The sequence below is a fragment of the Cupressus sempervirens genome, chromosome 7, assembly GCF_028749045.1.
Source record: "Cupressus sempervirens isolate cs-2001-9-10 chromosome 7, ASM2874904v1, whole genome shotgun sequence".
NCBI lineage: Eukaryota > Viridiplantae > Streptophyta > Pinopsida > Cupressales > Cupressaceae > Cupressus > Cupressus sempervirens.
The window spans coordinates 331,961,415-332,033,503 of record NC_143124.1 but is presented as its reverse complement, the minus strand read 5'-3'; the positions used below and the strand labels follow the sequence as shown (position 1 = coordinate 332,033,503).

General features: G+C 35.3%; 1 protein-coding gene across 1 annotated transcript; it reads right to left on the bottom strand.

Annotated features, from left to right (window-relative positions):
• Nucleotides 1-26,471: 26,471 nt before the first annotated feature.
• On the bottom strand, nt 26,472-65,887 carry LOC149546782 (protein DEHYDRATION-INDUCED 19-like). The gene is made up of 5 exons (XM_089791365.1): nt 65,450-65,887; nt 64,125-64,264; nt 62,788-62,865; nt 62,357-62,637; nt 26,472-26,922 (listed from the first exon to the last, which is right to left on the bottom strand). The coding sequence occupies exons 1-5, from the start codon at nt 65,526-65,528 to the stop codon at nt 26,811-26,813; spliced, it is 690 nt and encodes a 229-aa protein (XP_089647491.1). The 5' UTR covers nt 65,529-65,887; the 3' UTR covers nt 26,472-26,810.
• Nucleotides 65,888-72,089: the final 6,202 nt, after the last annotated feature.

Below are 72,089 nucleotides of genomic sequence, written 5' to 3'. Positions count from 1 at the left end.
CATGCATGTATTGAAGTTAATTTGGGCATCACTATATGACCCAAAATGTTATGAAGTACTGAAGCCGGTAGTACCTTCTCCCATGTCTAAAAAATGTAGCATAGTTTTAGGGTCTCTTGGCTCCCACGAATTTGTAGCATAGGTTCGGGGTAGTAACTCCTTACACTCAACTCTTCACTAAAGTTATTCTCTTTGCCACAATGACATTACCTATAAACCATGCAAAGGATGTTGAAGTGGTTCCCAACCTTGAAACACTCTTATAAGTAATGACAAAGAAATTATGGATGCAATACATAACAAATTGCACAACTTGTAGTCTTTATATATACAAAGAGATCTTTTTTAAGGTACTTATTACATATTAGCACAATAGAAAATTTGATCCAACTGCATACATATTCTAGAATCCAAATACTAAATAATAAAACTCACTCAACCTGTGCTAAGTGACTTAGCCCAAAATACTGCACAAAAATGTTGTAAACCAGGAAAAATGGGTAGATTTCACAAGAAATTTTAGAAAAACATATCATAGTAGATATTTTTAGAAAGAAACAAGCCATAACCTAGTTCAATTGGTCTAGTTGTTGATTAGTTGAGTTGATTACAAATTCCTGTAGAACTATCATCAGATTAGGTGCAATAAAATGTACAATCAGTTGTTCTAAGCTTGCAGAATCAAACACAATTTTTCAAGGTGATAAAATTGCATATGTAGATGTATGTATGTATGTATGTATGTATGTATGTATGTATGTATGTATATGTATATGTATGTGTATATATATATACAAATAAATACATACACAAATATATATACACATAAATACATACACAAATATATATATATATATAGAGAGAGAGAGAGAGAGATCTTTTGGATTGTGGAGATCAGTGGAGATCTAAGATTTTGTTGAATTGCCCTTGTGATCTCTATATCGTTGAAAATATAAGAGTAACTAAGAGGGGAGGGATGAATTAGTTACCACAAAAATAAATTCCAGATCCCTTAGATGTCAATACAAATCAAAATCAAATTCTGTTGAAACTAAAAATATTATTGTAACATGATTAGCACTGAATCACTCGACAAACACTAAGAATTTCTGTTACTAGGCACTTACTAAAATAAATGCTTCTTAAGATGTTTAATGTTATTAACCATAATTAACTTAGTTGTATAAATAGAAAGAAAATAACATGAACACATATGACACTAGGATTTAACGTGGAAACCCAATTTGGGAAAAACCACCAATTGCAACTAGTTATTGGTTTTCACTCTTTTGAAGTAAGCCCTATTCTGAGCCAACCCTGTTAAAGGTTAAAAAACACACTATTAGGTGTGAATTTGTTAAAGCATTTAATCAGCCTATTAGGAGTGGCCTTATTAGAGGTCTTTAGACACTTCTATCTAGAAATGCCACCTTGTTAGAGGATTTGGCAAATAGTTATTAAGCTCACTCTGTTAAGAAATTTGATACACTACTACAATTATTAGAGAGTAACAATGATATGACCTGATTGTTGATGCAACTATATTTCTAAATTCATATCTTTGTTCTAGCTTGAATACTTGATCCTCCTTGATTAGATAAAAATTTACAGCTCGGTCAACTCATGATACTCTATTATCCTTCCAATTTGCTTCCTTGGTTTATTTTTTCAATTCCATGCTTCTCTTATTCAATCTTGACCTTATAACTTTTTTCTAGTCAATTCGACTTGAATACACTTACAAATATTCAATATTCATCCCTTAAGTCAGCTAGACTCCACAAATAAATTCATTAAACTAAATATGTTTATTCAAGAAAATTCTTTGTTAGTTGACCCAACTCAATCAACACTAACTCAGAAAAGACTTTCTTCAAACTTTCTTTGTTAACCATGTGAACTAGGTTAACACTACATCCTAAAATTAATTCCCTTTGGTAACCAAGTGAGCTTGGTTAATGCTAGTTCTGTGCCAACTTCTCTTTGGTTCTCGAGTGAACTCGGCAGGCACTATCTTCTTGCAGACTTTCTTTCATGTCTGAGTGAACTCAGTAGATATTATCTTTGAACATGATTATCTTTGGAACACTTAATAGACACTAGAAACTATCTTCATCATCTGAGTGAGCTCAATAGACATCAACTTGTTAAGACTTGACATTATGTGTAACATCAAAGACAATATACAATTGAACAATTGTTATCAACAATCTCCCTCTTTGGCATTGATGGTAATGCAACATATCATAATACAATGAGATTTTTTGAGAAAAATAAAAGTAAGGATAATATCCTTAGTTTCATTCTAATTCTCAACCATGAGAACTCCCTCTATTAGTATGAACTCCCTCTGACATCAATCTCTGATTGAAATGAATGCAATATCAAACTCTCCCTCTTTCAAGTTCATTCATCCTTTTTGAAATCTTTGAGATATATAAAGAATATCTCTGATATATGACAAAAAAATCTCCCTATCAGACATAAAATGTCTCGGATGTATGACAAAACTCTCCCTCTTTGACATCTCATGCCAAAGATAGTATTCAATGGATTTCCATGTACCTAATGTATTGATTCATATGCAATATGCCCTTTACAATACTGCATCAACTTTACTGATCTTCAACATGCTTGGTTGATGCATCACTAAAATCTAATTAGTGATCTTTAGATAGGAGAATGCCACCTAGCTTACCTCTTAGATACAAGAATGCATCCTTAGGTAATGGATTGGTGAACATGTCTATAATCTGTCCTTTTGTATTCACATATTCCAACCTTACCTCTGTATCTTGCACCAATTCTCTTAATAAATGATACTTAATTTCAATGTTATTGGTTTTGGTATGCATCACATGATTTTTGGAAATGTTAATTGCATTGGTTCTATCATAGAAAATAACAACTAGATCTTTGATCTCTTCCTTCATACCTGTCAACAATTTTTTGAACCAAACAATATTTGAACAATTGACTATTGTAGCAACATATTCTACTTCTTTTGTTGACTGAGACATATAGTTATGCTTCTTGCTTGTCCAAGATACTAGCCTCTTTCCAAGAAAGAATGCTCCACCACTAGTGGTCTTTCTATCATCAATTCTTCTTGCCTAATCAACATTAGTGGATGATTTCAATTCAAAGTTGCCTCCTTTCTTATACCACAAACCATAATCTTACGTACCCTTTAGATACCTCATGACTCTTTTGGTTGTCATCATATGATTTTCTTTCAGATTAACAGAGAATCTTGCCACCATTCCAACTGTTAATGCTATATTAGGTCATGTATGCACCACATACTAAAGTTTTCCAATTATTGATATGTATGTAGTCTGATCTACCTCTTTTGAATCATCATCTTTGAAAATCTTATGTCCAATAGACATAGATGTTACAACTGGTCTAGAATTTTCCATTCCAAACTTCTTCAGTATCTCCTTGATGTATTTTGATTGAATAATATAGATACCATCCTTATTATATTGAATTTGCAAGCCAACAAAGAATTTGATCTCTCCAAATATTGACATCTCAAATTCCTTACTCATTTCCTCATAAAAAGATTTGCAAAAATCATCATTTCCAGTAAACAATGTATCATCCATAAAGATTTATGCCAACACAATCTTCTTATCTAGTCCTTCTTTGATGTATTGGTTGTTGTTGTCATTAGTTCTTTGAAAATAAATCTTTATGAGATACTTGTGCAATCTCTCATACTAAGACTTGGGGGCTTGTTTGAGACCATACAATGCTTTGTGTAATCTGTGAACCATGTCCCTTTTGCTAGGATCAATGAAACCTTCTGCTTTCTCAATATAGACTTCCTCTTCTAAGATTCCATTCAGGAATGTTGATTTCACATCCATCTGATACACTTTGAATCCTTTGTATGTTGCATATGCAAGGATTTTTCTAACACCTTCTAGTATAGCAACAAGATCAAACATTTTTCCATAGTCAATACCTCTCTTGAGCATAGCCCTTGCAAACTAGCCTTGCCTTGTTTCTTGAAACTTCTCCATTCTCATTCAACTTATTTTTGAATACCCATTTTGTACCAATTACATTCTTATCCTTGGGTCTAGGAACAAGATTCTAGGTCTTATTCCTTTCAATCTGATCAATTTCTCCATTCATTGTTTCAATCCATTTTTCATTCTCTAATGCATCTTTTACAGATCTAGGTTCAAATTTAGTAAGAAAACATGTACCTTTTAATTTTTTCCTTGTCATTGTACCAAATGACTGATCTCCAATGATTTGATTAGGTGCATGATGCCTTCTAACATATCCAAAAAGTCTAGGCTCCTTTCTAAAATTACTAAGTTCACCATGATCTTATGAATCATGCTTGGGTTCCACTATCTATGACTTAGGTCCATCAAACTGTGATTTAGTTTCTTCTTTCTAAAACTTGAGTCAAACTAACTATAACTCAAGTCCTTCTAATGACTCGGGTTGCACTTGTTGCAACTTGGGTTGAACTAGAGATTTTGGGGACTCAAATGGTGGAGGTTGTTGATTGCCACTTTCTTGAACATTAGGTATAGTATCAAGCTCATAGTAAACAAAGTGTATGTAGTCTTTAGGTTCCTTACTATTTTGCTCTTCACTCTATTCTACAAACTCATCAATCTTCACATGTGCACTTTCTATAACTTTATGAGTAGATAGATTTAGACTTTTATATGATTTGCTCTTATTGGCCCCGAAAATATGCTTTCATCACCTTTCACATCAAATTTTCCTTTTCTAGACCCATTTATAATATAACATTTATTACCAAATACTTTGAAGTAACACACATTAGGTTTATAGCCATACCATAATTCAAAAGGTGTTTGATTTGAATCCTTCATCAACTGAACTTGGTTCAAGGTATGAATTGTAGTGTTGATTGCTTCCTTCCAGTGTTTGATAGCAAGATTCTTCTCTATCATCAAGGTCTTTGCACAATTCATGATTGATCTATTCCTTCTTTTAGCAATCTCATTCTATTGAGGTGTGCTAGGTGCAAGCACTTGACTTCTGATTCCTCTCTCATTGTAGAATTCATTGAATTCATTAGAAATGAATTCTCCTTCCCTATCTAATCTTTAAAAAATTAGTTTCTTTCTCTACTCTATCCAGATACCATTTTAACTTTTGAAAAGATTCTAATCTATCCTTTAGGTACATAATAGTCATCATTCTATAATAATCATCAAAAAATAAAATAAAGTACTTATCTCCTATGTATCTTTTTGTGCAAATGGGTCTACAGAGGTCCATCTGAACCAGCTCCAACACTTCTTCAGAATGATAGTTCTTGCTTTTAAAACTTGTCTTTCCTATCTTACCAATTTGACAATTCTTGCACATGTCCATGTCAAGTTTCTTCGAGCTTGGAATGCCTCTAACCCTTTTGTTCTTGCTTATGCCAAGTTTTCAAAATTCACATGATATAACCTTTTATGCCATAACCAACTTTATTCTACTTGAGCAATAAAACATGAACTTCCTTTAATATATAAGTAGAATAGATTACCTTTTGTTTGCTTGTTAGTCCCAACCATATTTCCTTTCCCATCTAGCAAATTGACCTTTCCATTCATGAATTCTACCTTGAATCCAATGTTATTCAATTGAGTCACACTAAGTAGATATGGTTCATCATTGCCAAATCTAACACTTCCACCATCATAGTGTACCAAGTTCTCAAATTTAGATTTGTCACCAATCATATGGTGAGAACAACTACTATAAATAATCCATGTAGCATTCTTACTAATATGTGAGATAAGTAGCATCTTATCATTCTCATCATCTGATTCATCCTTAACAACAATGTAGACCATTTCATCTTCTTCTTCACTACTATCGAAATCTTTAGCAATATAATAGGATTTCTTACCTTTGTCTTTGTAGTCCTTGTAGCTTTTGAAGTACTTCTTGACCTTGCACTTGTTATTCTTATTTTCTTCTTTGCCTTCTCTGTTTGGACACCTTGTAGCAATGTTACCAACTTCTTCACAAGAAAAGCATATTAAAGGGATTTTTTCTTTGTACTTTCCTTTGCCTTTGAAAAATATTCTTGTGAGTAATGCTTCAATGACTTCAAGATCTTCATCAGAACCATCTTCATCCTCACTGTCAGATTTCCTTTTAGATTTTGTAGCTTTTCTTCTTGAGTGATAGCTTGGCTTGAAATGTAGACTCGAGGTTGCTAGAGTTAGGAACATAGTTATCACATTTATCTAACTCAAATACTGTCAACCTTCCCACTACTGCATGCAATGTTATATCATTCTTGGGATTGCATCTCACCACTTAAATTTTTAAAACTCTAATTGCATATATAGGAATAAGTGTTCTAAGAAAATTTCTTACCACTATCTCATCTTCTATCTTTCCTCCCAAGGCTTTGATTGCAAACACACTGGCTTTGATTCTTTCACTGCATTTTGCAATGTTCTCATCTTCTCTCATCCTCATTTGATCAAATTGACCTCTAAGACTTTTTGCCTTAACTCTCCTCACATTATCATCTCCTTCATAGATGGATTTTAGCTTGATCCACATCTCATGAGAAGCATCAAAGTATTTGACTTCATCAAATTCAGCATAGATGAGAGTTGAAGCAATATCAATCATCATAACGTTATGATTCTTCTTTTCTATGATTTCGTCAATAGTCATAGTTCCAGTAGGTGCCACATACTTGTTGTCTAGGTACTTTAGGTTTGAGTTTCCAATGGTTGCAAAATGCAATGTCATGAGTTCCTACCATTCTTTGAAGTTATCTATGTTCAGCTTAGGGATCTCCCTTGTATAAGACATTCTTATATTTAGCTTAGGTTCTTGAAACCTTCTCTGCAAGCACCAAAAGCTCTGATACCAATTGTTGAAAGTATAAGAGGAGTAACTGAGAGTGGAGGGGTGAATTAGTTATGAAAAAAATAAACCTTAGATCCCTTGAATGTCAATACAAATCAAAACTAAAATTTAGTGAAACTGAAAATACTATTGTAACTCGGTTAGCAATGAATCACTCAGCAAACACTAAGAATCTTTGTTACTCGACAATTACTAAAATAAATGCTTCTTAAGATATTTAATGTTATTAACCATAATTAACTTAGTTGCAAAAATGGAAAGAAAATAACATGAACACATATGACACCAGGATTTAAAGTGGAAACCCAATTTGGGAAAACCACCAATTCCAACTAGTTACTAATTTTCACTCTTTTGAAGTGAGCCCTGTTAGGAGCCAACCCTGTTAAAGGTTACAAAACACAGTATTAGGTGTGACCCTATTAAAAGATTTAATCACCCTATTAGGAGTGGCCTTGTTAGAGGTCTTTATACACTTCAATCTAGAAATGCCTCCTTCTTAGAGGATTTAGAAAATAGTTGTTAAGCCAACTCTGTTAAGAGATTTGATACACTGCTACAATTATTAAAGAGTAACAATGATACGACCTAATTGTTGATGCAACTGTATTGCTGATTTCATATATATTTTTTGGCTTGAATACTTGATCCTCCTTAATTAGATAAAACTTTGCATCTCTGTCAACTCAGGAACTCTTCCTATCCTTCCAATTTGCTTCCTTGGTTTGTCTTTTCAATTCCATGCTTCTCTTATTCAATCTTGACCTTATATTTTTTCCTAGACAATTTGGCTTGAATACACTAACAAATATTCAATATTTATCCCTTAAGTTGGCTATACTTAACAAATAAATTCATCAAACTAAATACGTTGATTCAAAAAAATCCTTTATTAGCCGACCCAGCTCAGTCAACACTAACTTGTAAAAGAATTTCTTCAAACTTCCTTTGTTAACTGTGTGAACTCAGTTAACACTATGTGAACTTCCTTTGGTAACTGAGTGAGCTTAGTTAACACTAGTTACGTGCCAACTTCTCTTTGGTGCCCAAGTGAACTCAGCAGACACTATCTTCTTGCAAAATTTCTTTGGTGCCCAAGTAAACTCGGCAGATATTGTCTTTGAACATAATTATCTTTGGAACACTTGGCAATCACTAGAAATTGTCTTCATTGCTTGAGTAATCTCAATAGACACTGACTAGTAAAGACTTGACATTTTGTGTAACATCAAAAACAATATACAATTGAACAATTGTTATCAACCATATGTATGTATGTATGTATATACATATGCATATGTATGTATACACATATATATACATATGCATATGTATATATATGTGTAGATATATGTATGTATATATATAAATAGAGAGATCTTGGCACAACAGAAAAACAATAAAACTCACTCAATAGGTAGCATGGCCACAGAAGCAATGGCAATGCCTATTGGTAAGTAGATTCCTCTTTTTCTCTCTCATTTTTCATGTGTTTATTTCACTTGAACTATTATTTCTTTGGGGGCAATTTTGTGATATTAAATTCATTTTATGCAGGAGGCAATGAGGACATTCCTGGATGTGCCCATGTGATGAATTGCTCATGAGCAATGAAGATGGACTTCCCTTGAGAGTAGCAGGAGATGATGAGGACATTCTAGGTACTTTAAAGATTGATCTCATGACATTTTACGTAACTTACCATGCTTATACACATATGGATGTTCAAGTAATCAACCTTACATTTAATGAAAGGAATATAAGCTTCAAAACCAGCTTTGCATTAAACAAAAGAATCATGCATGTGTAACCAATTTTAAATTTGAATAAATGGTCCTGTTATAGAACGAAGAATTTGTACTTGTGGTCTATCTTAAGACATTTCAGTAGATGCAATTTAGTCTATCTGGCTTTTGAAAATAGATTGCTAAACTCTAAGTTTCGATATTAACTTGACTAGTCTATTTAGACCCATTGACTTTGTCACCAGCTTTTAAACATAACTATATAAGGAGTTAATTAGGATGTATACAGGTTAACCTTACATTAACTATAAACTAAAACATAAAGGTTACACTGGGGTATTACAGTATTGTGATTATAGAAAATCGCTCGATTCACCTAAGTGGGTGTATGATAGTGAAGAGTTGTATTAGGTGAGTAAATCTCACCAATGGTTATAGGAATACAGCTACACCAAAACAATTAGAAACCAGAACTACATATTCATTAGAGTGAGTAGTTCAAGGGGCTTGATCTTGTGGATATAAGTATGTAGGCAGTCAGGTGGCAAAGTATAGGCAGTCGGGTGGTGGAATATGCCTCTAGTGTGCAAACGCCTTGGACATAGTTAGGTAGCACTTAACTATTTTAAGACATTATATGTTAACTCAAGAGGCTCATTTCCTTGCAGAAGCCTCTAACACAATGACATTACCTCTAAAGCATGCAAAGGATATTGAAGTGGTTCCCAACCTTGAAACACTTTTATAAGAAAATGCAAATTCAATACATATATTACAATTATTTATGTATATGTATGTATGTAGGTACGTATATATGTATGTATCTATCTATCTATACACATTTATACATATGTATATGTATATATGTGTGTGTATACATAGAGAGATCTTGGCATAACAATAAAATTGATAGGTGCATACATATTCCAGAATGCATGCTTAAGCATAATGTAGCCCTTTAGAGCATTTTATATATAAATTAATTTCATGGCAGTGTTTCGATGAATGTCACAACTGCTTGTTTGTGCAGATCAAACAATGAATTGAAATATTGAAATAGAAGTGTGTAAAAACATTTATTATTCAAAGGAATTTCTAAGTTGTTGAATCATTCCTAAGATATATATTATATTTGAAAGGTAGATGTTATCCTTTTCAGACTATTTTTTTTAAGAAACAAGAGTAAAGTTTGAAGTGACATGCTAATTTAATAAGAAGTTCATTTTTCTAGCTGGAAGTAAAGCTATCATTTTCATGTGAATTAGTGGTATTAATGACATGCATTAAAAATAGAGAAGATTTTATAGCTGTTGATTTTGAAGGTCTGTTATAGAATCTTCCTTAAAGTTAAGGAGGCAACTATGAGTATGTTGCATAAGGTTGAGCTATGTGACTTATGTCTATCCTAATTTGAAGAGTATTTGTGAGTTGATCATATATAAAAGAGGCTACAGGAAGGTGGACATGCAGCGTAATCTTCAGTGATCCATCAGATGGACTAGAAATAAAGTGAAGCCATTGCATTCAAACTGGAGATGCTAGAAATTGCGAGGACAAAATCAATGAGCTTATTATAATCAAGATGAATTAAGACTTCTTCACACTGTCTTGTTCGATCTTATATCTAATCTTTATACAATTGATTTTTATTTTTAGCTAAACATTATTAAAGGATGAGACAATTAGTAATTTGTTCATAGCATTTGAAGTCAATTGTCAATATTTCATGTACAAGGGGCAATATTGTCTATGTGCTCCATTAACTAAGTCATGCACAGTGTAGACTTGGTAATTTTAATTATCACATGCTTAAGCGTATTGCATAGTGTAGACTTAGTAGTTTTAATTATCAAATGCTTAAGCGTATTGCATACTTGGGTGCTTAACTTAATGATTGAACACACCAAGCGAAAGACCTTGTGTAATCGCATTTTGTTGAGTGAGAGATGAAGTGTTGTGACATGAAATGGAATGTGGAACGTGATGATGCTTTCGCATGAAGTGAAGTAAAAACAAGTTCTTGGGAAAGAACTTGTAACTTCTCCAAAGTGGAGAAAACTAACAAGCAAGCACAAAACAAACACATGCCCTTGGCAAGACTCAAGCATGTCAAAATGCAACGCACTTCAACACTTAAATTTAAATTTGGAGTTTGGTGAAATTTCAAGTGTGAAAATGAGAGTTTTCATCATTTTTAGAGGCAAAATGTACTTTTCATGGCATATATATGGACAAATGTGCAATTTCAAGCTAAAATATCATGAAAATAGCAAGATAAGCACAAATTAAATAGCAACAAAGAAAGAGTCCACTTACATGAAGATTAAGTGTCAAAAATAAAGGATAAAGAGCCAAAATAACAAATTTCATAGACTTGAAAACCAATTCTTCTTCAAATCCAAATTTTCAAAATACTTTTTGACTTATTCCGCACTTGCATGTAATGGACATTCAATGTCGAATTTGACATAAGAAAGCTAAAAACGTGGTCTCCAAAGAGAAAAGCACGCATTAAAACTCAAAAACAACCCCTCTTGATCCAAATGTATGGGCTGAAATGCCAATTTTTGAGTTTTTTGAACAAAAACAAGACTTTTTTATGCAAAAATCTGGGCCGTTTTTGCAAAAACGTGGCCAAAAAATGCATGTTTTTGAGTATTTTTGACTTGTGAATGCAAAAATGACTTCCCCAAATGGATATACGTGGATCCAAATAAAAAAAGTGACTCCAAAATGCAAAAAAGTGGATAAAAACCCCAATTTTCTGAGCATTTTTAGCAAAAACGTGATTCATAAAGGCATGAAATGAATTCATTTTTGGCTTCTAAGTGCAAAAATGTCAGCCAAGATGTATTACAAATGATTGAAGATGTCAAAACTCATCCTTTCATCCTTTCCTTGCAAAAACGTGATTTAAATCACTCAAAATGGATTTATTTGAAGATTTTTCCAAAAACATGCCCTTGGAAGGGGTTTGAAAATTTGTTTTTTAGCAAGATAAATTCATTTTCAATGTTGGAAAATCCATTGCCAAGCAAAAACGATCCTAATGGAAAAGATTTCATGCAAATCGATTAAGAAAATCTCAAGTTATGATCAAAATCAAATTTTTGGAGGCCAAAAGCATGCTTTCCTTTCAAAATCAGACTTTTTGGGATGCATAGCATATTTTAAAACATGCAACAAGTTAAAATCGGACCTTTTTGGGTGCATAACATGTTTTAAAACATGCAAGTTATCAAAATCGAACATGTTTTGGTCACTTGCATATTTTAAGTTATATCTCACTTTTAAGATGCGAAGACATAAAAACTTCACTTTTCATGTCATAGCATCAAAAAAGTCCACTTATGATGAACTTTTGATGCAATGACATCAAAAAGGTCCACCAAAGTAAACTTTATATGCAATAGCATGTAAAAAGTCCACTTTTGATGAATTTTTCATGCATTTACATATAAAATGTCCACTTATGAAGAATTTAAGTTATTTAGTTCACTTAAAATTATAAAAATGTTACAAAATAGGTCAAAAACAATATTTATTCATCATATTATGAAAATATATTACATAAACATCATTTTAAAGTAACACTTAAATAAGCATTTTATTTTTGCAACCAAAAATTAAAATGAAACTATATAGCTATATAGTTACTGTAAGTGAAAAATTAAAAAGTAACTCAACTTAAAATTATAACATAAAGTGTTTCTGCTTCTTCCGGTCTCCTTTTTTACTCTTCTGGGGATTGGATTGGTGAGGCCACAAGGGTGGAAGATGGATGGATTGTTGTAAAAAGAAAGAAATCTAAGCCCTCTATTCATCCAATAGATATGATTCTCAGGTCAACATTGGGAGACTTCAAATCAAAGGGTAAATCATGAGCTCCCTTGTAGTGCCTAGTTTTTGGAGGTGGAGCCCAAGTTCGGGTTCTTTGGCTCCTAGTTGGACGTTTTGTTTTTGTTGGTGATAAGTTTTTCTGTCACCAAGGTTACCTCTCTTCTTGGGGGGTAATTGGATCCTTCTTAGTCTGTTGGTTCTTTGTTACTGTGCTTATTGAAAATCTTAAGCTATGTATAGGGTTTCAGGTACCCTTCAAAACCTATTTTTCTTAATCAAAAACATAAGGTGCACTATAGTCACTTTAAGTTATAAATTTCAAGTAAAAGTAACTTAAAAACATTAAAAAAGTGAATATAATGTTATATTTTTAAAATACTGAATGTTAATTTGAAAATATAACATCATATTTTTAATTCTTGTTGTTGCAGCTAAAATGTCCACTTTTAAGGCACTAAAACAGACATAACTCTTGACTGACAACTCTAATTGACCTCTAGGTTAGACTAAATCGAAAGAAAAAATGAAAGGCGTGACATGAACAAAACCAAAGGATTAAAAACAAGCAAACGCAAACTCAAAAGCAAAGAAAAAGAAGATGAAGGCCTCAAAAATTAAATATGAGCTCGACAAACAGAAAAACGAAAAAGACTTGACGAAAGCCTTCACTAAAAGATTCATTATATCAATTGGTGTCGTTTGATTGATCAATACAAACCAATTAAATAATGAAATAAGTTTAAAGAAATACAAAACTAATTTGAAAAAGTTTCGTACTGTTACCTACATTTTGTGGTGACAAAATGCAGAACAACAGGGGGCTTACAATATTTGACTCACACAAAACCAGATATAGCAAATACAATTGGTATAGTAGAAAGATTTCAAGAAAACCTTAAGGAATCACACAATGCATAAGTAAAGAGGATATTTAGATATTTGAAGGATACACCTAATTTTGGGTTATGCTATGAAAAATCAAATGACTTTACTCGATGTGCATATACTGATGTGGACTAGGTAGGTAGTATGGATTGGATGACAGAAAGAGTAGAAGTGGTGGAGAATTTTTTGTTGGAGGAAGATTGGTTTCTTGGTTGAGCAAGAAACAAGATTGTATTTTAGAAAGTACAACAGAAGTAAAGTGTGTAGCAACAGCAAATAATTGCAATCAGATCATGTGGATGAAATAGATGTTGAAGGATATTGGGATAGATTTTTTAGAACCTGTTATCATACATTGTGATAACACAAGTATAGTAAGTATGTCTAAGAATCTTGTGTTACATTCTAAGAAAAATCATATATCGATTAAGTATCATGTTTCGAGAGAGAAAGTTGCAAAGAAAGAAATTAGATTAGTGTATGTTAATACAAAGGAGAAGATTGTAGATATTTTTATGAAGCCTTTATCTAAGGATACATTTGAGCATTTGTAAGGTATAGTTGGGGTTATACCCCTGCCTACTTTAGAGTAGATGATGCAAAGAATGCATCAGCCCAGTGGTACAGGACACTATTGTTTATCTAGACTGAATGTTGATGCTGCATGTATGGGGGAGTATTTGTGGTTGAGAAGAATCATCAAGAACTCTTGGTAACTGGTATTAAATAGTGTCTTTGAACACTTGAGCTAGTTGAAGACTTTGAGAAGTTGATTGACAAATGATATCTTTGTCATTGATGTCAATGGGGGAGAGAATGCATGAAAAACATCTCCTATGAATGGGGGAGAATGAGTGCATATGAAAACATCTTTTGATGTTATGGAGGAAATGAATAACCACATTGAGTTATATCGATGGGGGAGAAGTGTGAACAATTGATGCTATCCATGTAAGCATGAGGAAGCATTGATGAAGAGTTTTTCCTATAAGTTTAAGATTTGATTGATGGAGAGAATTTGAAAAGATTAGAGTATTGATAACAGAGTTGGATTTGGTATTCTTGGAACTCAGATTATTTTCATCTATGTTGCATCAATGCCAAAGGGGGAGATTGTTAGCATGAATGTTGATGGTATTCCTTTGGGGGAGTATCCTAAGCATTGTTGAGATTAATATGTTGCATTCATGATTGTGTTATTCATTGATGTCAACATAGTATCATTTATGTAAAGACTGGTAAAGTAACAGATAGAGAACAACGTCGCACGGATTGAGTATTGATGATGAAGTCAAGCGCAATGAAGGATATGTTCTATAGTATGTCCTCATGACATGGCCAAGTGTGCATGTATAAATTCAAAGACATGTGAAAGTTATTTAAGATTTACGGAAGACAATGTGCAAGCAGAGTACCTAAGAAGTGGTTCCTGGTGTTTGGATTGTATCTTATAACAGGGATAGAATCGCGATGAGCGAAGTTAGGCAATGACAATAGACAGTTTGATGATGATGTCAATGACTATGCAAGGTCAGAAGTTGCATGTGTAAAATGTTGTAATTACTATGAACTGATAGTTTTTTGAAATTATAAAAAGATGTAATGAATTGTATTATCTTAATGAGGTCCTATTGTAATTAATTGGGAAAGCCTCGAGGCGAACTCATTGAATTATTTCGAGGACATGGTATTAAGGAAAGTTATTTTCCTTGTGATGAAGTGCATAATGTATGATTTGTAAGAGAACTTGTATGGATATGTGAAGTTGGAAAATGTGAGTAAATGATCAAAGGGATCAGTGCGATGTGAATTTAAAGATCTGGTCTTGAGATCTGAAAGGTATTTGTTGTGGTATTGGCAAAGTAAGAGGATAAAGAAGTTTGATTTGCAGAGATTAGTTCAATTTATATTACTCTAAAAGGAATAATATAGAGGCTATTTCGATAGTGAGTTTGGTGGTCTTGCCCCTGAAGTTATTTGGACAGTGAGTCCATCTACCTTCTACAACTCCTAACAAGGTTTGAATCTCCTCACAGGGATTCAAAATCTTGTAACAAGGACTAATATGTACTGAATGTATTTTATTGGCTCTGAACAAAGTCCATCCTCTTACAAAGAACTTGCATATTAGTACATCATTTTGCGGGTAGCATCCCCACCTAGGTTTTCCCTCTGATCAAGGGTTTCCCTAGTTAACATATATAGTGTTATTGTGTATGTGTATCTTCTTATGGTTGTTGATTATATTGTTCACATGTTTAAGTTTTAATAAGGTTGATAAAAGTTATATTGATCTAATAACAGATTCATCCCCCCTCCCCCCCTCTTAGTTATCTTGATGGACATTACTTTCTAACAATTGGTATCTATCAGAGGTTGGTCATAGGTTTGAATCTTGTAGGCCACGATGAGTGACGTTGGGAGGGGGATTTTTGGCAATGCGTCAGTGTACCTCATAGGATTCTCGACATGGCTTAACTGCCTCTGATAGTTCTATAAGACTATTGGTTGTATTGGGCATTAATAGGTCAATCTTTTGGTGCAACAAAAACCCTAGCCTTTCTAGTAGGCCCTTTCCCTACTGGAACTACTTTGGTGTAAGTTTTTTGGCTCTATTTAGGTGATTGTTTCTATATGTGGGTCTTAGTTTAGCCCTAGCCCTACTAGAACTACTCAATGTGATGCCCTCTCTAGGGACGCAGGGATCTCTATCAATGATTTTTTGGTTTGGTAGGATGAGCTTGCTAAAGTTGAATATGGTTGGATTTCAATTGAAGGCAAACATTCTAAAAGGTATTCACCTTCATTTAATATAACCCTTCATTCTCATGAGAAGTGAGCCAAAGGGAAATATTAATGTGTCCCTTTAATGCTCAACTTATCCCCCAAAGGTAGCTTGGACTTTTTGTTTATTCCTTTTTGAGTGCATGTTATTTAGTCTTGAGTAGCACACACTTTTTTTTTCTGTCCTATCATGGTTATTCTTCATAAGTTAGTTTTGGGTTGCTAGATGGTAATCTTTTTATCTGTCGCAACATCTTATCTTTGTGAGATTTTTTCTTCACCTCTTTTTTATTATGCAGGGTTTTGAGGCCCCTTTAAAACCTTCTTTGTCTTAATCAAAAACAAATAATGACACAAACTAAATTTATGTTGGGTTTGGAAGGATGAGGTTGCAAAGGTTGAAAATGGTTGGATTTTAGCTAAAGGTAAACATTCTAAGAGGTCTTTGCCTTCATTTAATATGACCCTTCATTCTCTTAAGAAGGGGACCAAAGGGAAATATTAATGTATTCCTTTCGTGTTCAATTTATTCAAAGTTGCAGGTACCTGCAATCAGAACCCCTAGTGGCAATTTGGGCTTTGATTGTCTCATTTCTTGATTTTTTGTTGATGTTCGAAGCATCTAGTGTTCTATTGTTATATTATTTTTTTGTTATTCTTCATAAGTTAGTTTTGGGTTGCTAGGCAAAAAGAGTTTTTTTCTAAGGCAACATTTTTCTTTGTGGAGTTTGTTCTTACCCTCTTTTTATGTACAGGATTTTGAAGTCCCCTCAATACGTATTTTTACCTAATTCAAAAAAAAATAACCACACAAACTAAATGATTTGTTATTAAATAGATAAGATAGTTCTTACTAATGTTTTGAGAAATAATGCCAATCAAAATTTATAACATCAGTACAAGAATAATACCATTAATGAAATGAGCACTCAATTCAATCCTATAATCTAATGATAACCTGAAGAGGGGACCATTATTAATGTAACTCTAGCAAATTATCTAAATACAATAGTGACTTCAACAATGAATGGTGAAATGATCCAGATATAGTTGATGAATTATTATTAATTCTAAGACAAATACTGGAGGTTTGATATATATAATTTTACACTCAAGGAATACAAAAGAGCAGAGCTACAAGAAATTTATCATACCATCAGGAAATTATCTAAATAATAAAAACTGCATTAATTTATTCCCACAATAATAGTAGTTGTTGTTTGCATTTGCATCAACATACCATCAATTTGCAATTATTGAGAGAACCAACAATTATATATTTGTCATCATGGATGATGAGAAACAATTAGAGATTGCAACATTCAAAAGACAATTTATTTCAATCTGGAACTACTTTTCAACAGGAGTAGGGATCTTCAATCCTTAACCACACATCATAAAATAGTGACATTATTTTTTAAAAATTGATTTGGCAATGGACATTACTTTGTCCAATTGTTGTTGGTTGACAAAGAATCTCTTATCACTTGATGACTAGCAATCACCCCTTTGTAATGTTACATAGTGCTACCTTTATATAATTTCACACATAAATGGTTGCTATAGTTTATTGAAATTATATGGTAGTTGTGGACTATAAAACTTATATTATAAATATGGAATTCATATCTTTTCTTTCATACCACATATATTCTTAAACAAATGCAACAATAAGTTTTCTATGCAGAGGTATAAATGGTTTATCCATCTAGGGAGATGGTTCAGGCAAATGTGCCAAGACATCCCATCATGCAAATCAGGGATCACATTGCCTTTGAGAAGGAATGACCACAAATGGCAGCTAGTATAACTTTTTTGCTAAGATGGCAAGGAATTGTGGAGGATCATGGTCGTGATTGGCTCACTAATTACCTGAAAGCATTTGATTCCTATATTGAACCTGGAGTGGATTTTTCTGATTTAAGGTGGAATTCTCTTTGCCTAAGTTCAACAAATCCAGCAAAGAAAATTTTGTGTATGTTATGTTGTTGAGCTCAAAAGAATTTAAAGAAAAATATCTAGATGGTATCATTATGGTCTTTTGGAAACAAATGGACTGGCTTGGTTTAGGTTGATAGTGATCTTCTCTCGCCCTTTTGTTTCCTTGATTGGGTTTTTGGTGGATCTTTGTTTCTTATCATAGTTTGGTCTTTAGTAGTTTTTGTTGGCATATTGTTAGCTTGTTTTCTCTTCTGATTTCTTCTGTCTATGTTTGTTTGTTTGTCTTCAAGGTATTTGCTCTTGGTTTGGCTTTTCTCCCTTAGATTTTGTGGATGGCTTTGGCTCCTTTGTTCCTCTTATTCAAGCTTCTCTTATTTCCTCTCGCTTTGCTCTCATTCATTACCAAAGTATACAATTAGTTAATATCAGCTTCATTGTTATGTAAATAGAAAATAGGAATATTAATAAAATCTTATTTGTAATTATACATTGGTACCATCTTATGAAGTTTGAATCATTTATGTAACATTAACTTGCTCAATCGTGTTTATCCTAAGAAGCCTAAATTGATTTAGAATTATATAGAAACTAAAATAATCTAGTAAATAAAAAAGAATCTTCCAAATGTTATGAAATTATAATATTAAAACATAAGAGCAATATGAAATATACTTAATAAAAAAAAGTTTAAAAATTAAAGGAACCTGGAATTATGAGATCCTAAATTTATAAATTTTACAATTTCTTAATATAGAAAGAAATTTGTTTAGGCAAATATTAATAGTTTAAATTCTATATTGAATAAACGTGGAATGAGTGACAATTTGAGATATAAGATAAAGAAGCAACTCTGTATTAAATAGACATAAAAATGAGAAAGGATAAATGTTTATGATTATTTAAGCACAGAAGTGGAATCGATCAATTCTTCACATTCGTAAGATAACAGTAAATTAGGAAAATGATTTGGGTAGATTTAATCGGTGACCCTTCGGATGACTACAATGTTTTGTATCCTAAGATAGGTGATAATTGGGGATATATTTAAATCAGTAATTGGTGCATAACAAGAAAAGGTCCCAAGATGAATTCCATTATTAAACTTAAGGGACCTCCATTTCAAATCGTGTTTGACGAACCAATTGAACAAGACATCTTTCGATAGTTTTACAAAATTCTCACTATCTGATAAAAAGAGTGGTATACAAGATTTTAGGAAAGGAATATGTAAATAATACAGACTAGTACAGAGTATGAAACAACATTCCAGCAATGTTCTTGGCAATGACATGTTTGCTAGAATCAAACATACCCAGCATTGTAACCTTATGCAAATGGTTGTTCAAGCTTGAGCATATTGGAAATATTGACAAAGTGGTTGCCTGCATCAGAAATTATATTTATATATGCAAAACTACGTTCCTGTTGATCACAGGCAACTTATCCCTCTGTATCCTTTAAAATCCCCCCTTGATTCCAATAGACTGATTAATTGCTTTCCTGTTGTGAGAACAAATATCTCTTTTCTGCTTGTCTTCTTCCATATCTGACCAGACATATGTAATAATTGGATGGGTTTACACTTAGTGGAAGAAGAAATTGAAGCATGGGATGGGAATTTACCACCGGATTCTAGCATTCTTTAATTACCAATCCAAATTCGGGACGAATCAATGGAGGAGAATGAATTGGCTTCCCCACAAATATTACCTGATACCTGAAGTTTATCTTTGTTCAGACTGAGTTGGCGAAACTCTTCCAAGTATGTAATTAAAGAAGATTTGAGGAATAAATGAGCATCTCAGTTAACATTGGAGTAATTATAAGTGAGTATTGGTTATAAAAATAATATGATATGGGGAAGGTTAGATCTTAATAAGAAATTGAAGTTCGTTTAATTTTTAATAACTATCTCTAAGTTTTTATAGCTTACTTTAAATTTAAAATAACTCTAAGGTAAGACAATGTTAAGATTTTGCAAATCATATGTTTAACTCAAATTGAATCAATAGATCAGGTAGTTAAAGAATGGTATTCTAAATTGAAAGATTAAACTTAAATATTGATCAAAGTATTTAGATTAGAAAATCATGAAATTATGAAGGGAGAATTGCGTAATTTAAAGATGGTAGTCGTTTTTAGTAAAGTATAAATTAATATATGCAGACTAACATTTATTTGAAGTTGAAAAGTTTTTTGAAGTATAGGAAAATGGGAAAGGTAATCATATCAAAGGAAACATGTAAGGATCTCAATGAGGATCCATTTACAACATCCATGAAGGGCAAAGGAAGAGTATAGCAAAGAAAAGATCATATTCGTATTAAATAAAAATGGAGAATGCCCCTTTTATAATTTGTAAATTAAATAGGACATTAGTCTCAGGCTAGATTGGAAGCTTTATTTTCTGCTCTTTCGTACCAATGCCCGTTTGAATGGAAATATATGTAATTTGTTTCAAATATTAATATAAATTATTAGGCTTTTGTCGCTTATCGATCAAAAAAAAAAGTTTTATATGTGAAACTTATGTAATAGTTAACTCTTTGGTGTTCATGGATTACAATCCAATCCCCAACATAAAAGAATCACAAACTTTTCAATTTTGCTGATTGAAGCATTCATTATGTGCACACACACACACAAATGTACACTGATGAATATCCTATGAGATGAAGATAATTTATTATTATATTTACTTCACAAGATTTAGAAAAATGAAATAGATTACAAAATAAATAAATAAAGACATTAGGAATCCTAAGATGATTATTCCAAAGAATTTAATTGAAATGAGACACTACCTCTCTTGGGTAAATAAGACAAGATATTTTTAAAAAAGCATTCTTACTACTTCTCTTGGGTAAATAAGAATGTACGCTACCTTGCAAAGTTCAATATGTATTGCTCTTCTGTCCATGATGATTTATTCAAATGTGTACCCTATTTATCATTTTCTTCAATCAACAATCTTTAATGGTGGTGAACCAAGATTATGTTCGAGTCACTTTTTATTCTAAAATCTATATTTTGTTCTCTTTGAACAACCGCGCTTGCTTCTTTGTGTTCTCGCATTTCCTACCACACCACACCTCTTACGTTAGTTACACTACATAATTTTACTATATTGTTTATAATTTATTTATTTATTTATTTATTTATCTTAATATTATAAATAGTTATCTCTAGAATATTGTAATGTATTATGAAATTGAAGAAAACTAATGAAAAAATTAATTATCACTATAAAACACAAAAATAAATTGATTGAACATATGAACAAGGTTGTCTAAATATTTCAAATTAAAGTGATCTTTTAAATACTACAACATTCCTTGTATAGAATTGTATTGGTGTTGTTTATGGGTTGAATTCTCCTTTCAAACAAATTAAAATAATGCATATCAAACAAAGATTTATAATGTATTTTCTTGCTTAAACAACGCACTCACATACTTGCCAATAAATAATTCAGCATATGCAAATTATAAATGAGCCTATAAAGAGAATCATGACATCTATCAAATGGCTATTAGAAAAAGATGAGTTCAAACGATCCAAAAGGTAATCCCTAAAACATTAATCCTAAGATGAGTCCACAATCTAAAACCAATGTATTCCTTTGTATCAGTATCTTATTATAATACACTCACCAAATTGGACGTTCAATTTTAGTTTCATTATCTCTAATCAAATATGCCTTATTTTGTACCATAGGATACATTGTACAAACTTTTCCTAACATGTTTTACATTTTCTATCCTAACTTTTCAAGTCTTCTAAGTTCTTATTCATGAGTCTAATTAGGCCACTTTCATACAAATCACAATAGAGTTATTTTTTAAATATTATAAAAACCCAAAAAGACCTATCTAATAGGGCAACCCTTAGCAATCTTGAATAATTTAAAATATGTATTGTAGCCAAAAACAAACTTATAACCCCAAAATTACACTTCTGTAATTTTATAATTCAAAACAAGGTAGAATTTGGACAAAGGTATTCAAGTATTTGATCAAGTTATGCTCCTTGTCGCCATCTCTGTTATAGAGAAGAACAAATCAGAAATCATGTCGAAATATGGACACATACATAATCCTTTTATTTTGTTTATGAAAGATTTAATATATTCCGAGGGTGGATCAGTACATATCAATTAGAATCGATATACAACTGAACTCAGTTGTCTTTAATTTGTTAGAACACGTCGTTAGAAACAACCCTGAAAGCTCCCTTATTTCAATTGAGAAAATTCCCTTACATCAAACCATATTAACACATTACAACACGGACCAACATGAAGCCTGTCGAATTGCACAAGTTCGAACCATTTCCTAAATTTTATTTTATTAAATACAAAAATGATAATGAATCATTAGGGAGAGGAGAGAAGCGATTAATAAATGGACAATACAACAAATAAAATCCTACTAATTTACTAAGCAAGAGCCTACAACACAATAGTAAATTGTGAGCCTCTTGTCTAAGAGGCCTTGGGTTTGAATCTACTAGAGTTCAATAAATAATAATAATAATAATTAACCACAACACATGGTAATTAATGTTGGCTTCGACCTCTTACCGATCAAAAAAAATCCTACTATTTTATTATGAAAAATATTATGCACTAACAAACAAAAATTTATGAACGCCAACCTTACTAATGAAGCACAACTTGAATTATCAATACCAGTTATCCAATGTAATGCATCAATTAAACCACCAATTATTTGATAGATTGCATCTAGTTGTTCAATATGTGATGTTATTAATCCAAGATGACTCATGAAGTCAAAAGATTTGTTCAAATAAATCTTGGCATTGCATATTGAAGGCTAAATTCAATGGCTATTGCACTTTTGGTGGTGTCGTAGTTGCATGTTCGCTAACATTCCATTTTGTTCTCAATGTTCAGTAATATGTTGAAATATTAAACATGTTACAACAACAATTGTGAGCACTTCTTGATTTGTGTAAGTTAATTTTACATTAACATTTTGGACCACACTCTTTTATCCGTAAAAGAGTCTACAATTTGGTCTCTTGGATTGTGGAAATCTTCTAGCTCTCATGTTAGGAAAACGGTGAAAAAATCAAGCTTTGATATTGACAATCCAAACAAGTATTGTATTGCATTGCATTATAAACAATATTTAAAGTGTATTGTATGAAATGGTTTGTTGGTGGGAACTTTTCTATTTTCTATTTAACCTATTTACAAATAGGATCATTAGCTAGACCTTCAAAAATGTGTTTATAAATGTTATCCATGAATGGTGTGCTTTCAACGTGAACAAGTATGTAGTTTTTAGTGCCAAACATGTCTAGGTGATGTCAATTGGTTTACATGGACACATCGTGTATGAATGGCTAGATGTTGATAAAGTATAATGTTGTGCATCTAAGTGTAGCTATAAGCATACAAAGCCACAATATATGAGCATGCATGTTTTATAAGATGTGCAAGGACCAAATCCTATGTGGTGCACAATGTAGAAGTGTTCAGTCCCCCAGTACTACTTACATGCATTGAGTGAAGACAAGTGCACAAGCTGAGAATAGGACTAAACTTGTGGACAAGGTTACAATCAAGACCACATACAATCCTAAATGCTTGCATCAACATAAAAAGTATGAATCTTAAAAGAAAACATTACATCAATTGTGAATGAATTATCAAAAGAAAACCGAGCCACATAATATCAATTAGATATATAAATTGCGAATGCATTTAATTCATGATGAAATTATATTGACCATATTACAAGTTGCAATATAATTTCTTGTGCCATATTAGACCAAAGGGTCTAAAACATTTATGCAGAAAATGCACATATATTTCTGTGTTTTAAATTTTATATATCATTTATAAAATTAAGAAAAATATTCTCATTCTTTCAAAAGCTTTGCTATAATGAGATGATTGAATATTTGATAAACTTGGTTCGCAATGATTGAATATTTGATAAACTTGGTTAACTTCTACGAACGCTACACTCAACTACCCAGGCGGTCTTTAGACGCCAAACTCCTACTTCATATCATCATAATTTTTTCATGTGGGTGAGAAAAATCATATATAGAAATACAGATCCCAAGGATTCAATAAGGAACTGCCTATCTCAAAATCCTTACGAAATGAGCAACATTGGAGTCTTATTGTAGTTGGAAGTTTTGTCGGGGTAAACATTAACTACACTCGTGTTTGTTAAGGGATACATATCCCCTTTATGGTTCTTAGGTAGTGATATCTATTCCTGAATTGTAGGACATCGTATAGAAATGTGTATGAAACAAATTTGCTACACAATTAATTTCAACGTTCTGTCGCAGTATAGAAATCCCCCAACCCCGACTTTCATCGGTTGACCTGAATGAAGAGTACCGAGTACAATCATCGCCCATCTTTGCGCTTATCATTACAATTAAGTTTCATGACCCAAGAATCATGGTGGAACACGGCCTAACGTTTTCCTAAACAAGGCCTTGCTCAAATCGAGTGTTTCTAACATGTACCTACACAAGACCTTCCTCCCATCAAGAAATATGAGACCAATTAACCGCTACTGGAATATTAGGATATCATGAGGCCTTTCGACACACTTCAATAGGAGTTTCCGTAGCGGTGCCTTGTTCTTCTTAGTACTTAGGGAGGTTCGACTCTGGCATTCATAGCTAAGGAGCCTTTAGATTCGATTGTCTCGGCTCAGTGTATTTGTTATAGGCTAATCCCTTATTAGTCACTTCGGTCTGGGTTTGACGCTCTCCATACACACTCTATCATATCAAACTTTTTCAATGGTGCCGTACTCTTGAAACAGTATACGCCTGAAATTCTAGTCAAGCACTTCTTCCGCCTTGTTCCCAAGCTTGATTGCAAGCTTTCTCAAACTTAACGCAACTGCAAGATCAAATCGATAAGAATTTGTTAACCCAAGTCAAGCTACCAAATTCTTGTCCATTGTTCTAGTCCAGTGAATGTACAATGATCTATTATTGGCCCCGACTTTATTTACCAGTTTCTTTATACCTAAACCAAGGAAAAGATTGCAACAATATTTTCCAACAGGTGGCAGTGAAAAGCATTTAAAATCGGCTAATCAATGCCAACCTGTAGTTGAACCTTTTCCGCCCAAGTTTTTGGGCAAGCTTCAGTTAACAGCAAAAGAGTGAACAGTCTGTCACAGGGAAATTAATTTTAACAGCTATACATGTTTATAACTTGAGTATCATTCAACAAACAATATCAAGCAGGCTCCTAGCATGTGGAATCCCACAATTTTGAAGAGGTACACTGCTTAGCTGCATTGTACTCCCCAAACAATTGGTTGAAACCTTAATCATTCACTCCTAAGTCTGTGCATGCTTGGACCTCTGTTTATAAGCCAGCCTAAAAGCAGCTAAATGAATTAAGAAATTACTTCTCGTCGCCTTGGTACCACTTTGGCAATACATCAATGACTCGTTGAAAGTCAAGTTGACCTACACATCAAGTGTTTCAAACGATATGTTGCTCGACTACAAAAACACCAGAACCTGAAATTTATTACGGGCATTGAATCTTACACTCTTTAAGAGGATTGTTTTCAAACAACCAAGACAAAAAAAATTGACACCAGGATTGCCCCTGTAAATCCATAAGAGCTTATAAATTTCGTTCTTTTAGCTGAGTGAGTACAACTCTTTTTTGGAGTGCTTTTCTAATCTCCTAGTGATGCATTCAAATACAAAAATCGATTAATACATGTACCATCATTCTGCTTTCAATGTTAACACCAGATGCAATCGACAAATAGTTAGCATCCTTCCAGTTTACAATAGGGAATTTATTAGAATTTTGCAACCACCAACTTCAACACAAATGTTAACGCAAACATTTCACATGCTCAAAAAACGAAGCCTTGCAAATATGATGCATTTGGTTCCCGTGCACACAAAAAACCATTGTCAATTTGCTTTTTGGAAGAATTTTCTTACATAATGAGCTAATATATGAATGCAAAAGGTCAAACTTCTGAAAGAGAAGCTTCAACTCGGGATAATGAAACTCAAATATTACTGCAAAGCGGCTTATGATTATCATGCCTAGCATACTATCGCAATTTGAAAGGAAAGATTTCATGAGAGAATACCTGATCTGCAATGTTTTAATTGAGAAACTAATTTCAATCGCATACACATCTTATTTAACACTATCATCACTGGCCATCCATTTTTTTAGGTAGATGTGTATATATGATGCAGTTAACAGATGGCATGCATATATCTAGCCTTCGTAAATCTCCCAACTACAGATGGTAAGTAAGAGAAGAGAGCATTCAAATTTACAAATCATACCCTCTTATTAACTGACCTAAGTATGACAAGTTTTGATTTCAAAAACTGCAATACTATCATACCAACCACCAAATATGTATTAAATAACCTTTGAAGATGTGCAAAAGGCTAATCATCAGAGATAAGTTACAGAAAAGTGGAGGAACCAGAAGGGTGTTTTGTTATAATGCCATCTTTGGTTCCAACTGGAAGTATTACCAAGGATAAATCCGCCATTTGTAAGCAAATGATCCAAATTCAGGCATAAAAGAAATAGTGAATATTAACAATTCTTTTGATGCCTGTGATGTTATCTTCTAGAGAATAATTGCCTCTGACAGGCTCAGGACCTGGAATTCAGACAATAATATTATAGTAATTGGTTTTAGCTTGGTTTTCTGGAACAACTTGGGGTTACTCATTACCAATAAGTGTAGATAAAACTAACTGCTGGACAAAGTTTGCCCGTTGAGTTGCCTGCTTTATCTTTTGTGCCCTCTCTTCTGAACTCAAGGATGGCTCATTGCTGCAAAATGGTAATATAATCAGAATTGTGCTATAATACTTTTCTGTAGAGTAAAATGCATGAAGGATCATGCAGCAAAAGCTAAGTGCAAATGCAGATAAAACTGACAAGTACAAACATAAGAATCTTAGAATCTATGAAAGATGCCAAAACGTATACATAGAGGCTTGCAGATAAAATGGAAAAAAAAAATTTACTCCACAATATGTGAAAAATAGCAAAACAGGAGACATTTAAATTAGGCAATGTCTTACCAGAAAAAAATTTCAGAAGACCACCCAGAAAGATTTTGTTTACTTTCATGTCAGATGTCTAGAGTTTCCTAGAACTCTGGATGGAGAAGCATATTAACAGATTTTTTGATGTGTAGCATTCAGTTACAGACATTTGGGGAAAACTTACAACTGTACATTCAATTAGAAGACACATGAAAATATCAAAACTCACAAAACATTTTGAAAAGTTCAGGAAATCAAGCCTGATATCTGACGTGATTTATAATATATCCTGCATATGTTGCCTAGTTAGTCTATTGTGCATGTCATACAAATTTATTATATTTGAGCACGTTGCTTTCCAAACACTAGCACCAAGCATTTTGTACGACTAAAGAGATTAAGTAGTTATCTTCATGATTTCGATCATGGCCAGGCAAATAAACATAAACCATCTCCTTATTCCCTTAACTAGTCCCAAGAAGCTTCAGGACTACTCAGGTCATGGATTTATTCAGACAAAATGTTTGTATTTGACAAAAAGCTAATGTAGCCCTTCTGACATTTAAATTGCATAATTGTGCCTGTGAATTGCACGACTGCATTGTGATTGCTGAACTTAATCGGCAAATTTCTGTTTGTTACGATGCTTTAAACCTGTTCATGCCACTGGAATTTTTCCTACGACAAGAAAGATACTCAGAGCTATTGCAACTTTAATTTGGCTAAGAAAACAGTGCTTATATGGCAAAAAGATAATATTTTCTGGCCCTGAATCGTGAAAGACATAGTATCTGAGTCTAAAAATGAATGTTGGCCTCTTGAGAGAAGAATTAGAGGAGTACTCAGATTATCATACTCAAAAAATGAGAGGAGTTCCCACGGTTGTGCAAAGCAGAAAAATAACAACAACTTCTGAAATTGTAAATTAAATTGGCACACAAATAAAGGAATGAACATGATTATAAGAATGGTAATCTCCAGTCATTACACATACGCAGGTTCACTTTTGCCATTTCTGGCACAGGAAAAGTTGCATTTGGGAGTTTATTGTACTTTGTAGCAGGTTGCTTTCACAAGGCTCAGATATCATATGCTATCACCAAATTTATCCATGTTGAAGCTTGTAGGCAGCTGAATCTAGTCTTTAACCCACTCATATAAATGATATAGTCATCAATGGATTCAATCTCCCAAGATCAAGTGCAACACCAAAAATTTCTTTCTACAAGAGAACAAGAATAGAAATAATTGCTTGATTGTGATGCAAAATGAATTATGATTTATTGATCAGAGATTGAAGATGGAACAAAAGATATTCCCTCCCAAAATATGCATATGATGCCTTGCTTATATAGCCAAGGTTGATTGATAGCAAGTGTTCAAATCAGTGTTAAACCAGTACTGGCGTGCATCGGGATGCCAGAAGAAGTTTCTGAGACGTGAAGAAAATGGGCATCATTTTCAGGATGGCGGGGGCATGGCGAGGGGACGGGGGCAAGGAGAGGACTGGGCGGGGAGGATACATATAGAACTTGAAATACTAGTTATGAAATGATGTTTCAGTTAAACATACCAAATTAAAATACCTAAACATAGCAAAATCGCAACATGAACTAGAATCATTGAACATTCAACATATTAACATATTGCATACCCAATAGTAACATTCGAAAATCAAAATTCAAATAGAAATTCAAGTACCCATCCCAGCAGCGGCATGGTTGCGGAATGGTGGAGGTGGGGTATTTGGGTACTCAAATACCTAGTGCGGGGACGTCTCAGGGATGGGTACTTCAAGGTTTGGGAAGGGGGTGCATGTCCCCGTGTTACACTGGTTTAAGTCCTACGTCACGTGAAAAGTAGGGGATAAGATCATATACGTATTTGAGATTCTAGAAAGGTTCATACCTCTCTAAACAAATGAAACATGTGTGAGTAGGACCTTACTAATAACTACTTAATAATGTGTCTTTTTTTTTACTTAATAAGGCGTCTTATATACTACAAAGAAAACAGATAGGAAACACCCATGTTTACGCCAACACCCCTTAAATGCAACTCAGGGAGAATAATTAACAAATGCGAATGATGCAAAGATGATGGATCCCAGATACTAGGCCATATTAGGTACCCTTGGACAAAAGCCATCTCTCCTAAATTGAGAGATGGAGAAAATCCAAGGGAACAAAACACTTCTCCAAGAGAGAGAAAATGCAAATGTATGCAAGTGATGGATGGAGAACTATTAAGATCCCCCACGAATGAGATCCATCACCAGTATACGACTAATTGCCCCCAATAAGAGAGCAAATGAAACTGTATAGCCCCATCACAATGTGTATCTCCAACAAGAATGGTGAATATTTAAGAAAAAAAACATGATCCAATGCCTACAGCCAACATCCCTTCCCTTGTGATGAAACAAAACCAAATATAGGTGCAAGAAAGCTTCCAATTCTGGATGGTAATTAATAGGATGAAATATCAAGATGTATGATAACGGTGTCTCTAGAGTCTGCTCATATGTTGCTATGTTCATTGAAATTGATGTCTACATCAGATCAGGTACACTCAAACTCAACAAAGAAATAAAATACAGGATCCAGTGTTACCTGATGTTCAAAAAGACCTGTAGATAATGATGATATAATAGCTATAATGGGACTGTCATAAAAGACGGGAGAAAAAAATGTGTCAATGTAAGACTCCATAAACAAGGCTGAAATAACTGTCAAGCAATCCTCCCACAAAACTGAATTTGAAAAATTATCATTTACCTGTTGCACGGAATCACTGGAAACTCTTGAAGAAGCAACTCCAGATTCAGATTGTTAGAATATATAGTTCCTCTAATGTATCAGCACCAGAGGATATATTGTTTGTATCACCAAGTGGAATAAGGCAATCTGATGCAAGACCATGTGGAAATGAAAAGATGTGAGGGTCTCCGTAGATCTCACAAATGCTGCTTTAAAGTGTGTGCAGGCACTTCATCTTTGAGATCTTCCAAAAGGTGTCATCAACAATCGTTGTACTAATCAATTCTATTACCAAGGTATTTCGAGGCTCAAAGATAAACCCATAAAGATGAGAAGAAATTGAGCTACCGACTTATAATTGTTCTTAATCTGAATGATTATAAATTTGTTAAAGAATGTGTTGCATAACCTATGACATTAAAATGTGACACTCATCAAATGATAAAATTAGAGATCAACATAAACTGGAAAACTGAGATTAAGTCATTTAATCAAAATTTTAAAAAATCTAGTGCCAAGATGTCCAAATCATAGTTTAAAAAAATGTGATATATCGCTAATATTGCGAGATATTGCGAGCAAAACTCACAGCTGATATATTCGCCAAATAAATTGCCGATGGTATTTTGAAAAATCGCACCACATTTAGGATGAAAAATTACAGTTTTTACGATTTTTGGGTCAAACAACCGCTGATTAAGTCGAGCTGAAAAACAATAAAGTTTTTTAAAAAACATTTAGAGTTTTTTCATTTTCCCGCAGGCTGCGACATCTAATGAAAGGGCTGCAATGGCTACTGAGGACTATTAAGGCACACAGATTCAGACTGCAAAGAAAACATAGAAACACAGATTCAGACTGCTGAGAAAACATAGAAACCCAGATTCAGACACAGGAACTATTTCGACGATATGCCTCAAAGATGTCAGCACATGGAGTGCTGATTGTAGGATACACACACAATGGTTTTGCTCTTCAACAGGTTATAAAAAACATTTTTGGAAATTTAATGTAAATTTGTCTGAGTATGCCAAATTTCATCCCCAATGAATGACTTGGAAAGTCAATGCATAGTAGTCAAATCTCCTCATATACACATCACTATTATGCTCTTGTATACACATCAACATCACTATATATATTTTTATAGAGCTATAAGTTGTAATTTAATAATTATAAGTTATGAATTGATGATTGTGAGTTTATAGATAAGTTTATAATATACAAAAAAAAAAATTTTGAACTGGTTTTGTAAATTTATAATACTGTATGATACAAATTTATACTACTATATATTAATACTAAAGTGGTATAATATTGTATATTAATAAATTCATTATAGAGTTATAAATTAGTATAAATAATTAATTGTATACCTAATAAATTATAATATTGTTTATTCTTAATGCTAATATGCATATGCATTGTTTATTAACAGCATTTATAAGTTTATAATATTTATAAATTATAAACTCGTTATAGAGAACAAATATATTTATTTATAGTCTTCATAATTATTTAATAATATTAATCTATAAAAATTATATATTTTCAAATGTTTGATAAAAGTGTGCATTTATTCCAGAGTTTTTGGCGAATCCGGGTTTTCAAACAAAAAAATTAGCTAGCCAAGATATTGTTGAAACCGAGTTTTTCAACTATGGTCCAAATAATCATCCAAAATGCAAATATCTGATACAATGTATCTGAGGTTGAATATGGGAAAAGTAAGGATGGTTGTATAGAACTCATCATCACCTCTCCAATGCCCCATGAGACAAAAATAAGAGATCTAAGCAAAAAACCATTAACTCGCAAGCCAAAATTGAAGATTTGACTTCAGTCAACAAAATCAAGCACCTATACGCTGCCCTGGGGGATGGGAGCACGGGGGAATGGGGGAAAAGTTTTTGGGTTAGGGGGACAAAGGGACCTTAATTTGAGGATGGCAGGCAGATAGCGGTGAGGGGCCAAGGGGGTTGTATAGATTATACATATGGTACTTAAAATGCTAGTTCTGAAAAGATGTTTTGCAATATAAGATATAAAGATATAAAAGAGTAAATACTTGAACATCGCATTGAATTGGAACATCAAACATTGACCATAACTAGTCAAATCAGCAAATAGTTAACACAAGGATGCCCCCCATCCTTGGCGAAGGTGGTGGAATCTAGTGGTGCCACTAGGGATGGGGGAATGGAGTCCCCAAGTTCCCAGTGCGTGGGGCAAAAAGGTGGGGGATGTGTCCCCGTGTTACTATGCTATAAAATATAAGGCAAAATGATCTGCAATGCTGTAAAGTGCTTGAAACCACCTTTTCAGTGGTATTTCATTTTTGGAAAACCAATATCCTAAAGAAAAGTTACAGAAAAATGAAAAACATAGCTACTTTGGGCAGCAAATGTGGCAATAGGTACTGCTTAAGCAATAAGTTAAGGCTATGACTCTGGTAGCAAGGTTGACCATTCATTCGGCAAAGCTTGAAATCAAGAGAAGTTTTGCCCAACCACCAATGGATCAACACAAAATAGCAACAGGTGAGCCACGCCACCCTTTAGGTATGGGCAAGAGTTTAGTCCTTGCGTGCTACTATAGATTGAGAGCGCTTAAATCTTAATGACCAGGCAGTGGATTCCTACACCGATTTAGCTTTAAGAAATTATAAATTTGAAATATACAAAAATCCATACCTCACCCCAAAACTGATGCATCCATAATAATGCCAGCAATGACTGCAATTAGGCACAGATCATACAGATCCATACTTTACAAGTTTTGTACGATTATATGGAAGATATTGTTAACACTCCAACGAACCCTAAAAATGACCAATATTTTTTTTAACTTCAAAATATAGAATGTAATAATAAGAACAAAGATTTGTGTGTTGTTACTTCGTTTTGCAGATTGTATGAATAGCTGGATGCAAGAAAGGAAGTTTTCATTCATCCTATATACTTATTAGGGGTGCCCCATCACCAAGGGTCCCCACACTTCCAATTAGGCCCCATTAAATATAATATAATAATTATATCATACTATTATATAATTTTATTATATTACAATAATAATTATCACTCCTAGTTAATATTAATATATAATCGTATTATAAAATAATAAAGATAATTATAATAATTATTACCAATATAATAATTATAATTATATTACCCCAAACTTTATATTAATCAATACAATTATTATATTATCACAACCTTCATGTTATCTATGTGGACCTAAAGGAATTCAAGCATAGCTACAATAACATTAACACACCCTCTTAGCTAGGGCGAAGTCCCTCTCGATAATTGAGTTATGTAGTAATATCCACCATGTCTACTCATAGAGAGTGGGTCAATCATGACAACTCCCATGAATACAAACACAAATGAGCACAAGTGTTCATCATGAAATCACTCAAAATGATGTCGTCATATCATCATGACATTCACCATAGCTACTCCCAGACGGTGAATCAACACAAGTGCTAAGTCATGGAGTCTCACATAACCTCCACATTGGCCACTCCTAAAAGGGTGGGTCCATCATGGCTACTCCCATGAATGGAAATGCAGATGAGCACAAGTGCCCATCACCAAATCACCCAACATAATGTCCCCATCTCATCATGACATTCACCACAGCTACTCCTAGAGGGTGATTAAATGCAAGTGTTTAGTCATGAAGTCTCTCGCATGACATCCACCATAGCTACTCCTAGAGGGTGGAAGGAACAAGCACACAAGTGCCCATCACGAAATCACTTGACATGAATGTCGCCATCTCATCATGACGTTCACCATAGGTACTCCCACAAGATGAACAAACACAAGGCAGAGTCAAGGATATTATCTCATGACATCCACCATGGCTACTCCCAATGGGTGGAACAAGAGCTTTCACCTAAAACTTCTCACAAAGAAGAATGCATTATAAGGGTTGACACTATATATACAAATTATTACACAAATACGAGAAAAAATCCAAAATTTAACATCAACATAATGTATATCGATCATCATAAATATTATTATTCTTGCCATCCAAATGGCCTTCGCCTTTAACACCAAGATTGTATTAAACAAGTCATCCAGTAATGTTTTCCAAAATGACTTCTGAATCAACAACTAGCTTCTGCGTATTTCTTATTTAATAGAATTCTCTCTAATGGAGACTTTACAAAATAATAGGCCTAGGATCTTAATCTGCTCTAAAACCATGTTATTTCTTTGTTTTGCAGATTCTATGGATGGAGAGTATGTTTCCATTAGTCCTATATAATTATTAGTGGTGCCCCTTCACCAAGGGTCACCACACTTCCAATTAGGCCCCACTAATTATAATATAAAAATTATATTATTATATTATATTATTATAATAATTATCACAAATGTAATTTTTGATTAATTAATATGTAATTACATTACCTCAATTAATATAATTTTAATATTTATATTATCGATATAAATAATTATAGTCATATTACCCCAATAACTATATTATTCAATACAATTATTATATTATCAATAATATTATTATTACATTATCACATCCTTTACGTTATCTATGTTGGCTTTGCATCTCCAACAATGCACCCAACAAAAGCTCTTGCTTGATTATCTCCAAGATTTGAGGAGCTTGTAAATTTGAAGCTTTCAAAATATGTAAGCATTACTAAGAGTTGATATAGGATGCTCTATACCATGCAAGATTTGGCTAAAGCTGTAGCCACCCAAGATCTAAGTGCTTCAATAAAAACACAAAACAAATTGGTTATATAGACCAAGATAGACAAAGTATAAGATCAAGACATTTACCTTAATTTTATGACTTGAGACAAAGTGATAACTACTCTTTGTGTGCCTTGAGTAAACTTAAGCAACTAATGTGAATAGAATCTAGGTTTTAGACAAGCCGAGTAATGTACGAGTTGGTATAGGAAGCTCTATATAGACCAAGAAAGAGTTGCAAATCTAGGCATAGGATGCTCCCAAAATATGTAAGAGTTGGTATAGGATGCTCTATACCATGCAAGATTTGGCTAAAGATGTGGTCATTGAAGATCTAAGTGCTTCAATAAAAACACAAAAGAAATTGGTTATATATACCAAGTGAGACAAAGTATAAGATCAATACATGTATCATAATTATTACTTGAGACTAAGGGATAACTATTGTTTGTGAACCTTAATTAAATTTTAGTAACTAATGTGAGCACAATCTAGGTATCGAGCTAGCTAGGTAATGCCTTTATACAAGCTTGAGCTCACCTCTAGTGATGGCATGTGCACTCCATAATGGCAATCACATGTGCAAATGTGAATGAGAGTAAGGCTAGGCATTTTACACCTTAATACAATTTAAATGGTAAGAGCAATTCCCTTATGTCATGTGTCATACTAACTTCAAGGATTTTAATAAAAAAAATGAAAGAGACCACCTCCAAAGTTTCTATAGGTATTTTAAAACCTCCATTCTTCTCTTTGTTCTCTTTGTGGTTGTTTTTTAGTTGATATTCACAATTCACATGAATGCTTCTTTAACTAATGTATTGTCTGAAAAACTTATCATGATGCAGTTACTCTCAAACTTTATGAAATCTTGAGCACTTGGAGCACTTGTACACTGCCAAACTCATAAGCACATGTCAAAACTATTGTCATTGAGTAAACCATTGCATTTAGCAGATCACCATACTATTCTTGATGGATATTATGTTGATTTAATCTTCTTTTGACCTATCTTGATATGTTGCTTTGATTTATGCTTTTGGGTTGATTTCTTGCTTATTTCTATTATGGGAAATAATTGGTTAAATACTTGCTTGTTATTAAGAGTGATCGATAAATCATTATATACAAAAGAATAAACAATATTTCCTTAGGAAACAATCATCAAGAATAGAAACATTCTATTTTAACTAATAGCTAACTAAAACCTAACTAAATATTTGAAACATTCTAATATTTATAATAGATTACAAATAGATAACCATTAAATAATAATAGATGATAATAGAAGTCATCTATTCTTGCAATACCCTCCATTAATGGCTAATCTATCCATGACACCATGTTGTCCTCTAAATTTGACAAACTTATCAGGACCAAGAGGCTTGGTGACAATGTCTGCAGTCTAATCCGCTTTAGGAACATAATGCAAGTCTATTGTCTCGTCTTAAACCAATTGTTGTATGTCGTGACAGTGAACATCTACTTGCTTGGTTCGCTCATGGAAGACTTGGATTCCATGCTATCTATTATCTATTTAGCCTCGAAGTATGTTTGAGGTTCAAACACACTATGAATGTTGGCCATAAGAGCAAAATTGACTAACTCTGTAGGTTTTCCCTTTTTTCGAGCAATTCTCCCATCGATGTGCACATCATGTCAAGATCAACAAGTGTCTTAGCCCAACACTTAGGCCAGAAAGGAGAAGGTCCAACAATAGCATCAGGAGATGCTCTATGGTCAGGTTCCTCATCAAAAGAATCTAGATCAAGTTCCTCATCTATTATCTATTTAGCCTCCGAGTATGTTTGAGGTTCAAACACACTGTGAATGTTGGCCATAAGAGCAAGATTGACCGACTCTGTAGGTTTGCTCTTATTTCTAAGCAATTCTCCCATCGATAAGCACATCATCTTAAAGATCAGCAAGTGTCTTAGCCCACCACGTAGGCTAGAGAGGAGAACGACCAACAATAACATCAGAAGATTCTCTATGGTCAGGTTCCTCATCAGAAGAATCTGGATCAAACTCAAGTGAAACAAATCTGGGTGATCCTACAAGAAAAGTCGAAGGTGTCTGTACAGAAATCACTAGTATAACTAGAGCTGCATGAGTTGTTGGGTCCCTCCCATCAGTTGAACTCATAAATCATGAGCTTTGATAGGTGCATTTGTTTGATCAAGAACAAGAGAAACAAGTATGAATGCTCCTCGTTGTTCACCAAATACTACAATTATGATTGTACTAAGACAAGATGTCTCAATGTCAATCAAGCGAGAGGCTTTGTGAAGACTCTTGGCATCCAACTTGGTGCATGAAGCATTAGGTATCCAAACATAGGCAAGAGAGCCAAAAACCTTCAGGTGACTGATTCTAGGCTTGCAACTTAACTAGACCTCCTCCCAAAATCTTGCCTTTGACCGCCACAGCAGGTGACCGGTTCAAAAGGTAGACTACAACGTTAACTTGCTTCTACTCAAAACTTCTTCGAAAAATGTCTATGTGTGAGCATGGATATAGCCATCTTGGTGATTGTTCTACTACACTGTTTTGTTGTGGTGTGTCAGGTGTGGTTAATTGGTGCTTGATGCCATGAGTATCAAAAAAGCTAGAGAATTCATTAGAACAAAATCCCCCCCCCCCATTATCTGAACTATAAGCAATAATAGATTTCCCAAACTCTTTTTCAACTTCTAAAATACAATAAACACTTTTGATTTCTTTTAAAGAAAATAGACCCACATTTTTCTACTGAATCAGCAACAAACAACAGAAAATACTTGGACCCAAGAATAGAAGTGGCAATAGGGCCACAAATATCAGCATGAAAAGAGGTGAAACACCTGAGAAGCTTGCTATGAATCGCCACTTGTGGAAGGTGTGCGATGTTGCTTCCCAACTTGGCATGCATCACAAACTCCAAATTGCTGAGTCTAAATCTCTGAAAATTCAAGGACAAGCTCTTCCCAAGCAAGTTGAGAGAGATAATGCACATTTAAGTGCCCATACTGTTGATGCCAAAGTGTACTAACAAAAGACCACCGAGTAGCCATAGCTAAGTCCCAAGAATCACCACAATCATTGTGTTGAAAAGACCGTGGTCCTCATGACCAACTGCAACAACAAACTAAGACACACTATCAGTGATGATACACTGATGTGAACTAAAGGTGAACAGTGTTGCAGCAACTAACTGACTAAGAGTAGATTTAGTTCCATCCCTAGAATGTAGTTCACATCAAGGAGTAATCAATAATACACCTACTTGTTATTCAGAGTGATCAATAGATCATTTTATACAAAAGAATAAACAATAATTCCTTAAGAAACGATCGTCAAGAATAGAAACATTCTATTCTAACTAACAGCTAACTAAATATTAGAAACATTCTAATATTTACAATAGATTACAAATAGATAACCATTAAATAATAATAGATAATAATAAAAGCTATCTATTATCGTAATAATTTCAGTTGATTATGAAGACATTTCCTTCAAAACAGGTATTAGTTATTGTACCTATAAAATGTTGACATAAGACATCCTCATTCTTAGCACAAAAAAGCATACAATGACAACTACAAATGCTCGTCTAACTTAGAGTTTCTTTGAGCATCCAACCAAATACTTTAACAACAAAAATATTTTCCACAATTTGTAAGAGTCTACAAAATTTTGAACTTTTGGCATGAAGAAAAACTGAACTTTAAAACATAACTGGGTATCATAAAAGAGCCACACAAGAAGTTAGTAAATGGTGCAATAACAAAAGGATTAAATCCCATGAAGTAAGATGTGATTCTAAGTGGCGCACCGCTCGAGATTTCGAGGGATTTCGGGGAAGAGGCTTGGATCCATTTCTGAATCGACTTAAGGTTCAAAATATGGTTAAATACCACATCTATCTTGGAAAGAGGATATCCCAACAATGAGACTAGAAGCAAATAAATGCAAATACCATGTGACTATGTCAAAAGATTGGTCATGTCATTTAAGCAAAAGGTTACACGACAGTGAATTTGGAAATTACTAATCCCCAATTAAAAAGGACTAATGCATTTGATCCTAATGAAAAATTGTCTCATCTTTAAATTCAACTAACAATTAATCAATCAGAATATTAAAATGTAATGTCCCTTTTTGGGACCACCTTATATCTTGCCCTAAGTTCACAAATACAAAAGGAAACAATGTGTACAATATAGTTAGAGATATAATTCTCACCTAGAATAAGATGACATAAACCTATTTTGGAAGCATACAACAAGATTAGATAATAATATAGATATAACTCATAAAATACATCCAGTTATAGGGTTAGGAAATATATATACATAGACACAACAAATCTCGCGACTACATGGGAGCTCAACCATAATGAGGGTTGTACTCTAAGATATGATAAGGCGTCCCAAGTATCCTCTATCCAAGGCTGATTGGCAGAACCTTATCCTTTGTGATCTCATGTTGTCCTTGACCAATGGTCCTCAATCATCATCATGAAGTGTGGTTTAACTAGTGAAGGCTTACATCAATCTACTACCTCATGTCAACCTCTTGCCTCTTTATCACTGACTCACTTCAACAATTGATTAATGTAGGGCTAGTAGAGGAGCTGCAATAGAATGTCCTTGACTCTCAAACCTAGGCCCAAGCAAAACCTTATCCTCGTTGGCACTTAACTGGTCGTCCTTAACCATCACCATAAGGTGGTCACATGGTCCTTAACCATCGTTGTGAGGTGCCATAACCAGTAGAAATCCTTTAGCATTCTCCCTCCTTGCACTTCCTTCCCTCAATAAGAGCAGTTATTGCGAAATTCCATATTGATATCATGTATACATTAAATTGAAGTATTCATTGATTGCATATAATCAGATATAAACATTAGGTATAATTGCAGATGTGAATCTATCCTTTTGTACCACAACAATTAGAGGTTTTGGATAAATCCTTTGGTTGTATGCACTATTGTATCTGCTAATTATTGGTTTGTTTCTACTAATACAATCTATATTTCTGGTGTGTTTCTCTTGCTGTTAATCAATTGATGTTGACTAATTGATTGACCAAACGAAATCCTTTGATTTGATGATTCAAGGCACTGTTGAGTTATAATTAACTGTTATGAGATGATTGAACCATAACAATATAATGTTAATTAGTTTGTTAGATTGGTGGATGACGATTAATTAGAGTTGTGCGTGACTGTTGAGTTCTATGTTTTCTTGACCTGAAAATGGAGTCATGGTTGATGTGGATTAAATGATTGTTTTCTTGATCTTGTTGTTTGATTGTTTGCTTGATCTTGTTGTTTGATTGTTTGCTAGATTCCTCCAGGGATTAAAAATTCCCCCTTCAATGCTTGGAATGAAATCTCCTTTATACTTTATTGGCAAAAGGGTCACCACCTTTCATAAGATATCACACCAATTTCATTATTGCCTTCAAGAATAATATAATGATCCTCAAATTGTTCTTCCTTGGATCACCTCATCACCCTTCTCCCCTTCATATCTTCCAATGTGGGGGAGAGACACCTCTTCATCATGTTTGTCATTTCCAATGGTCATAACCTTTCACAATTACGACCCTTTGAAAGAGTCACAACCCTTAATCATTGCTACCCTTCAAAAGAATCACAATCTTTCATAATTACCGCCCTTTAGAAGAGTCACAACCCTTCATCATGTCTACCCTTCAAGAGAGTCAGAACCTTTCATAGATACCACTCGTTGGAAGAGTCACAACCCTTCACCATTTCAAGAGAGTGGTGACCTTGCATAATTACAACCCTTTAGAAGAGTCACTACGCTTCATCATTTCTACCCTTGGAATCGCAGCCTTTCATAAGTACCACCCTTAGGAAGAGTTGTTGGATATTTGCCCAGAAATCCAACTAAACAGCGACAGAGAAAACATAATAGAAGCAACAAACACTAGAATTTACCATAGGAAAACCCTTTCAAAATGAAGTGAAAAACCCAGCCACACAACAAAATATCACTTTATTGATAACAAAATGTTCAAGCGTACAAAACCTTTCACTTGAAGCAAAATATATAACACAAGAGACTCTTCACATTACAACCAGAGGTCTCTTGAATTTCCAAAACATGACTCTTTATTTTCAAATACAACTCTTCGTATTTCCATGCCTCAACACATGTTGTTTAACACATTTCTTAATATTCAATATTACAAATTATCATAAATGTCCTTTTCGGTTGAATGTGAATATAACAGTATTAACACCCACCCATAATATCTCTCTCACAGCTATAATCTCCAACACTTTCCCTCTTAGAGAGAGTGAAAGAGAGAGATGTTTACCTGAACAACCAAACAAGATTACAACCAAAATGCCAATTATATAATCCAAGGAATCACTCAACACAAAAATCCCAACAAAAAACACAACCAGCTTTCATTACAGACTCTCTCAACGTGATGTTATCTTGGAATTATACTAAGAGAACAATTTACTCATTGTTAATAATCAAGGAATCACTCACATGAAAACCTACAAAAATCACATTCAACTTTCATCACAAACTCATTCAACGTGATGTTGTCATGTTAATTCTCAACATGACAAACCTGCAAGAATCATAATCAACTTTCATCATGGATTCACTCAACATGATATTGTCATGGAATCTCTCAACATGACAAAACCTGCAAAAATAACAATCAACTTTCATCACAGAATCACTCAACGTGATGTTGTCATGGAATCTTTGAACATGACAGGCTTGCAAAAATCACAAACTTTCATCACGAACTCTCTCAACATGATATTGTCATGGAATCTCTCAACATGACAAATTAATAAGGTTTACAACTAGCATTTTATCACAGACTCTCTCAACGTGATACAGTCGTGGACTCTCTCAACATGACTTCCAACTCCCATCAACATGATGACATCATGGACTCTCTCTACATGATGTTCACTATGAATCTCTCATAAGTGAAAGAGTTATCATGTGGTCCTTACAACTTATTATAATTTTCATGTGAATAATAACTCATAAAATCACAGCTGAAACTCTTTTCCAAAAAGAGTCTCAAAACTTAACAAGGAAATCACAGCTGAAACTCTTTTCCCAACAGGAGAGTCAAAAAAAAAACATTAATAGCATATATAATAATGGCAGGGATTCCATAATGACTCCCTCTCAATCAAGATCACCATAAGAAGACAGGAAGCAAAACTTCCTCTGGATATCATTATCTTCCTCATATAATGAAGATATATAAAAACAGTTCAGTCCATGACTGCATGTCTCCATGTTCATTTCTATAGTCAGATCTTTCATGAACTTATTCCTTCTTGTTGCATCCTGCAACCAAGAGAGATAGATCAACCTATTAAAAGCATACAACAAAAAATTTATGATCTATCCAAGAAATATATAGAATATTAATCTTTGAGCTGGTAGTAGTTCTCTTTCTGTAGCTTCATAAAAGGCATACACTAGTACCCATAACAAATCAATATTTAAGGGTATTGAGAAAAACTTATCTCTTTAATGCAGCCCAACACTCATTCAAGAACTCAGCTCTGTTGTTGTACGAAACTTCCCTCAATACCCCAGTGTTAGGCACTGATTTGTTCTGTAGTGTTGAGTTTGTATACTACTTTACTCATGTTCTTCACCTCCTGCTGCGACTGCTTTCTCAAGAGCTCTAGTAGTGGGGGCCTTCTCTTACAATGTCATTGAAAGACTAGAAGGATTGAATTATCTGCTGCCATATTCTCTGCATGCTTTCTTACAAGTGTGACCCACTGAGATCCTTTCCACCAATTGTCCTTTAGAACAGCTGGAGCCATTCTAGATTGTAACGTTGAAGTCGTATGTTATTACTAATTTGCCTATGAATATTTGGGCTGCATTTCCAATTGGCTGTGAACTGTGCCTGCAGCTTTACCATCACCAAAAGACGTAGTGGCTAACAGCACCACCTTCTGCACTCATACATGATGCCTGCCACTCCCCACTCTTTTCTTCATCCTGCGCTAGCATATATTTTTCTTTCGTATCACACCACAAGAATGACCTTCGATTACTCGAACAAGCCTCTTTTCTATCGAAAGTTCTGTCGCAGGCCTTATTACAAAGTAATTGGTAAATATTTGCTTAATATTAACAAAGACCGAGAGGACAATATATACAAAAAAAAAAATAACACGATGTTTCCTTAGGAAACAACCGTAAAGAATAGAAACATTCTATTCTAGCGAAAAGAAAGCCAAAAGATAACTACAAACCAACTAATATTAGAAACATTCTAATATTTACAATAGATTACACATAGATAACCATTAACTAATAATAGATGCTTATCTATTATCATAATACTTAATGGTTAATCTATCCACAACACCAAGTTGTCCTTTGAATTTAAACTTATCAGAACCAAGAGGCTTGGTGAGAATGTCTGCAATTTTATCTGTGGTAGAAACATACTGCAAGTCTATTGTCCTGTCTTCAACCAGCTGTCATATGTAGTGACAATGAACATCCACATGCTTGGGTTGTTCATAAAAGACTGGATTACGTGCTAATTTGATAACACCTTCATTATCAACAAACAAATGACTGGTCCTGCTAGTGACATCTATATATACCCAAGCATCCGACGAAGCCAAACAAATTCACAACCTGCCTTGATCGTCCCTTTGTATTCAGCCTTTGTAGAGGAGAGAGAAATTGCCTATTGCCTCTTACTGGTCCATGTGACATCACCGGATCCCAAACTGAACACATATCCAGAAGTTAACTTTTTATCATCAACAGACCCTACCCAATCTGAATTTGTAGACCCACTGAGTCTAGGATTAGAACTTCGAGAGTAAATAAGTACAAATTTTGTAGTGACCTTCACATAACGAAGCACGCACTTTGCTGCCATCCAATGATCAACCTTAGGAGCTGTCATAAAACGTGAGATGTAGCTGACTGCGAAGCTGATATCAAGCCTAGTAGTCGAGAGGTAGATGAGGCTGCCTACTAGTTGCCTATATGTAGTATCATCAACGGGAGGAGAATCAGACTTCGCTGATAACTTGAGACCTTTCTCTATGGGTGTAGATGCAAGCTTGCAATCCTACACACAAAATTTGTCTAACAAAGCCTTGGAATATTTGAACTAAGAGATGAATATACCAAAAGATTGTTGCCAAACCTCAACATTGAGGCAATAATGCATGCGCCCAAGGTCAGTCATATCAAAAGACCAACATAGATTCTGATTGATTCCCTGAATCAAAGATGCATAACTGCCAGTGATGATCAAAACATCCACATAAATAACCAGAAAGATGATGTCACTATCAGTAGTCTTGATGTACAAATTTGAGTCTAAAGAACTCCTCTAAAAGCCTTGAGCACTAAGGTACTTATCAATTTTCATGTACCATGCCCTAGGAACCTGCTTTAAGCCATGGAGCGCTTTCACAAATTTGAGAACCTGATGTTCTCTACCGACAACCTTGAAACCAAGAGGTTGCATCATCTAGACCTCATCATGGAAATCACCATTCAAGAAAGCAATTTTGACGTCCATCAGATGGACCTTCCAACCAAACTATGTTGTCATGGCTAGGACTAACTGATTGTGTTCATCTTTGCAGTAGGGGCAAAGGTATCCTCATAATCAATACCCTAAGGCTGAGAAAAGCCCTCTCCAACTAAACGAGCTTTGAACTCATCCAAAGCACCATCAGATTTGTATTTGATTTTGTAAACTCATTTGCAACCAATGAGTTTCTTCCCTGGTGGAAGATCATAAAGGACCCAAGTGTTATTCTTCAACAAACTCTGGTGTTTAGATGTCATGGCCTATTCCCACTCTGGAATTCCTTTAGCCTTAGAATATGTTTGAGGTTCAAACACACCATGAATGTTGGCCATGAGAGCAAAGTTAATAGCCTTTGTAGGTTTGCTCTTTTTCCAAGCAGTTCTCCCATCAATGAGCTCATCATCATGAAGATCAGCAAATGTCTTAACCCACCACTTAGGTCGAAGAGCAGAATGACCAACATTAGCATCAGGAGATGCTCTATGATCAAGTTCCTCATCTAAAGAATCTGGATCAAACTCAAGTGAAGCATATACAAATTTGGATGATCCTGCAGGAGAAGCTAGAGGTGTTTGTACAAGGATCACTCATATAACTGGGGCTACAAGAGCCCTCCAATCAAGTAGACCTAATGATAGTCTAACTACCAAATCATGAATCTTCTTAGGCTGGTCTACTGGATCAGGAATAGGAGAAACAAGCATGAATGGTCCCCACTGCTCATTAAAGACTGCATCACAATTGTACAAGAGATGAGATGTCTCAATGTTGATCAAGAGGTAGGCTTTGTGAAGACTGTTGTATCCAACAAGCATGAGACACTTGGCATCCAACTTGGTGCATGACGCATCAAGGATCCAAACAAAAGCAAGGGAGTCAAAAACGTTCAAGTGAATGATTCTGAGCTTACGACCTAACCAAGCCTCTTCTGAAGTCTTACCTTTGACCGCCATTGTAGGTGACCGAATAGAAAGATATAGTGTTAACTCCTTCTGCCCAGAATTTCTTCGGAACATGTCTGTGCTTGAGCATGAAGTGAGCCAGATCGGTGATTATTTTGTTCTGACATTCAACTACATTTTTTTTTGTGGTGTGTGGGGTGTGATTAACTGGCGTTTGATGCCATGAGTATCTAAGAAGCTAGAAAATTCATTAGAACAAAATTCCCCCCATTGTCTAACCTAAGAGTAAAAATAGATTTCCCAAACTCTTTTTCAACTAAAGGTTTAAACTTTTGAAAGATAGGAAATGCATCTAATTTCTTTTTAAGAAAATACACCCACATTTTTCTACTGAAATCATCAACGAACAACAGAAAATACTTGGACCCAAGAACAGAAGAACTCGCCATAGGACCCAAATATCGGCATGAACAAGCTAAAAAACCTGAGAAGCTCGCCATGAATCGCCACTAGTGAAAGGTGTGCGATGTTGCTTCCCAACCTGGCATGCATCACAAACTCCAAGCTACTAAGTCTAAATCTCTAGCAAATTAAGGACAAGCTCTTCCTAAGCTACTCGTAATTGAAATCAAAACTCTAAGAGAGACGAATGATCTCTTCCCATTCATTTTCTCTCAGCGGTATTAAATTGCCTTAGAAAAAAACTTTGCACAAAATAATATCACAGTGTTCCTCTCCACTTACAGACAAAGACCAATTTGATATATCAATAAATCACAGCAACCATACGACTTAAAGAGGCTCGGATGATTTGACTAAAAATAGCAGACGTTACATAAGAGGAAGACCAAAACATCATGACAAGTTGTGCATGTCAGAGAGTCTTTGCGAGGAGAGGACCTTTGGTGGGCACCTGACTACCAATAGTCTCCAAAACGATCCATTTGCAAAGGAGAGCGAGGCGAAAGGAGATCAAGCCGCGCAGAGGAAACCGCTAAATGATTTAGCACATGAGAGTTTACTTAAACAATGAATAACTACAAATGATCACAGGTGTCACGCTAACGTTTCATAGGGATCATATTTCCATACACAAATATCCCACGGAAAGTAATTGAAAGACAACCCCACAGACAACAGGAAACCAAACCAACAAGTATTACAAGATGCGGCAAACACAAAAATGAAGCCAAAATCAAAGATGAACTTTCAGAGCTATCTTTACTGCAGTTATTAAAACCTAGCTTTAATACCACGTTGGGTATTTGCCCAAAAATCAAGATAAATAGCAATAAAGAAAACATAACAAAAGCAACAAACACCAAAATTTACCTTAGGAAAACCTTTTCAAAATGAAGGAAAAAACCCAGCCACACAGCAAAATATTACTTTATTGATAATAAAATGTTCAAGTGTGCAATGCCTTTCGCTTGAAGTGATATATACAACACAAGAGAGACTCTTCACATTACAACTGAAGGTCTCTTGAGTTTCCAAAACATGACTCTTTATTGTCAAATACAACTTCTCTTATATTCATGCCTCAATGCATGTTGTATGACTGTTGACACAAGTCTTAATATTTAATATTACAATTTATCATAAATGTCCTTTTCAGTTGAAGTTGACCGTGATGATATTAACACGCCCAAAGATAAAGATCTTTATCGCAGCTACAATCTCCAACAAGAGTCACAACCCTTCACTATTTCTGCCCTTATAGAGAGACAAAACTTTTCATAATTACCACCCATTGGAAGAGTCACAACCCTTCATCAGCTACCCTTCAAAAAATTCACTTCCTTATTCTCTTCCAATTTCTTTCTTCTTCCATTAATCCTCTGATTCCTGTGCTCCCGTTCTTGTTCTCTCCTCCATGTCTCCTTTAAATTGAACTCTCCTCCCATTTATATCTTAAAGGAGTCACAACTCTTTATTGCATATCTCTTGACCCTTCATTAAACTTAATTAACTTGTAATTAAATTATATTTTATTTTATTATTATTTATTTACTTTAATTTTATTATTATTTATTACTAAATCCTATTTCAAAAAGCGGACATTACATAAAACCTGGAAGAAGAATGCTTCTAACAGAGAATTGATATAAATACTACATTTTAAAGCATTAGCAAGAACAAAAGTAATATGCCCGAATTTTCATAAAATGGTTTAAAAAATTAATTAATTAAGTCGTCCAAAAATATTTAAGTTTATTTCATATGGATGACTTTTACTTAATTAATTTAATTAAAAGCGAAGTTATTAAATAACCACTTTATTAAATAAACTTCTCCAGCTTTGAAATATTAAAGTCGGCTTAATCTTCTAGTAGACCTTTATAAGGAGGTTGTTTGGGTGGAGTGAGACGTGTTTGTGTATTGGATATAATGATTTATGAAGATGGAAAACATTCAGAAATTTGACAAAAGTGTTCAACAAAAACCTAGCTCTTCTAAAGGGGTGGATTTGTGGTGGCATTCACAGCTAAACCACATTTGTGAAGTTTCCACCAAAGACAAATTTGTAAGATTTAGAGTTTGTTTCAAAAATATAGATATTAGCAACTATGAAATTATATTCTAAGTCATACTTGGCAGACTCGCAGAGTACTCAGTGAGTTTTAAAAACTAGCCGAGTATTTCTGGTGTAGGAGGTTTCCAGACTTTTAACTCGCTAGACTCAGCAATCCGTATGAAAGTCTCAGTCGCTGCTGATCATAAACAAATAAAGTTAAAAACGGGAATTTCAAATTTATTTTTTTGTTCTCAGTTTGTCTACTTGGCTGTGAGGGGAGAATATAGGATTCCAAGCCCTTGGTAATTGATTGCAATAGATTAGAAATGGATTTAAGCGGATGTCAAATTGTATTTGAAGAAAAATAGGTTTTCTGATTTTGTTTCTACAGTTTTTTTAAGACATTCTATTTATTCTATTGTATATAAATGAATACAAAACCATTCCTTAGTAGTTCGAAATGACTTTGAATCATTAGAACAAGATTTAACACTGTTTTTGACAAGTCTTATTGAATCTTTCAATATATTTTTTTGAAGAATCTCATCTATTTAAAAAAAATCAAACCCTAGTAATTTTTTTAAGGAAAAAAACTCTGAATGATTACTTAAAATATTGAAAGTAATTAAGAAAGTTTGCTTAATTGTTTAACTAAACTATTAGTTTTCACTGTTTGCTTTCTAGGTGTAGGTCAGCAATTAACCATTAATTATGCACGGCAGTTTCAGATAATGATTGGCCACTAGAACCATACACATCTGGATTTATAGGCACTTGATCTAAAGATTCTAGAGATAGAATATGGACGAATGCCTATGAAGGACCAGAGCATGGGACAGTAGTTTGCATAAAATGTGAAATACTAATTCATGGAAGAATAAACCGCCTGAAATACCACCTTGCAGGCATTATCAAGCATGATACTAGGAAATGTGATAAAATCACATAAGAGATTAAAAAAATATCTTAATGTCATACATGTAGTTGAGGGAGAGAAAAAGTTGCAAAGGGAGAGGGAAAATTTAACTATGAGGGAAGTCATAGCTGAATCTCGAGGTGCTTTAATTGACATTGAAAAAGCAACACTTGGGAGCATAATGGGCTCTCCTCCTGGCTCATGTATCCACAAAACGAGCACACCGTCTTTGACCACTTTTGCTTCCTCTAGTAGACTGTATGCTTTTGCATCACCTGTGAAGAACCTCCTTATAGCAATATCGTGAGAATGCTCGAAATAACAGAATACAAAGTGATAGCAGAACTCAGAATGAATCTACTGATCGCAGGCCACTTCGAGGGGGTAACCTCCTTTGAGCAAGCTCAATACAATAAATTCGTCCGTGCCCATCAAGGGCCTCAACCTATTCTTATATACTGGGTACGATCTAGAAAAGTAATACTACCTATGCATGTGGGATAATAAAATATACTCACGGGACGACTTACAAAGCATATGCGTCCAACAACACTACTCTAACAAAATAAACAGAAGGAACACACAGGTTCCTAACATCCCCTCTCCCTTAGAAAAAAGCTTTGTCCTCAAAGCTTAAGGTGTGGAAATTGTTGTTGAATCTGAAGAAGGGGTTCCCAGGTAGCATCCTCTGGTTGCATGCCATGCCACTGAATCAAGACCTCAGAGATGGAGCAAGAGCGAAGCTGGCGAGTGCGCTGGTCAATGATTGCCACCGGCTCTAGGATAATGGATCCTTCCGTATCCATTTCAGGGAGAGTAGTTTGTGCTCTGACAGTGGTACCCAGAACTTTCTTTAGACAAGAAACATGAAAGACTGGATGAATGCGGGAAGAAGGAGGAAGTTCCAGTTTATAAGCAACTGAACCAATCTTCTGCAGAACCTTATAAGGCCCATAAAATTTTGGGGCCAGCTTATGACGCCCTTTCAGCTTTAGGGAGGATTGTTTGTATGGCTGTAGACGAAGAAAAACCATATCCCCAACTTGAAATGAGCGCTCAGAACGGTGTTGATCTGCTTGCTGTTTCATCCGATTACGGGCCATGTGAAGATTATCCTGTAAGGTACGAAGAATCTGATCCCTGCTGCGGAGAACTATGTCAACTGCCTGGACTGGTGAGCTGTTGGGAGTGTAGGGAAGGAGCACTGGAGGTGCCTGACCATAGACTGCTTCATATGGAGTCATTTTAGAGGCAGTGTGGTAAGAGGTATTGTACCACCATTCAGCTAAAGGGAGCCACTTGGCCCACTGATGTTGCTGTTCGGAAGTGAAGCAACGAAGATAAGTTTCCAAGCATTTATTGACAATTTCAGTTTGACCATCAGTTTGTGGGTGATAGCCCGAACTCATCTTCAGTTTGGTGCCAGTTTTCTGAAACAGTTCAGTCCAAAAATGACTGGTAAAAGTTGCATCACGATCAGAGACAATGGAAGAAGGGAGTCCATGAAGACGAAATATCTGGTCCATGAAGATTTGTGCAACAGAGGAGGCAGTATAGGGGTGGCTGAGGGCACAAAAATGACTATATTTCGAGAGACGATCAACCACAACCAAGATCACTGTCTTGCCACCGGATTTAGGAAGCCCTTCAATGAAATCCATAGAAATATCAGTCCAAATCCGTGTAGGGATGGGCAATGGTTCGAGCAAGCCAGGAAGGAGGGTCGTTTCACCCTTGTGGCGTTGGCAAGTATCACATTCAGCCACCATCTGTTGAATCGTCTGTTTCATCCCTTTCCAAAAGAAGTTTCTCCTTGCTCGCTCATAAGTTTTGAGGAAGCCTGAGTGCCCTGCTGAAGGAGAAGCATGGAGTTCATAAAAAATAGCGTGATGTAGAGCTGGGTTCTGAGGAAGCACTAGCCGACCCTTGTATCGAAGAGAAGCACCATCCCAAGAGTAATGTGGTATAGCAGAAGGATTATTGGCTAGCTGGTGAATGATTTGAGATAAAGAAGAGTCACTGTCATAGCCCTGCTGAACAGACGCTAACCAATTGGGAATGGGCATAGAAATAGCGGAAAGGGAAGCTTGATTATCAAATGTGCGAGAAAGAGCATCTGCCACAATATTCTCCTTACCCTTCTTGTAGGTGATCTCATAATCATACCCCATGAGTTTGCTGACCCATTTCTGTTGTGTAGGAGAGGATACCCATTGTTCCAGGAAGTATTTCAGACTTTGGTGATCGGTTCTGATGCAAAAATGACTCCCTAAGAGGTATGGTCGCCACTTCTGTACAGCATGCAAAATAGTCATCATTTCTTTTTCATAAGTAGAGAGGGCTAGATTCTTACCAGAGAGGGCTTTGCTAGTGAACGCAATAGGATGGTCATCTTGCAGGAGAACAGCACCCAATCCATTGCCGCAAGCATTACTCTCAATAGTGAAGGGTTTGGAAAAATCTGGCATCGCGAGAACAGGTGTACTGCACATAGCCTGTTTCAGTTGTTCAAATGCAGTCTCAGCAACAGGGGTCCAGGAGAAGGCATCCTTTTTTAACAGAGCTGTCAATGGTGCTGCAATTTTCCCGTAATCTTTGACAAACTTGCGGTAGTAGCCAGTCAACCCCAAAAAACCCCGAAGGCTCTTGAGAGTTTTAGGATGCGGCCAAGTTTTCATGGCATCTATTTTTGTAGGATCCACCCGCACTCCATGGTGTGCAACAATATGCCCGAGATACTCCACTTCCTCCTGGCCAAACACACATTTAGATAGTTTTGCACAGAGTTGATGATCAGAGAGAAGTTGCAAGACAAGCTCCAGATGATGGAGATGCTCAGCCCAAGTTTTGCTATATATGAGGATATCATCAAAGAAGACCAGAATGAATTTCCGGAGGTATGGTCGAAATATGTTATTCATCACTGCCTGAAATGTTGAAGGAGCATTCGTGAGGCCAAAGGGCATGACTAAAAATTCATAGTGACCATCATGTGTGCGGAAGGCAGTTTTAGGTATATCCTCCTCATTAACCCGAATTTGATGATACCCAGAACGAAGATCTAACTTGGAGAAAAAATGAGCCCCATGAAGTTCATCAAGAAGTTCATCAACAACTGAAATGGGAAACTTGTCCTTTATAGTGAGATGATTAAGTGCTCGGAAATCAATGCAGAGTCGCCATGACCCATCTTTTTTGCGAACAAGCAGAACTGGAGAAGAAAAGGAACTGGTACTAGGGCGAATAATTCCTTGCTTCAGTAAGTCACGGACAAGTATCTCGATTTCGGTCTTCTGATGAAATGGGTAGCGGTAGGGCCTGATGTTGGGCGGAACACTGCCAGGAAGGAGCTGAATACGGTGGTCCTCTGGACGAGAAGGAGGTAATCCCACAGGTTCAGCAAATATACCAGAATACTTGTCCAAAATGTGTTGGAGATCGGCAGGAGTGCTAGAGACTGCTGATGGCTGCATCTGAATGGAATGGAGCTGAGCGATGACACCATGTGAATTCTTCTTAAGAAGTTTTTCCATACGGTGTGAACTGATGATGCTGAGAGACCCTGGTTGTAAGCCTTTCAAAGTGTGTTGGTGCCCCTCGGCTGAAAACTGCATCCAAAGTTCAGCAAAATCCCAGAGAATGGGGCCAAGAGTGCGTAACCATTGGGCACCCAAAACCACATCACAGCCACCTAAGGGTAAGGCAAACATGTCAGAGCGCATGTTATAATCTCCAATAGAGAGACGCACATTGCGACATTTCCCTTTACAAGGTAAAGTGCCCCCATTGGCAATCATGACTTCAAAGCTAGAGCAGGGATGGATAAAGCAATCAGCCTGTTTGGCTATTCGTGGATCAATGAAGTTATGAGTGCTACCAGAATCAATGAGTATAGTAAGAGGGATCTTCTTGAAGAAAACCTGGACCCGCATGGTTTGTGGAGTAGTGACTCCTGCCAAAGCATGGACAGATATCTCTGGTGGAGCTTCTGGTGAAGGAGGTTCAGGCTGGTGAGGCTCAACCTCATCATCCACTGTTTCCTGAGCATCTACATATTCTTCCAGTTCCGGTGGAGAATCCACATCCAAGAGATAGAGCTTTTGTTGAACACATCTATGGCCCCGAGACCATTTCTCATCACAATTATAACAAAGCCCTTTGTCTCGCCTGACTCGCATCTCTGTTTCAGACAAGTGCTTGATCGGAGTAGTTCTGGGAGCTGGTATGACTGGAGGGTTGTGAGAACCTGTATTTCTGAATGGAACAAAATTAGATCTGGAGCGTTGTAGAGCACTAATCTTGTCTTCCGCTAACTTAGCCAACCCAAGGGCTTCCATCATTGTAGTAGGTCGAAACATTTTGACTTCTGAGCGAAGTGCATCCTTCAGACCACTGACAAAACAACTACGGAAGAATTCATCAGACAAGCCCTCTGTGTAATTAGCTAATTTTTCAAACTCTGTCTGGTATTCTCTTACAGTGCCTGTTTGACGCAGTTTAGTTAGTGCTCCTGTGAAATCATCAAAGGAACTAGGGCCAAAGCGCTCCAAAATGAGGGTGCACAATTCTCTCCACGTTGGGCCTACATTAGCCTTGATGTACCAACGGAACCATTGAAGAGCTTCATGTTCCAAATGAAAAGATGCAAGGGGGACTTTGTGGTTATCCAAAGTATTATGCAAGCTGAAATACTGCTCTGCCCTATAGATCCATCCAGTCGGATCAGAACCATCGAAGCATGGAAAATCAAGCTTTGGTCTACGAAAATTGCCAGAAGAGGACCCAGTATCTCCTGAATGGTTTCGGCTCATGGCTGACTGCTGAAAGTTAAGACCCAGAATTTTGTCATCCAGATCTTGAAGTTTGGTTTTGAGGGATGCAATTTCCTCTTCCATGATTTTTGCTCCTGTACGCATAACAACCATAAAACAAGGTTTTTTTTTTTTTTTTTTTTTTTTTTTTTTTTTTTTTTTGGAATGGGTAGAAGATGAGAAACAAAAACTTTTTTAGTTACGGCAAACTTGGATTTGGGTAAAACTCATATAGGAAATGGGTGTTCGACGGGTGGTGGGAGACTATCTGGGGACAAGGGAAAAATAAAAATGAGGGTTTCAAGGGTAGGGAGGCGAAATGAGGCGAACAGTCCAAGAGGGATAAGGGAGCAAAATGAGGAATTGAATCTTGTGGCTCAGTTTGGTGGCGATTGGATGAGAGGTGAAAAAGATAGGGCAAACCCTAAAATTAGATAAATGAGGGATTTAGGGCTTTGATATGTAAAATTTGGGGTTGGGTCGCCAAGGAAGGAAGTATGCGAAATGATATTGCAGACGTTCTGCGGAAGTATGAGCAGAAACAGAAAGCAAACAAGGAAGCTACGACTAAAAAACAGAAAAATTTTTACTCTTTTTTTTTTTTTTTTTTTTTTTTAACAGTCGACTTAGAAAAATTCACTCACAGACAGAACAACTAAAAAGAGTTATTGCAATAACAAGAGATATTAGAAGTGAGAGGAACCTGAAGGCCACGACAGAAAAAAAAATTTGATGTAATTTCCACCCAGCGAGCCCAAGAGAGTGCTCTGATACCAGATGTGAAGAACCTCCTTATAGCAATATCGTGAGAATGCTCGAAATAACAGAATACAAAGTGATAGCAGAACTCAGAATGAATCTACTGATCGCAGGCCACTTCGAGGGGGTAACCTCCTTTGAGCAAGCTCAATACAATAAATTCGTCCGTGCCCATCAAGGGCCTCAACCTATTCTTATATACTGGGTACGATCTAGAAAAGTAATACTACCTATGCATGTGGGATAATAAAATATACTCACGGGACGACTTACAAAGCATATGCGTCCAACAACACTACTCTAACAAAATAAACAGAAGGAACACACAGGTTCCTAACATCACCATCAAGGACACAGCCTATAGGGAGTTATTTTGTGCCCCGATACACACCTGGAGCACAACCATGATTAGAGGCCACTAGATGGAATAGGGAGGCACGTGAGAAAGCAGATATTGCATGTGTTCACTTTTGGTACTTCAACATCCCCATTGAATGTGGCAACAAATTCGTATTGGCTAAATTTGGTGACTGCAATGACAGTTTCAAGAGGAGGACACATGGCCCCTTCTCACAAGGATTTGGGAGGGAGGTTAGTAAATAGCTGACTTGATTTCATTTTTAACTTTTTAATTGTTTTTCTTGTTTATTAAATCAAAATTGTGTACTAATACCTAATTTCACTTTGTTCTTGTAGGTTGCTCACAAATGCAGTTAATAGGGCAATACAAGTGGTGGAGAACGAAAAAAAGAATGGAGATAATTTGGTTGCACCATTCTTCTTGATGGGCAGACAAATGGCAAAAACCGCACCATTAATTTTTTGGTTGCTTGAAAGGACAACGTGGTGTTCTTGAAATCATTCGATGCCTCCAATAAGGCAAAAAATGTTGAAACATTGGTCTTAATGGTGGAGAACATTGTCATGGGACTAGGAATAGAGAATGTGGTACAAATCATCACAGATAATGCGGCAGCACAGGTGGTAGTAGATAAGATCCTCCATAAAAGGCACCCCACTTTTTATTGGACACCTTGTGCAGAAAACGAACTTGACCTTCTTTTGGAGTACCTAGGATAACTTGATTAGGTGACTCCAATCGTGCAAGATGCAAAGCAGATCACAAAATATATCTACAATCACCCTTCGGTTCTACATTTGATGAAAGAGCACACTCATGGGAAAGATTTAGTGAGATCTTGCGCCACAAGGTTTGCAACGATTTTTTTGACATTGCGAATCATTCTTGGTGCATTGGTTTCTTTGGGAAAAATGTTTCTGATTCAAGCATGGCTAGACTCACCTTATTCAAAGAAGGTTGAAGGAGAGGTTGTCGCAACCATAGCCTTGAACAACCATTTTGCACAAAGGGTTGCAGAGGTTGAGAAGGTAACTTCAAAACTTGAATTTTTTATTATTTTGGATTCAAGTCTCTCATTACTAATTTGTAAATTACTAACTTCATTAATTAATATATTTTATTTTCCAATTGTAGATGCCCAAGCCCCTACTTAGAGTTTTACACTTGGTAGATGGGGATCAAACCCCAATGGGTTATCTTTATGAGGTCATGATTGGGCCAAGGAGTGCATAAACATTACAGCAAGGGCAAAGACTCAAATTTAATCCCATTTGGGAAATTACTAATAGAAGGTGGAACAATTAGCTCCACCAACTCATTCATGCATCAAGGTACTTCCTCAGCCTTTGTTTGCAGTTCGACAAAGGTCAAAAAGGGCCTCATTGTATGCATTTAGAGGATGATACCTGAGGTTGAGGAGAGAGACTTTGTTGGGGCCAAACTCCAAAACTATGTGGAAGCAAAAAGAGTTAGAGGTACTCAAATCCCAAGTAAAACATTTGCTGTTTGGATTTTGAGGTCTAAAGTAATTGATAAATTATGTTTTCGTTTTTGTCTTTGCTTTGTAACTTTTCAATATTTTATTTTGCAAATGCTTGGTGGCAAAGTTGGGGTGGAAATACCCCACATCTCAAAAAAATTGCCCTAAGAATCTTATGTCAGCCTTGCAGTTCATCTAATTGTGAGCGCTATTGGAGCTTATTTGGGGTCATCAACACAAAGAAAAGAAACAAGTTGGCCCAAAAACACCTCAATGACCTTGTATTTATGCAATATAATCTTTGGTTGCGCATAAGAAAGGCACAAGAAACAACAGCTGGTCCAATCGATTTGAGCGATCGTAGGTCTAGCCTGTATTATTTACAAAGGATGATGTCATTGATTTGGAGAGATAGACTATAGAGGATGGGAGTAGATTTGACTTCGCATTAAATGACATTGAGGAGGTTGGGAGGATGAGGAGTCATTGCCAATTGCAGGAGACGCTACATCCAAGATGGAGGCACACGCATCATAAGAGATATTAAACGAGGAGGCATGGTCAGACCCAACGTGTGCTTCTAGGACTAGACCCTCTAGTTCTACCTCTTCCTTATTATTTGGAAAACTGAGAAGAGGAAGAAGTATTTGTAATGATGTGTTTACTTTTAGTTTTACATAAACTATTTACTTTCTGGCTTCCAGCCATCAGCATTCCTTGTGAGAATGTGATTTTGTATCCACTTTGCATTTATATATAACTAGATTCAGTTTGTTTGTTTTGTGTTCTCATTAATTGACTCATTGGATGCATCATCTCACTATATTTTGCAACCAAAAAAAAGTACTTCTAATTAAATTTAAGCAGTTTTTTCAGTTCCCAAGTTTTTTGTTGAGTTTTTTCTGATAACTAGCCAAGTTGTTTCCCAAACTTTTTTTAGTCCTTAGGGAGTTTTTGCCTTCTCCAACAATCTTCTACACAACAAAGGAAAAATTACATATTTTAGTGCGAGCTTTATCGGGGATTTATTATTATAATTTTTTTTCATCAGAGCAACATAAGCTTGAATTCTAAGTCCTTGGAGGTGTTTCTTCCATTGAACTGTGGCTGTTACAAGATTCAAGAAGAGTTGGCAGATTAACGGATTTCCGGATGATTGATTAATTAACAGAGGAACAAATGTGTTCCTTATAAAGAATTACAAGGACGTTGTTTCTAAAAGAAACAACGTAGACTGAAGACGGAATTAGAAACAAAACTAGAGACAGGATAGGAAACATTCCTATCTGGACTGAAGAAAAAAGAGACAGGATAGGAAACATTCCTATCTAGACTGAAAGACGAACTACAGACAAGTAGTTGACTATTATAGAAAGTATAAGATATTATCTTAATACCCTCCCTTAATGGTCAACGTACAGATGTCGGAACATTCTATGATAATTGAGACCGTCCCTGGATCTACAGAATGTTGAAACCAAGAAGCTTTGCCAGAAGAGTGCTATGACTCAAAATAGGTTGCATTTACAAAGCTTCGTTTTTGTGGAAAAAACGGTAAAACCCAGAATCTCACACAACCTTGCGTATTACAGACAACTTGAAATGATTTTTGAAAAGAAAATCAACAAACCCAGAATCTCACGCAACCTTGCGTATTACAGACAACTTGAAATGATTTTTGAGGAGAAAATCAACAAACCCATGAAAAACAGAAACAGATTCAGAAGGCGAAAAATGCAGCTTCGCCTTGATCAGGAAGCTCGACAACTTGTGCTGTTGGCTGGGAAGCATTTTGCCTTGCTTGGGCAGCCAAACGTTTCCGGCACTCGAACTTCATATGGCCGAACTTGTGACAGTAATTACACTGCACATTTTGCTTCGTAGAGCCATCCAGGGATTGAGCAGAAGGTTGATGCTGGAAAGGCTGAGAAGACTGATGGTTGCCGATGTTCTGTTGAAAGGATTTTGCAACAAATGCCTGCTCTGAGGAGGCTGTAGAAGCACTGCTGCCAAACTGTTGTTTCCAACGATCCTGCTGCAGAAGTTTGGTGCATAATTCTGGAAACTTCAGATCAACATTAGTTGACGTAATGTTGAGTGTTTCTATGAAGTGCTCATAGGATGATGGTAGACTTTTCAGAGTGATGACTACCATATCCTCTTCCTCCATTTTCCGACCAATAGCTTCGAGTCGATCACGGATGTCCTTAATCTTTGTCAGATGCTCTTGTAAGGACATACGTTCATCCATCATAATGGAGAACAACTGATTCTTTAGAAAGAATGCCCGACTTTTGTCAGATGTTTCATGCAGCTCCTTCAGATATTTCCAGATTTCTGCAGCTGACTTGCCTGAAGGAATCTGTGGTAGCTGATCATCGATAACAGAGAGCTTAAGAAGCATAACAGCCTCTCGATTGCGATCATCAAACTTGTCCTATTCTGCTTAGTCAGAGGTCGGACGAGTCTTTGTGCCTAGAACAAGTTCATCCAAACGATGATATTCGAAGATGGTTAACATGCGCTGCTTCCAATGATTATAATTGTGGCCATTGAATCGTAGACTGCCCTCCAACATCAGATTAGTCAAAGATGCCATTTGCACGAAGTTCGAGGCAATGTTGAGGCTGACCCAGAAAAAAAAAGACAAGTGCCCAAAAGAGTAGACAGAAAACCCAAAAGGAATCTGCAGTCGCAATGTAAATCTGCCGGCTCGAAAATCGAGGCAGGAAAAATGAGGTACCCAGAAAATTCTGACGAAGACCCAGATGAGGTCTCGAAAAACCCACCAAGAATCTTCCAAAAACAGTCACAGATTTAGGAAAATCGCAGAGGCCGGATTGAGAGCCATTTTGTTTTAAAAAACGTCAGAAAAAAAAAAAAAAAAAAAAAAACAGGAGCTAAGAAGCATGGCAAAAACACCATTTCGCTGTTACAGGCGCATGAAAGCTAAAGCCCGGCTGCAAGAAAAACGGCAGTAAAAAACGGCCAAAAAACGCACGACTTCAGGCCTTGTAGACTGCGGCCGAAAGTTGGCACATTCAAACCACGAACCAGGCAGAACACAAGCCGACCAGAGAAAATGTAGAGCCGTGATTTGCAAAAAAAACACCCTTTACTGGTCTCACAAGCCCTAGCCAAAAAACCAGGAGTTCTATGAATTTCTCACAGAAAACGGAAACCCTGCTCTCGATTTACAGTGAGATTTCTCCGAATGGAAAAACCCAGTTTGAAGCAAAATATCACGGATACTTAATTTCGAAAATAGCTACTGATAATTTCTGAAAAGAAATTATTATTTTCAAAAAAAAACTTCGCTCTGATACCATGTTACAAGATTCAAGAAGAGTTGGCAGATTAACGGATTTCCGGATGATTGATTAATTAACAGAGGAACAAATGTGTTCCTTATAAAGAATTACAAGGACGTAGACTGAAGACGGAATTAGAAACAAAACTAGAGACTGGATAGGAAACATTCCTATCTGGACTAAAGAAAAAAGAGACAGGATAGGAAACATTCCTATCTAGACTGAAAGACGGACTATAGACAAGTAGTTGACTATTATAGAAAGTATAAGATATTATCTTAATAGTGGCAACTTCAATATTGGCGCTAAATTTATTTTGGCTTAACAGCAGAGCTTCAAACTTATGCAGATTATTGGGAAAAATTATTATACAGGCTGAAGGCCAAATATTGTGAGATCAAAAAGATAAAGTTATTGCTTGAAGAAAATATTATACAACGTGATTTAATGTCTATTAGAATCGTTTGGCTTGGGCTCATTCATTCCTAAGGTTAGATATCTCTTTCCTAGAACGAAATTGTGATGATTGTAGAATACTCATTTGTGACTGCTTTTTTGGTTTTGACATGATTTTTTCCTAATTATTTGGTGGCACTGGAATATTGTAATGTCCCTTGTCCGCACAAAGAGGAGGTGGATACAAGACCATACGTCAAACTTTTTGTGAGTACGGAGGGATTTATGAACAGTGGTGTACATACGGTGAAGAGGACCCTAGTAGGGTGGTTGGTAGTGGACGATAAAAATTGAAGTACAAAGGGAATGGAAATGTATGGAATATGAAATGCGGAATATGGAAGTGCATGGAGTACATGGAAGATAAAAATTGAAGTACAAAGGGAATGGATATGTATGGAATATGGAAGTGTATGGAGGAGTACAGAGGGGGGTAGTATGAATGACGGATGGAGGGGGTAGTATGGCGGATGGAGAGAGGAGTATAGATGGAAGGAGGTAGTACAGCGGATGTTGGGGGAAGTATGGATGGATGGAGTCTGGATGGAGGAGGTAGTACGGCAGATCACATATTTTGGTGTGATCTTTATCGAGGATTTATTATTATAATTTATTTCATCAAACCAACATAAGCTTGAAGTCTAAGTCCTTCGAGGTGCTTCTTCCATTGAACTGTGGCAACTTCAATATTGGCGCTAAATTTATTTTGGCTTATCAGCAAAGCTTCCAACTTATGCAGATTATTGGGAAACATTATTATACAAGTTGAAGGCCAAATATTGTGAGATCAAAAAGATAAAGTTATTGCTTGAAGAAAATATTATACAGTGTGATTTAATGTCTATTAGAATCATTTGGCTCAGGCTCATTCATTCCTAAGGTTAGATATCTCTTTCCTAGAATGAAATTGTGATGATTGCAAAATACTCATTTGTGATTGCTTTTTTGGTTTTGACATGGTTTTTTCCTAATTCTTTGGTGGCACTAAAATATTGTAATGTACCTTGTCCAGACAAAGAGGATGTGGATACAAGACCGCACGTCAAACTTTTTGTGAGTACGGAGGAATTTATGAACTGTGGCGTACATACGGTGAAGAGGACCCTAGTACGGTGGTTGGTAGTGGAAGATAAAAATTGAAGTACGAAGGGAAGGGAAATGTAAGGATTATGAAATGTGGAATATGGAAGTGTATGGAGTATAGAGGGGGCTAGTACGAATGACGAATGGAGGGAGGAGTACAAATGGAGGGGATAGTACGACGGATGCAGGGGGAGGCACGGATGGAGGGAGGAGTATAGATGGAAGGAGGTAGTACGGCAGATGTTGGGGGAAGTATGGATGGATGGAGGAGTCTGGATGGAGAAGGTAGTGCGGCAGATGGAGGGAGGAGTACAGATGAAGGGAGGTAGTACGACAGATGGAGTACAAACTGAAGGAGTACAGATGGAGGAGTACAATTGGAGGGAGAGGTACAGAAATTGGAAAGAGCATACAAACTCATATGCAAATAATATTAGAACACAACTCCATCAAATAAATGCCAAGCATGAATAGATAGAGTATCGATATTCCAATTAACACTCACAAACAAAGATGGTGTTCCGATTTGTCAAATCCAAGCAAAGTATTACAGGCAACAAAATAGGGTGAGGATTGAATCCCACCAAAACCAGAAAGCCAAGTAGGGAAGATCTTTCACTTCTGAAATGGCAAACAATAAAGAACTCCAACAGGAATTTGCAGTACAAAGAAAATAATCCAAATCGCATACCTAAAACAACTTACAAGAAGGCCTTGCAAAGGGCTTCGGGGAAACTTCCCAAAGGATTACAAAATGGCAATAAGCCGACAAGTACTAAATAAAAATAAAGAGTGGGCCTGAGAGATTTAAAAACATTGATTCTCGGCAACATACAAAATATTATTATTTAATAATATTGGGGGAATTACAAATATTTCATGGGAATTGCTCTTGACAACATGATTAATTGTGGTTATTTGAAAAAAGAAGCTATAATCCCTCCTACAAATTATTGCTGAAGCATTGATTTTGGGGAACAGTTATAAGATGAATTCTTAGTGCTTCCCAACACAAGCATTCTACTGTATTCCTATCCTGTAACAACTTCATTGCTTTCTCTAACAATCCAGTAAAGGTCAAAGTGCTGTAGTAATTGTGTTACTTGTATATTTTTTAATTTTCTGAATCTGTTATGACATCAAAACTGAATTTATCATAGAACCTTAGGACTTTAATGCATTCTAATTATTTGAGTTAAGCTCAATCCAATCTATTCACACATGAACAGCAATGACAAAACTTTACAAGATTGGTGATTAATGTGTTTGAATGCAAAAATTTGGTGGTTATAAGGGCTATCACACAGAATAAGGTTTATGGAGACCAGTGTAAATCGACTGGTTGTTTTCCCTGTGGTCAATTTTTAGCAAATTGCAATTACATAAAAAGTTACAGGGCAGTTCACTGAAAATGTAGCAATTTCTTACTTTACTAAAAGAAGCTTTAATCAAAATGTTGCAAAACAATATAAAACTCAAGAAGAAATATATGTCCAATTACTTCAGCAATAATGTAAACTAGATAACAAAAGAACTCACCATCCCTTCCATTGTTGGGATGAAGTTTTAACCTTTGCACAGTTATCCTCTATGGTAGAAGCAGCAGCTTTGGTAATTTCTTCTGCTTCTGATCCAGGAAAGCTTAATGCAAGAGATGAAAGTAAGGAATCAGCCACTGTACTTGATGAGTTGTTGCTTGATCTAAATGAACCTCCTCCCAAGAGCACCTGCAAATGAGCCTCTCGAAGCTCCCTGCTTAATAAGGAAAGAGTAGAACCATGAGGAACAGCAACTCTCCGTAGCCTTCTCCGCCTCTGAATGTGATCCTAAATTAAGGATCACACAAGAATCACATACATTTTAATGCAACAAAACAAAAAATTAACAGTTTTCCACTTGACAAATAAAGGAATGAAACATAACACTGGCTGCAATGTTGTATTAAAGAAATATAACATTAAAATGGATATTTTAAAAAGATGCCCATGCTGGGTAGTGATGTGATTAAGCATATCACGTCCAACTTTAATACTGCAAACAGGACACACCTGCAAATCAAAAAATTCAAACCAATTAATAAGACTTTCAGCATAAATCTGATTAAAGGGTCTCCTGATAATCAACATTTGTATGCTTGTGCCACATCAAGATAGACTAAACCATGCATACGCGTTACAAGAAACTCATTTATGATAAAAAGAAAATTGATATCGCAATATGGGGGCTTTATGTTCATTTCAGTTATGATTATCCATGGTGTTTCGAAGATAATGGTGATGAGGGAACTCATAACAACATAATCCAGATTAAAATCCTTCAACAAGAAAAGGCGACCTATAACTCCAGTCATTTAGCTGAGCTTGTTTTAACTATTACAAAGAAAATTCAAGCATGCCCATATTTACAGATCATAACAGCGTAGTTCAAGACTGACCATATTGCACTAAAGGTGTCCCTTAACATAAACCCCAGATTTTCAAAGGAAAGATATATTAATAATTGGAGCTTAGTAAACATTTGTAGTTCATATCTACAACCTCACTCTTCTGTGCCAAAATGCTTTTGAACCTATCCAACTCAGAATAGAAGGACCACTCAATTCATGACGATTGATGTTGTGTGCACATGGTTCATAACTGGAACTTATGATCTATGCCATCCACCAGATGAAGTTCGCCACAATAATATCAGACAGCAACACAAAACGTTCCTTGACTACACACCAAAGCCTTCAATATATAGCCAATTATCATAATGGAAACAACAGCAACTTTGCGGAATTTTAAAGCACAACAAAATACATAATTGAAATGCAATTCTGGACCACAGTTAATGAGAGGAATTTGCTAATCTCCACACCCCAAACAATATTAAATGATTTATAAATGTTTTGCAAGTAATACATGCCTAAAACAGCACGGAAATCATATGTTTAAGCTCCAGATTTCCTTTCAAGCAAGATATGTTGGTGGATATGCCCAGTTTTAAATTCTCAATTCCAAAAGGTTGTCCTAGACCGAGCCGCAATCACACTCACACAGGAAAATAACTTAGTTTAGCAAAAGAACATGTGTTTGACAGCAAAACTCAACATTTGCTTAGCAAAAGAACATGTGTTTGACAGCAAAACTCAACATTTGCTAAAGTCCACATTATCCAGCTCTGTTTGAAATTCTAATTACACGTTAACACAAATGCCGAAATTAATAATTTTCCAAGAACAGGAACATCCTATAATGAGAAATTATCTCCCATAAACTGGTAATGAAGAACGAAAATACTAACAGACTTGGTTAAAGGCACGTACCGCAGGTTTTGCCTCATAGGAGTGTTCATCCTCCAAATGAGAACAAAGAGAAGCAATGTCATACTCCTCATAACAGTAGGGGCAAGGGAAATCTGAGCGTACATCCTCCTCACCCTCAATACCATCAACACTAAGCCGATCTACAATCAAACAATCAAACCATATGACGACTCAGGGAATAAAATCCTTAGTTAAAATTAGATTAAAAGTGAACTAGATTTCAAATTAATTGAAGTTGTGTTAAAGACAATGCAAAAGTTCCCATGAAAGCAATATAAGCCACTGAAATAATTATAACAACACAGCCAACATAAATCTGTACAAAGAATCCGAACTTCAATCACTGGTAACAAGTAGAAGCTAGATTCCATCGAGAGTCATAATACAGCCCATAGCCCTGGCAGGCATGTAGTAAGGTTCACAGACAGAACATAGGGTGCATATGTGTGTGGGTCGAGGATAATGTTAAGAGTTCAGATCATTATTAAACACTTCTTCGCACACAACCCCACAAAAGATCTACCAAAATTAAAAAGGGCCGTTCAAAGATAGAACAGGTAATACTTAAGATTGAAGATTTCCAACTAAGTTTTCAAAAAAAAAATCACACTCGAAAGCTAGAAAGAACAGTGAAAACCACAACATAAGAATCGCAAGACATCTATATTCATTAATCTACACTGGTATTAGAATTTTAATCAATTTTTATAATTCTAGACAATTCAGACTTGCTAAAAAATTACATGATAATCCTTGCCCCTTTAAGTGCCCCACCTGCAGCAGAAACCAACAACCTTCTCTCCAGAAAACAATGTAGTGAGTAGATGAACCCTTACATCAAAACACCATTGAATTCACATGAGCAAGCAGGCGCTAGTCTATTTTACTGTCAGCTCAATATATAATAACCTAATAATAGTAGTGTAAATTGAGGGGGAAAAAAAAAAGTGGACTTATTTGAACCAAAAAGTCTGCCTAAAATGACTCATTTTTACTAGTAACTTTTATTTGAAATTCAATGATTTTGCTAATTTCTAGATTTTCAACAAAAAATTAATTTGAAATTCGATGGCTTTGCTAATTTTAGATTTTCGACAACAAAAACACGCTTACTTAAACATACAGGTAAAACACGATTTGGCTCTTTCATTCGTAAGCGGAAATGCTACAAAATACACACGTCCAGAATTAATACTATTAATTCTGGAAAAACTGTAATTGCCAAAAGATCATTTGCAGATAATACTATTAAGTCATTCAGGGTTAGCTCATACCTGTAATAGTTTATGTAAATAAATAAGAGGGGTTAAGGTATAATATTGTACCGAATTGGGACTGAGAATGGTGCAATGAATGCTGTCTCTTGGCAGCAGCCAATCGGGCGGCCCAGAGCTCAGCATCCATCTCTTTAAACCCTAATTCCACAACGATCCGCACCGTTTAGTTACGATTTATCCCGGAGGCTTCAAATCGGAGCTCAAACACTCTTTTCCCCTTCAGGAGTCCTCCGAAACTTTCAAGAGCGAATAAGATCGGACTGGGTATCTCTGCAGGAATAAAAATACGAATCTTTGCGTATATGGGGCCAGAAAAAATACCGATTTCCCAGCGAAACTAATTAAATTTATAGATTTGTTATCACGCAGATTTCGGCAACGCAATGGAGGACTTGTCCTGTGGATTAATTAAACGCCGTGTAGAAAAATGCAGCGTTGGGAGGAAAACCTGAAGCAACAACTGAAAATTTTGGGAATTAGAAAAATGAGAAATATTCAAGGGAATCCAAAAGGAAAGTGGAGGTGCGCGGCCCGAGCTTGGAGGCTCGGTTCCGAGGCTGTAGGCCCGGTGCCGAGCTTGGTGGCTGGCAAAACGTCGCGAATGAAGAGAGAGGGAACGATCGAATCTACGGAGAATGGGGGAAGGACTTTTCTTCTCTTCTTCTCATTTCGGTTTACATAGATTTCATGTTTTTATTTAGTTATTTAAGATTTCTTATTCAACAAAGACTCATAGCGTATAGTTCTTGCCTTTGTTGACTTTCTATTTGCTTTAGACACTAGTAAGTGTAACATTTGAAGAGCTTAGCTTTAGTATAATTTTCTAAGTTACTTAAAATTAATGTGTTTTTGGACATTTTAAGTAGTTTATTACAAGCAATGTTGTTGTTGTAGAGTGTTGCATTATACATGTTTGTACATTATAATGACAGAATTTTTCTTTAATGGAAATTATAATTAAAATAGAGCTTTAAGTTTATCAATATGGGAAATATAGCAAAATGGTTGACGTCTATTTTTTTAGCGATATATTCAATATCTATTTTTAAATAGCTTTTCAAAACTCATGATTTAGTAAAGGATGCATTATAATTTTGGGCAGAAGTTTATGAGAAAGAAGTAATCTAGTGAAAGTAGAGTGCAGCATTGAAAGTTAGAATTTGAATGAAAAAACAGTAGGAAAGAAGGGGCAGAAAAAACTCTATTAATCAATTGTTACATCAAAAATAAACTACTAAAGATCATAGTGGCTATCAAGAATCTGTGAAACATTCATGGCTCATAATTTTACCCTTGCAATTTTTGCAAGACCAGAAGAATGGAAATTAGGTGCAAAGAAATTTATAGTTGACGATGCATTATCAAAAATCACATTCAACCAGCATATACATAAAACAATTAGAGAAATATGTGTAGCCTGCAAGTTGAATCATCCAAGTTCATCTTCAAATACCTATGAAGAAATGAAAATCCCACCTATGAGTCCTCTCATAAAAGCTTTTCAAATATCTAGTTAAAGGAGTTTGTGTTGGATTTTGGGAGCATAATTAGGGTGTAAGTGGAATAGACGTATGGTAAACTATTTTTGAAATAAGAAAGATTTCTAAAAAGTCATGTTAATCATTGCATAAATCCATTAAGTAAAAAGAATGTATTCAAATATTTGCCCTGGTGGTTTTTTTTAATTTACAGCTCGGAGTGATGTGGAATTATTACCAGTGATAAGTTTGTTGTTTAGTATGGTAGATCTTTATTATAAATTTTCAACACAATCCTTAATGAAGGTGTAATTTTGAGTTGCAAACATAAGACTGCAGGGGTTGATCGTGATGAATGCACATAAGAATGGAAGGAATAATCTGGAAGTTAAATCAATGGCAAAAAATATTAACTGCATGGAAAATTGAGGCAGACCTTAAAAAGAAAAATTTAAGTTAGGTCAAAAGAGAATTTGAGCTTTGAGGTGTGAATTTCCATTACATTTAAATCATATGCAAGGGAGAAGAAGGATGAGATACTCGGCAAGGGAGAATTTAGAAGGAGGATAACAGTGAATTCAAATCATGATTGAGAAGAAGATGCTAGTGATTGAATTATCCATTGGTCAATTTATCAGCAAGCGCTCCAAATTTTCTGAGGAAAAATTAGATTCAAAGCAAAGCTACAATTACATAGATTACAAATTACAGTATTCAGAGGAGAAGGTGTATGAGATCAGTGAGTGAACTAAATTTGTAGCATTAAAAAGTGTAAAATGTCATGCAGAGGGCAATTTTGAGCATATTTGGTTCAATTCTATCATAACATTAAGGTCTTTCTAAATTTGCATAAATGCATGCAAGTAGTTTCTGTTAGAATGTTTAGAATAACTGAGAGGGGGGTGAATTAGTTATCCAAGGTCCAGATGTACCAATTGAACAATCAAACACTTAACTTCTTTAGATCTCAACATCCATTAGCTCGATCTCTATAGCAAACATTTAGTAACATAAAGTAGCAGTCTACTGTTCTAAAAATAACAGACTTGCAAAATGTAAACATTGACAGTAAATCATTACAAATAACATCTACACAAGTTTGAAACTAGGATTTAATGTGAAAACCCAATTTCAAGAAAACCACTAGCAATGTGTCACCAAATTTTCACTCTTCTAAGGTGAGCTCTATCAGGAGCCAATCTTGTTAAAAGGTACAAAACATAGTGTAAATGTAACCTTGTTAAAGGATTTAATCACCCTGTTAGGAGTGGCCTTGTTAGAGGACTTTAGAACATTCCATTAGAATGCCATCTTAATTTAAGGATTTACATATGACTATTAGATCAACCTTCATTAAAGGATTTCAATACTAATACAATGGTTAGAAAGTAACAAGAGGTTTTGATTTGGCAAATACAACTCACTTTGCAAATATATATCATAGTTTGACTCACGTGTCAATCCACTGATTGGCCTTCATTGTCATCTCAGTCTCTGATTCGTTTGGCAACCCTTCAAGCAATCAATCTTCACCTCTTCTCAACTCTCCTCAGCCTTCAACTTAAATTTGTCAATCAATAGCATTAACAACAACTCCAACCTTGATTAGGTTAGTCCTTGTACCTCCTTAAATAGGTAATTTTGATCTTTTGTCATTTAAACATCACCGTAGATCTTAGGTTTAGGTCAGATTCATCGAATCTTTCCAACACTTCATCCCTACTTTTCTCTTCTACAAACTTCACCAAACTTTTCCTTGAATCCTTCCATAGAAAAGTGCAAACATGATTTCCCTTGATTTAAACATTCTAAGTCATCCATCCTTATCTTCAACACACTTTACATATTCTAAGAAATCAACTCTATGAGCTAGAAATCATGATTTTTTCACAAACTGTCAAAATGTTGTTCCTCAATCAACATTGTGTTTGACACTCAGTCGCTAGTGTAATTCTTGTTTGGCACATATACTAACACTCAAGCAATACTAATGCTCAGTTGACACTACTTCTGCTTGACTTGTATTGGCACTCGGTCGACACTAACATCACTTGACATACATTGCAAGTTCCTTAATCTTTTGCTCTGTTGCTCGGTCAGGCCTATGCATTTGGTCAATCTTTGATTGTTTCTTCAAAGCTTCAGTACAACTATCTTCTCTACATGTAACATGATTAAGCAATCACTTTATCCAAGTTAAAAGTCTAACTAATCAAGTGCTCATTGTAGTTTCTTCTCGTCACTCAACCTTTCCTCTAGGTGCTTTTGTTATGACTAACTTCTCAAATCCTCTTTGTCGATCATCTAGATATGGCACTCAAATCAAATAGAAAAATGTCTTACCAATAAGGTTTGACATCAATGACAACATAACAATTGTTCCAATTGTAGTTACCAATAATTTCGTGGACAAAATTTCCAGAAATCTCAAATTGAAGGATGAAAGGAAATCTCCTTTTCAACATTGAAAGTGTACAAGTGAAAATGTCAATTCCCATTATTCCAATTCCAAAGTCATCTTTTATAGTCTAGAAATATGAATCCTAATTCAAAAAGAACCCAAATTCTAAATCATATAATGCAAAACTGATTCGTGAAGAATTCAAATGAATGAAGACAACAGTGCAAGGGCAACATTGTCATCTTGAAGTGGAACTCAATACCAAGAATTTTCGCCAACCAATATGATATTTTTATATACATTAAATCATAGTCCAAAATATTTATTTCCATATTCTAGCAATCTCTCACCAAATTTTCTTGGTGTCTCTAAATCAGACAATAGTAGGCGTAAGTTATAATTAGTGAAATGCAAGCATTGAGAATATGTAAATTACTAAATAAAAGAGATTTGCCAATTTTACTACCATACTGGACTCAAAACAATGTCAAAGGTGTATTTTTGCAGTTGCTTATAAATTAAAGGAGAAAATAAGACAGTCTCAGATCATAGGAAGTGAGAATGATTTCCTGCAACAATGATATGAATATCCTTAATGTCCTTAAACCTACGTGGGAACTAGTTATTGGAAAAATTAAACATTTTGCAAAGATGTAGAAGATAAAATGTTGTGTACTACTAAAATGTTCACTACTAATTGATCATTGGAATATAACTACAAGTTAAAACTTATTTTGCAATCCATATGATAACATTTACAATTTCAAAAGAAGTCTGAAACACACTGCCTAAAGAAATGTGGGCTAACTTGAAAACTTAGATGTTCTGCCATAAAGAGAGTTGTTTGAAAGTTACTACATTTTGTTGATAGTTTGCAGACTACTACAAAGCTTTGCATATCATAATATTTAAATATTTAAATCTAGTATGCTATATTACCAAACAACAAATCATGTCATCCAGAGTAATTCGATGTTGACAATTTCTAACTGCAACATATCAAACCCCTATTGTTGGATAGCCTTCTGCAATGTTTGGGAGGAAATAGATTTTGTTAGTGTTTGAAGGGGAGAGGATTAAAAACCTTCTGTAATTTATTGTTTTTGTAAGAATAGTACAATTGATCTTAAAACATATTATCTTTTCTCCCTATTCATGATGGGGGAGCAAAGTGGCATTTGTGACAACATTGTTTTGGGTCAGTGTGAGGTTGGCTTTTTGGTGCAAGAGCACCTTGACCATCTCCTTGGAATTTTGAGTCTTATTTAGTATGTTTTTGAGTCTTGGTAGATTATGGAATTAGTTATTTTAACTCATGTTATTAGGTGTTAAATTAAGGTCACGTTGACCAAGTTCGTGTTTTAATCAATGTGGGTCAAAATGAGTCAAAAGTGGAAAAATGCCATACAAGACCATAAATGGAGTGATGTAGTGTTAAAATGTCATGATAAACCTTTGGACCTATTTGAGGTGCCAAGAAAGCATATTAGAGCATAAAATGCAAAAATGTGAAAAAAGTTTAAAAGTTGCTATGTTGTCAAAAAAGTTGTTGACAACATTTTGCAACATGACAAATTGTGGAAGATGGAAGATCATCCACCTTGGATGAGCTCTTAGAGGAAGTGAAAGGTCATGTTATGTTACAAACAATGTAATATCATGTAGAAAACATAGAGATGAAAAGTGAAGAAGAAAGTTGAAGAACATGGTGTGTGGTTTTGTATAATAAATCAGTATTTTATGAAATTTTGTTAGTGTACTGGTATTGATTGCAGTTCGTATAATTTCTTCCTTGTTCATTAGATGTGGTGATCCTCAAGCTTCTTATATATTTGGTAATGAAGTATAGTATTGTTATTGTGATTTAATGTTGTCTTGAAACATTGGGTTATTATCAAAAACTTACTACTCGTTGTTAAACAGTAAAGGTTGCATATTTCCTAAGAAAGGTGCCACAGTAACTACATATTCTCATTTTGTGGAGATAGGGAAGATTGTTGAAGGTTTTGTGTTCTTGAGATTGTACTAACAAGAGTCCACACCATAACTCAGTTCCCCATAAAGGTATGGATCAGGAATCAACAACTATTGTTGCAAGTAGAAATAGCAAGTCAGCATTCTTGAAAAATATGACAGAGGCTTGGTTATGGTGTGCGTGCGTGTTTGAAGGTTGGTATGCATTCATGAGATGTTGAAGATTCTCTTGGAAGGATGGAATATATGAGAGACTAAAGTTTGTGAGAAATTTATCATACTCAACAATGAAACCCTAGTTATAACAAGGGTTTGAAGGTTTAATTACCTCCTCAACAAGTAGGAGTCCACAAGTTGGAAGTTGGAAAGCTTTTGGTAAGATAAATGCAAATTCAAGTTCATTTGTAGGGTTCTTTGAGAGTTTTGTGAGGTTTATAGTTGAGTGTGTTCTTTAGGCCTATTAGTCTAGATTAGGGCCTATGAGTGATGTGCCTTAATGAACAAGTTAGAACCTAAGATTTTGGAATTTTAGAGAGTTCAATAATGGGTGTTTGGACTTGCCTTTAGTTTTGGTAGATGTTTGAAAGAGATTGATTTCTTACCTAAATTCCAAGGTAGGGCTACAAGGAAGAGCCCTCATTAGGTGTGTAGAACCTTAGGAATGTCTGAGATCACTTAAATGACAATGAGTTAAGCCTTTGGAAGTAATTTTGCATATGGTGTTATGAAAGATCCTAGAGGGTGTAAGGTAGTAGAGGTGTTATGTGTTGTGTGAGATAGTTGGTTGAGTTAGTGAAGGTTTAGGTAGAGATATTTGGAATAGGTGAGTGTGGCA

Excerpts from the sequence above, each read along its gene's own strand:
- LOC149546782 (XM_089791365.1), bottom strand. The coding sequence starts at position 65,528 with ATGGATGCTGAGCTCTGGGCCGCCCGATTGGCTGCTGCCAAGAGACAG. Across the intron at positions 64,265-65,449 it reads CCATTCTCAGTCCCAATTCG|ATCGGCTTAGTGTTGATGGT; the intron begins GTACAATATTAT and ends GTTTGATTGTAG. Across the intron at positions 62,638-62,787 it reads AGCATGGGCATCTTTTTAAA|ATTCAGAGGCGGAGAAGGCT; the intron begins ATATCCATTTTA and ends ATTTAGGATCAC.